The sequence below is a fragment of the Coenobita brevimanus genome, chromosome 8, assembly GCF_032717465.1.
Source record: "Coenobita brevimanus isolate Jiangsu-jjx chromosome 8, ASM3271746v2, whole genome shotgun sequence".
Classification (NCBI taxonomy): domain Eukaryota; kingdom Metazoa; phylum Arthropoda; class Malacostraca; order Decapoda; family Coenobitidae; genus Coenobita; species Coenobita brevimanus.
In genome coordinates this window covers 47,490,953-47,556,961 of record NC_136961.1, presented here as the reverse complement: position 1 = coordinate 47,556,961, position 66,009 = coordinate 47,490,953, and the positions used below count along the sequence as shown (strand labels likewise).

General features: G+C 40.7%; 2 protein-coding genes across 2 annotated transcripts in view; both read right to left on the bottom strand.

Moving 5' to 3' along the window:
• Nucleotides 1-11,170: 11,170 nt before the first annotated feature.
• MED26 (mediator complex subunit 26) lies at nt 11,171-42,331 on the bottom strand. The gene is made up of 6 exons (XM_080278773.1): nt 42,301-42,331; nt 37,229-37,406; nt 32,869-33,084; nt 27,197-27,320; nt 13,896-13,970; nt 11,171-13,229 (listed from the first exon to the last, which is right to left on the bottom strand). The coding sequence occupies exons 1-6, from the start codon at nt 42,329-42,331 to the stop codon at nt 11,613-11,615; spliced, it is 2,241 nt and encodes a 746-aa protein (XP_080134899.1). The 3' UTR covers nt 11,171-11,612.
• A 12,960-nt stretch (nt 42,332-55,291) lies between these two features.
• Nucleotides 55,292-66,009, bottom strand: part of LOC145408523 (uncharacterized) — a 14,822-nt gene continuing 4,104 nt past the window's right edge. Inside the window, exons 3-7 of the mRNA XM_080279258.1 lie at nt 65,389-65,437; nt 59,958-60,533; nt 59,362-59,508; nt 58,942-59,066; nt 55,292-55,490 (exon numbers count right to left, since the gene is read on the bottom strand). Of these exons, the coding sequence (XP_080135384.1) occupies nt 58,989-59,066; nt 59,362-59,508; nt 59,958-60,512 (780 nt within the window). The 5' untranslated portion in view covers nt 60,513-60,533; nt 65,389-65,437 and the 3' untranslated portion in view covers nt 55,292-55,490; nt 58,942-58,988. The remainder of the gene's footprint in view (nt 55,491-58,941; nt 59,067-59,361; nt 59,509-59,957; nt 60,534-65,388; nt 65,438-66,009) is intronic.

Here is a 66,009-nt window from a genome sequence, read left to right as displayed (position 1 = left end):
AGGGCTTGCTTTTGGTATTGGGCCGATGAGCCGAGATTGTCCATTATTTTCAGTTTATTATGACATTCGATGTATCTTTCGTTAATTTCACTGGCTTAGGACTGGTTACGATTTGGTTTCTTGAGTTTGCGAGCCTAAATTTTCGTTTATTCCACTGACTATGGCTTGTTTTGCGTTTTAGGAGGTAGGGTAGGAAAGACGCGGTGTGGGGTAGAAAGAATGGCTATAGGCAAAGGAGGAGACTACAATTGTTTCCATAACTTTCAATTGAGTTTATAATGATCAAACATAGATTTCGTACTCCACTGGCGGTAACTTTGTTTTTATTTCGACTTTACAAGCATACCCAGAGTTACAACAGATTTTGCCTGTTCCATTAACTCCAGCTTGTTGAAGAAAGGTAGGCAGGTGAGGAAATGGAGGGAGGGAAGAGGGCGAGGGATATGGAGGAAAGGAGGTAGCGACGAGAATCCACTGCAGCTCGCAACCCTCGCCCCATCTTTGCCTGTACTACTTTAAACTAGCATTCAGTGCAGCCATGATTTTAAATTTTTCAAAATATTATCCAACAGTTATGAACACTTACATAATTTTACATAACGGGGTGAAGAAGATACCAGTGTAAGTCGGACTGGAGAATAATTGACTTCTTAAGGGACTGTCCTACCTCATAACTAAAAGCTCACTGAAGTTAGCGCAGTCACGACTTACAATTCAAGTTGTGAGCAGACCAGTTGTCAGATGAAAAGAAACCATCTGTACTAATATTCTGGTTAAATATTTGCAACGAGATGGGTTTTAAGCCAAGATTCAGGGCACAAAATCCAGGTAATCTGTCTGCCACAGACTCGACTCATTAAGTTACGGGTATCAATATCTCTGCTCGTAATACTTGGTGTGAATATAGGCACAAAATACAGCATGTATACATTAACTGACAATCGGCTACACCTGAAAGTTAGGCTAATAGGGTCAAGCTACTACATAACTAATATATTAGTTATGTATGAACATTCACTAAGCATTTTTCATTTTTTTTTTTTTATTATACTCAGCCATACTGCATCCTTTTGGTTAGGTTACATTTGGTTTGGTTGGTGAAACTGCAGCTTAATAGGATTACCATAGGATTACCATGTGAAACTTAAATGGTCAATACGTCATGATGTCTACCTGCACCCTTACCTTATCATACTCAGGCATTATCTGATGGTCATCCATTAATTATACGATGTAGGCTGTGCTGCAGCACACTTAATAGTTCTCGTTGCAGAACCATGAGAGCAATGAATTATCCACAGAAGATGAGCAGTCCGAGATAAAGAGCACGAACACCTCCCCCACCCATGGTCAGCGTCACACAGTGTCATCTCAAGTTTCCCGCCAAGAAGTGGAGTTGCCAGAGCGCGCTATAATGCCAATAGGTATTACATGAAATCGCTAGAAATAATACTAATATATAATATCCCTAAATATTACAAAAAAAAAAAAAGTGCTGGATCCAGCGATTTCGAGGAATTGCCACAAGGATGAAAATGCTGATTAATAGATTCCTCAAAATTTATTAACAAATTCCTATTTTCATTCATTGGTCTGCCGGACATATGGGCTTATGCCCCCAACTCTACCTGAAATTACTTGAATACAGTTAGATTTGTTCTCTAGTCTTCAAAAAGCGGTGCTATATGAAAATACAGTATCTCTAGCGCTAAACTGGCCACCATGCCAAAAAACTGTATGAGATTATGCGTGGTTACTGTACATTACTGTCCGTATTCAGTCAAATTTCTTCCCCATATGAGACTATGAGTTGAGTTTGAATGCATGAAGCGAGATACGATGGAGATGTATACAACACGGCAGTCGTAATCAGGGGGATTCATTCCCACAAAAAATTTCATGCAACCGTCACGGTATTCAGACAAGGAGAGGCAGTTAATGCTACTCCCTTGGGCTGGTTCAGTTTATGGCCGTGTTGCCTTACCCAGGGCTTCTCTAGTTTGGATTATATATAGGTGATGCAGTTTTCTCTCAAGATGTACCCATCAATCTATGGCCACATATGCCTTAATGTCAAAGTGGATAGCCACGAATAAACTGCCTCCGTGTCAGAATGAGGCCAAGAACCTTGAATCATGGCAAACGGGCCGGGGTGTGGCTCATAATTTACATCTAAGAGGTGGTTGGAGTTTATTGCTCACGTAATGCAGTTTAGAGGAGTGAATGGTCTCTTGCCTATTATGTCAGGACTAAACAGCCTAGCCCCAGGGCCCTACACTCTGACAGGGTAATAATGAACTGAATAATATACTGTACTACATAAAAATCCTACAGAAGACCATGTGCACTGACAGCAGCATGAAGGGAAGGATACCCTGGGACCATAGTCATGAGGGCACTGCTAGGAATTAAGAGTACAGAAAAGGCAACATAAATTTCTTGGTGAGGAGAATTTCTCAAGTACCCGCGTCACCAAGAGGGTACTGTACTCCTTGCTCATTTGCACCTTCGTCTCTGCTTTGCCATCATTTCTCATCAATTCTGCAACTTCGCCATCATTTCTCATTAATTTTGCAACTTCACTCTGGATTAACTATATCTGTACTACTGCCTACAACCATTCGTTGGACTTCATTCTATACAATACTGTACAATTAACTTCACCATCCATTATTCATCACTGCTGAAAATTAAAAAAAAAATAATAATGTTTTTTCTCCTAAGGATATATAACCACAATGGCCTGTGATCCGTCTTAAAGCTTCTCTTAAACTCTTTGCTAATTTTTCAGCAATACACTGACAGTCCAATGGATGATGAAGGTTGTATATAAATGGGATATGGGAATACTCAATAAAATTTACAACAATTACATTCAATAGGTTTACAAACTTGTTGATGCCCAAGCCTTTCAGAAGCAAAGAAAAATCAAGCACTAAAGTTGTTGTGGCAGCCCCAAGCTCATCTGAAATATGAAGCCATTGGATTGTACGCAGAAGCTGCCTTTCTCTTGCACTCGACCATGCTCCTCTCTGTGGGCAAGGAGGGAGTTGCAGAATGCTTGTATAACCAGGTAGCAGGGTCATCCAGTTATACTGGTGCCAGTGGGAAAGTCACCTGTCCAGCACTAAAGCAAAACTATCAAACAGTATTCCAAGTGAATCGGGCCACATATCATCTTGACTTTTTTATTTTTCCAGCTATATATGGGACCCCATCTGCAAAACTGTGACTCAGGCCTCAAATGTGCTGTACTGACTAACTCTACTCAGATTATGTCTTTGCTGCATCCAAACTATTTGACACAGCCCAGGAATGACTCACTGAGCTGGAAGGGTTACACACAGCTTTCATCAACCTCTTTACTAAAGATCCTTCCAAAGCTGAATAAAACTATGATGGTGGTCTGAATTTAATGAAAAATGAACCATCTAACTGAATGAGTTGTCTTATGGCAAACTGTAAAAGACATTCATAACTTGACTACCTAACAAGCTAATGGTATTTAGTCATGTAGAGGGGATCTTCGTAGGCAGCGTGTGAGTGTAATGTTGAATGGTAGTGAGACCTGGGCAGTAATGGAGGAGAATATTCATAGCCTCAAACGTACAGAAATGTCAACGATTAGGTGGATATGCAATGAGTCCCTGAGTGAGAGGCCTGGGGGAGCTAAGTTTACGATGGAGGGGTTGAGGGGTAGGATGGGATTGGAGTGTATTGGGGTTGCGAGGCATAGACCGAAAAAAACCTGGGATGAGGTTGTTGAATGTGACCTCTGGGATAGGGGACAGAATTGAGAAGCTGCCAGAGACTGAGCGGCATGGAAAGCAGCCGTTAGGTGACCAAGGCCGATGGTGCAAGCAGACTGGACCCTTAAAATGAAATGAAACAAAAGGAAGCGAAGATGCAACCCCAAGCTCATCTGAAATGTGAACTAGGTGGACTGCAGGCTGAAGCTACCCTCCTTCTGCAGTTCATCCTCCTTTTGAGGGATAGGGGGACATGAGGGGCATTTAAATAATCAGGTAGCTGAGTCGCCTGGTTATATCGATGCCACCACGTGGAGACGTCAATCTCCAGCACCGTTCAGTCATAGCATGAAAAATAACAAATCCCAGTTTACTTCCTTTGAGGTGTAAGGGAGCAAGATTAGACTACTGTAGTCAATAAATTTAAGACAGATGACCAACTCCTCTCCAACTGGAGTATTTTAACCACTAGAATACCAGGTACCAAGCCCCAGGATGGTTTTATCATGCATCCACCAAAATAACTATGGACAAACTGATACTATACATTTCTTAAACCCTTCAAGCCAGAGGATGTACTGTAATTCCATTTCAGTCTTACTACAGTATCTCCAGACAGGTAGTAGATGGATGGCTACCATCATCTCTGGAGGGCAATGCCATGAAAGTAAAATATGGCTACAAGCTTAGTAACAAGCCATGAAATCATCACTCTAACACCACATCCACACCAAATATGAGTGATTGTACATAATTTTAGATCCCTATAACCCATACAAGTGAACCCACTGGTTATGGGCAAATGCAGATGAGAAGCAAAAATCCCACCTACACCCAAATGCATTTGGTGTGTATGGTCTTACACACAAAACAATCACAATTACGCAACATCCAAGCTGAAATCATTTTTAAGTTACAAATCTTATTAAATAACAATTTTTCACAAGTTTCCAGCAACTGCTGGGAAGCAATAAACTGGTTTTAGCATTTGGTTTACCTAATGAAAGCATCAGCTGTACCATGGCCAATTTCAATTTGGGGATTCTTTAGGAGGCAATGTAACATTTTTACATATCTCAGACTATTTTATTCAGTGTAGGACACACTTTTCAAATCTGAGGAGACAGATAATAGCCTTCACCAGTTCTTTCACTATCAACCATCTCCAGCTGAAAACACTAACATACAGTACGTAGGTAGCAATAATGGGTTTTAAAAGATGTTCTTGGGCTGAAAGGGCAATTACCTGAGTCTGTGCTGTGAATCTGAGTTTTGGGAAATAAGGACACTGTCTAATCTCCAATTATTTCTTGCCCCATAAGAAGCACAGGGGCCTGAGAATACGTTACTTAGTACTGACATTTAACATGAGGGCTACCATTTGCTCTACCATGAATATCGTGTGCAATAAACCCAACCAACTTAAGACACAAACCCTTATAGGCCAAATCCAGTTGAAGTGCCTAACCCACAAAACCATCAAGTGTCACAGGAAGGATACAGTCCAAATAAAACAGGTGGGTGTGGCTCATGTATGATTTCACTTGTAACATGTTACATTTTTCAATGATGGCAATCCCAGTGATTCTAAAATACCCCTTAGTGGTCGAGAAGACAAAATATTTAAGTAGTGTTTGTAAATTTATTGGATTTCTCTTGTATTCTCCTAGGAATGAATCCATAGTATTTTTAAACAAAACTATAAATTACAAAACATCCAATAACATCAGTATTCAACCTGTTGTGGTAATGGACACTTGCATTCTTACCTCAATCACATGCCTTTAGTTCAACATCCAGCAAGCTAGTGTTGACTGAGACTAAAAAAGAAAAGGTAACCAATAACTGGTTTGTCACAAAGCTTTGGTTATGTCTGTACTAAATCCTTCCTTTAGTTCAACAGGAATACGAACATAAAACTTATTAACAAACAAACAAAGAAACAAGTGCATTTTCCGGTGCACTAAAGTCTTTTCCGTGGCATCAAACATTTATGGTAGAATGATTAATATTATTGAAAAAACTGTCTTTCCAATCTAAATATACAAAGGACAGAACACAATATATATTACTATTAAGCATAGAATACAAGCAATAATTTTAATGGTTAATAACTTTTGACTTTAATGTTTATTAGTACACAAGACCCCCAAAAATGTTACCTATCTTCATATTTTTGTTACCACTGTCAGTGAACACACAGAGTGAAAGATGGTGGACAAATGAATGAGTGGTCACAGTATTTTGCATAGAATGGGCTATTTCATATTTAAATAATTCAGTTTCCTTTATGTAAATGAAACCATACATATAAATAGAAGAGCATATTACTGCAGTAATGTGTTACATACAACTAATGAATCTTGCATCTTTGAATAATGAACAGGGGCTTATCACTGTCTAAAAAGACACATTCTTTAACTGGAAAACACAAAAAAGTTCTGCGCTCTACAATATCAAACAGTTTTCAGGAAGATATCTGGAAAAAAAAATAATAATAATTTAAAAAAAAAAAGTTAGAGTAGCAAAGATTACAGAGCCTGGTCTCAAGAAACTTATATGAATCCATATATTGAAAAGCAAGATTACGGAGTATGGCCACAAAAAAATTCACTTGAATCCAATGATCAAAATTTTGAGTTAAAGTAGCACTGTTACAGAGAATGGCCACAAAAAACTCATGAATCCAAATACAGTATCCATCACTTAGCTAAATAGCCCACCATCATCTCTCTCTTTATTGTAAGTTGCAAAGTCCAGGTAAAATCCTAAGGCAGCAACTGGTCAAATGGAAATGCTGATAAAACAATGTGTTATCATATTCTACTTGGTATTGGAAGCTTCACAGTACTTCTTTCGTGGTTTATTTTGCATATTACACCTTGGCATTATCTTGTGTGTAACTGATTTGTTTTGACACAGTATGCACCAATTGCATTGAACAGGATGAGGTGCAATGTGCAGAATAATTCACAAAGGATGAGCTACTGTACAGTATTATGAAATCTCCAAGGCCACTTAGAATATTACAATATACGAATGTTCCTTTGCCATTCACAGTAGAGGAATGCAACTAAATTAGTCATGGAGGAATTGAAGATTATCCTTGTACAGAAAACGCAGTTTCTGCTTGCAGATCATTAGTGTTGATTCTTTGGCATAAAATGACAATACATATGAGCACAAGGCATCCTTTTCTTTCTACTTCCTTCACATTATACTAATTCTTCAAGACAGTGGAACAATCACAGATATACGACAACCAGCCAGACTTTACAGCCAACTCCTGATTATCCCTCTTATATCTTCCCCATTAAACCTCATCCATCTGATGATGTACTTATATATTATATTCGCACCACTACCGGATGACTGTATTCAATTTTGGATACACCAAGTACTTATGGAATTAATGATGGCTATAACTCCTCCACTTCCAAGTCTCTCCAAAACTTAACAAAATCATCTGGTGACAGCAGTAGCAGAAAATCACATGCATCATCAAATTAAAGTGGTCAACAAAATAAAATACTGTCATGCTGGACTGGTTATCATGAACTTTGCTGCACACATTCTCTTCTGTACGAGATGCTAGGCCCAGACTCACAAAGAAACTCATGATTAATGCCCTCTTGTAGGACAGACTTTTCATTTGCCAGAAAAACTGAGAGCTGTCGGCAATTTCTGCCTTCTCATTCCCTCAATCTTCCAGCACACACAAAAAATAATTCATGATAATTTTCCCCTTATAACGAAGACTTTGTTTTTGCAGAAAGAATATAGCTTTCACAGGAAGGGCAAGGAAAGGAAGGGCAAGCTGCAAAATAATGCCAATTTTGAGTGTGCAGTATGTAAGGGAGAGCATACAGAAGAGAGGTGGGAAAGGACTATTCTTACTAAAGAGTCCCTAATGTGTGTGGAATTTTGTTCTCTGAGAATCTTTCAGTGGAGGTGGGGCTGACGCTAACTTGATGGCAAGGGTAAGGAGTAGTTGGAAGAAGCATAGGGAGTTGCTGCCCCTCCTAATACAAAGGGCTTTCCCTCCACAATATGGAATCCTTTTATGCAGCAAGTGACACGAGTGTAATGCCGTACAGTAATGAGACTTGGACAGCAAAAGAAGACGTTATTCAGAGGCTCAAGTGTGCAGAAGTAGAATGATTAGATGGATGTGTTGTGGATCCCTGAATGACAGGCATGAGGAGGTTTGAATCATGAATAGAGTTGAGAGGAAGGATGGGATTTGCATGTGCTAGTGTTGTGATGAGGGGTAGATTGTGATGGTTTGTACATGTGGAGAGGATGGAGGATGACAACTGGGTGTGGAAAAAAAAAAAAAAAAAAAGACTTAGGAGGTCATCAAGCATGGCCTCAGGGATAAGGGACCGAACAAAGACTGCTGGAGGTCAATCAGGATGGAGAACTGCCATTAGGGAACCAAACCCAATGTTTGCAAGCATGTTGGAACTTTTATAAACAACGTGAAAGAGAAACATCCTATACCCCCCGTTCTTCCTGCAAATCAAAACCCAAGTTATGAGAGGGGGTTGATCATAAGTTTATCAGTGTGCTTCAAGCCTCTACTCCCATGGGGTAGGGAGGCTTCCTTGCACATCTTCCTTAGTTCTTTATTGTGCATATTGCATCTTTTGTATGTTTTTTTCTTTTTTAATACAGATACAGATTGCATAATCACCCTAGTGTACATAAGAATGTTACAGTGCCATATGCAGAAACAAACTGATAAGGAAGAGGTGCCATAGAGCCTCCTTTGCTGATGAGAATACCTGTATCAGTCCCAGCCCACAATCCATGTGGGGTAGGTATGAACCCTCAGACCTGATGTGTCTCATGCCCACAGTTAACCCCTTCAAGCCCATCACATATTTTTTATCAACACCTGCCTGGTGGCACTGAAATAACTGGGTGGCTCTGCTGCATGGTTATACAAATGTCACTTGACTCTCTCCCAATCCCCCAAATGGAGGATGGACTGAGTGAGAAGAGCAAATTCAATCTGCAGTCCATCGAGGTCACACAGAGGTAAGACTGGGCCACACCAAGAAGTTATTTACAACCTATTTTATTCAACATATGACAGATCTCAAGTAACGATAGACAGAACTGAAAACAATATCTAACTCCTCTAGTTCAGTGTCTCCAAATTACAATTAAAATAATTTGGTGAAAGCAACCATAATCACTGATAAGGATAAGCCACTGGGAAAAAAAATATCTGGTGGCAGCAATATCAGTTGTTGGGATGAAAACCATCAGGTATTAGCAATAAGTCACTGGATTAAAAACCACCTGGTGCTAGCAATAACAATTACTGAAAAAAGAAAGAAAAAATCTGGTGGTAGCAACAATAAAAAATACATTATGGGGTAAAGTGGTCAAAGAAAATAACTGGATTCAGATGCCCTAATGCCTCACAAAAGCCCAAACAAATAATTGTCAGGCATGAAAAACACTACATTACAGGGCAAGGTCAAACTGATTCCCATGAAAATTTAAAAGTATCCCTGCATTAAGTTAATGTAAAATAACAATGCAGACAATATCACAGCTTGCTATGTAGAATCAGTTTTGAGCTAGTTAAGGATAAGGTAGTGATAGTCTATTCCAAATTGGAATAACACTCCGCAAACTCTCGAACTCTTCCACACCTGCCCATACTCCTGCACTGAAACTCTCACCTGTAATTACAGTTCATTTAAAACCAATATTAACTGGTGGTAAAAGTTATAGTGAGGGACTATTGGCTAGTATGGAGGGCCATGAGCTGTGGCCAAGTAAAACTACTGTAATTTGGAATGAACTTTAAGACTTGGGCAATAATTCATAATAATGACAGATAGTAAGTCAGCTTTCCACGTTCTCATTGGTTAAGGTGGCTCCCTAGCATACCTTCCTTACCAACTTATTTCTGCATATGGTTTGTTAGCATTCTCATGTGTTTATGCAATCATATTGATATTCAAAAGACAAACAACATACAGGAGAATAATTAGTAGTAGTATACTAAATAAATAGCTAAGGCAGTGGTACAAGAATGCCTCCAAAACTCATAGGAATACTGTATCATGCTATGTAATAAGTAGGGACTGCAAGACAGTAGCAACAACTAATCATACACAGAGCACTAGCAAACACAATGAACTTTATGATGTGCACAGTGTTTAGTACGTAATGAACCAAGTACTGTACAGTGCCTCCAAAAAGGTGTCTTTACTTTTTGACTTTACATTCAGGAACACTGGATGACTTTTTATATACCTGCAGCCAGATTCCTTAAGCCCAAAGGAGGTGGTCAAAAAGATTCCATGTCACCCTATCCTCTGTCAACAGGTTGCATTCCCTCTAACATCACCTTCATTCATATATATCTTGATGCCATCCTGTCTCCCCCTCCCTCTACTCCCCCTTCACAGCAGATATCACCATCATCCCAACCTTTTTTCCCACCTAAGGTCAGGGTGAGGTACGGTCCAGACAACAAGAAACCTGTCAGGAAAACTATCAACAGTCTGCCTTATCCTTGACCTCTTCATCAGTCTCCCCCTCCCCTTCCACACTACTGTATTTATAATTTTGAAGATATCCTCCAAAACTTCTTATTTACATGCAAGCCTGCTATTTCTATTAAACCCTTTATTACAATCAATGTTTTTCTTCGTTTTATTTCTACTATCTCCAGGGACTTTTTTTTTTTTTTTTCCCAATAGCTTCAGAGACTTCAAACTGGAGGAATCAGACAGAGATGCAGGCTTCATAAATTCATCTGATACAAGAGAACCTTCCTGAGCTGAACATCATTTGAAGACAGGAGTAAAATAAAAATATGTCATCAGGCTGAAGCATTAAGACAGCATAAACAATGAATATTTTGAAACAAATGAACTCATTAACCTAAAAAATAAAGGTGTCAAGGGCAGTATTCCAAACAGCATGGGAGGCATCACAGAATCTTTTCCTTACTGATTTAGTTTGTTCATTAAACCTTCAAGTTCTCATACATGTAGATACTGAACTATAATGTGCACAATAATTCACTACTGAAGATGTATGAAATCTCCAAAGCTACTTAGAACATGACCCACTGTGAAACCAACGAGCACCACAGTGATGACATTTTCTGGAGGCACTGCACGGTATGTGCATATACCATAGTACTAAATATGATAATTTCCGGTGACCAATAGATCTGAGGGTTCACACATGACTATCCTACCACCACATACAATACGGTTATTTCATGTATATTTGGCCATTGTGCAAAATGCCTGATGTAGACTTAACCCAAACCATTTCACCATTTTAATAACAAATAAATTATCCTTAGTCTGGATATGGAAAAGTTTCTGAAGGCAACTGTACTGACTTCATAATGGGTGAATAGAAACAAGTGAGTTCCAGGATTTAGTGTTGAAGGGACATAATGTTAACATGCATTCTATTATTACTTTTGTTGACTGGTTGCATGACACTATCCCTACATTAACTAAAATCCTCAACTCACTTCCTTTAGGCACTGTAAAGACTTAATCCTAAAACTTCTTGTATATTTTCAGGTTGTCTTCAAAGAAAACTTGAAGCAACAGAAGCAAGGTTAGCATTAATAACATTGCCATTCTTTTAACTATATATCCATGTACATATAGATACACTTTCAAAAGACTTATTCAAAGAAAACATAAATGAATATCACACACAGAAAATACAAACAGACTAACAAGAATAGACTAACATGTCTCCTGTGGTTTGAGAAAATATGCAAATGAATGAAACCCATTTTTTCTCTAAGGGAGCCTCTTTTATACTTCCTGCAGCCACCACACTTCATTGTAAACAATTTGTGTTTCAAAAGTCAGTTATCACATAAGGCAACACTACCAGGGGGTCATCCTGGTAGCCTTTCTTGATGATCACCTCGTGCCATTCTCGAAACTTTCCATCTACATCAAAATTTCCATTTTGACAATCCAGGTTACTAGAGTGCAGCATTTCTACTTTTTCTGGAGGCACCTTTTTTGACTTATGCACCAACCTCTCAGTTTCGTCCTCGCTTTCATTACCCTCAGAATCACTATGACCCCCAGATCTATCTTCTTGTTCTTGTGCTTCAATTTGTTCTTCCTCGTCCTGCCACAACTTACTGGAAGCATCTAGAGGGGGAAGGCGGGCCAGGATTTCCTCAGCCGTTTCACATGACATGACACCCAATAAATCTAGGTTACTCGGGGTAACTGGAAGTGGATTAGGTACTGGAGCACTACCTTGATGGGGCGGCGCAGGGGAGGCAGGGACACTCCCAGACTCCCGAGCCTCAGTTTCAGTGGACACAGAACCCCTGTCTTCATCGTCTCCCACTGACATGTCATCTGAGGCAGGACTAGGCTGTGAACTGAGGAAACGCTGCAAGTGGTCCATCTTATTTCGAGACACAACAGCCATGTCAACTGTCCGACCCATACCCAGAGTTGCTGCAGGGTTAGATAATTCCCTCACATGCTGTTCCTCTAGCTTTGTTGCTCTCTCTGCTAGTTTGCTGTCTCCCTTTCGTTCTGCTAGTTCAGCAACTATCTGAGAAGTGGTTTTCACTTTTGAGGCCTTGGTGGTCATGGGAAGAGCAGCCATTTTCTGTTGAAGCTGGTCTGCAGCACTGGTAGAATGAGGTGCCTCAGACACATTTTGTTTTCTTTTAGTTAGTGGGTGTGTATTGGCTGTCCTTTTAGATTTACCACTATCACTAGTACCCTTAGTACAATCATTACTTAAAACACTGGAAAAACTGTCTCTACTGTCCTCATCAAAACCATTAGTAACATTGTTTCTAGGTCGCTTGGCCACTGGAATATCACTAACTTCCTCTTCATCTTTTCTCAGCCTCTTATTAGCTGTATTGGTTTTTGCTACATTTTCTGTACTTGGAGCATAGGAAGAGGCATCAGCTCTAGGTGGCTGTCGCAGGCTAGGGTTAACGGCGGGAGACTGTGGGCGGGAGCGCGGTCGGGCAGGCGTTGCCAAGGGGGGTGTGATGGCTGGCGAGACCGAAGCTAAGGCGGGACTACATCCCGGGCTCAAGACCCGTCCCCGTAACAAGGCAGGAGACATGGGCTTGAGTGGGCGGGCTGAGTGGGCGGTGGTGAGGGTGGGGGAGGCGATGCAGGTTCGCTGGACAAGGGTGGAGGGAGTGGTGGGAGCAGACAACAGGCCTGGACTGGTGTTGCCACTGGACGGTAGGGAGGATGGGGAGTTTGGGGTAAGTGTGTGCCCGTTGCCTGTCCCAGCCCCACCCGCTGTGCCCACTGTCCCCGTCCCGCCAGGTCCAGGTGCCCCGGCACCAGCAGCTCCATTGACACCATCTGCCAGCACCTCCTTCCGCCATTTGCGCACCAGATCCTTGGACCGCCGGTACAGCTCTTGGTGGGTTGTCTTTCTTCGGATATTGTTGATGTACCTTCCTAATCGGGTGGACTGAAAACAAGTACAGTAAAATATTAGACAACAGATGGCAACAAACATTCACAAAACAAAATATAAAACTGAAATAATTATTGCTGAAACACTTGAAGGAAGTGGCTAATACAAGTCTGGCCTTTTAATCTTGCTGACTGCATTATATAAAGTGGAAAGCAGTCTGGCTACTTCCTATCCTTAAGTGTTCTAAACTGGTACAATCACAGTCCTGACCTACACCTCTATGGACCATATTTTAAAAATAAGGCCATAAAAGTTAAGTAGGAAAGTAGTCCAGACAGTATGCAATCTATATAGCTACAATTGCTGCCCTTGACACAAAATTCCAATGGCCTCCTTTACCAGAGAGAGCAGTGCTGAAAAGGACACTTTCGTGTGGTGGCACCAATATAACTGGGCCACTATGCTGTCTGGATATACATATATCCTTCAGTTCCTTCTCTACCCTTCAGGAAGGAGGATGGTAGACTGGAGATGGGCAACTTACACCTGCATGTTGATGAAACTGGGGTTGAAAAATACTAACAGAGAGTTCCTGCTAGCAGATAACAGGGTGACAATGTGTTTTGTTTGTGCTCATCCCCAGGATTAAAGCATCTGGCTATAAACAGACAGACTCTCCATAACAACCACAGCACTACAGTAAACATAAAATCACCTTACCTCCAAGACCTCCTTTGTGATAGGAGTTCTCTCCAGCTTGCTGATAAGTTCCATGCATGCTGCCATATCTGTAACCTGTAAAACACAGAGCAGGGTAATCTTATAGCAGTACTTTGAACAAATATAAAATGATAGAAGCAGCTACCAAAAACCACTGCCATAACTTTTTTCATATTTGTGACCTGTAATATAAAGAACAGAGTACTCTTACAATGGTAATTAACAAACAAATGGAAATTTTATGCTCCCCCATTAGGTGCACAGGAACCTGAGACTAAGCTACACTATCCAGACATTAAGATGGCAGTGATCATTTGCTTCCCCCTAAGTGCCTGCATATGAACAAGTAATCCCTACCACCCCTCAGAATGAAACTCTAATGGGTCACACCTGTTTGAAATGCCTTAGTTCACTAGATAACCAGGTCTCCAAACACTGAATGAGGGTAACAGGGCTGACACACAACCTGAAGGCCAAACCTTGATAAATTCTACCAAAGAACAGATTATTTCTTCTTCCAGTACAACAATGAAACATCATTAGAGCTGGAAAAAACAAATTAAAGGTGGCAGTTAAAGTATGGTGGTGGTATGTGGGTATCGTAGTGATGTGTGGTGGAAGGTACATTACCTTCTCTTAACTTAAACAAAATAGAATTAATTGCTCAACAAGCTAAATATGTGTTCCCAGACAAGAAGGAAGAGACCAAATCTGGCAAAACTGTTAACCAAGTCAGGAGATGAAGTCAGCAAATCTATGATTCCCTACTCTTACCATTCAACATCACCCATCACTAATAACTGCAACTGTAGTTACAGGTATGTTGCTGTTTCTTGCTATCATGGTAACCTACTACAGTTAAACTACCTATTGCCAAGTTACATGCAACTATGATAATTTACACCTCTAATATCAATATACAATTTTAAGCATTACCAAACATAAAACAAGACATCAAAGTGAAGATAAGACCCATTATACTCTCAACAACCAAAAACACATACAGTTGGTATTGAATGTTGGGGTTACCAGCACTACCACCAAGGTTCAGGTGTTACTAAGCAGTCCTGCCTGCCTGGCATACTTAATCTTATCCTGTGGCAACAGCTGAAGATGCAGTTTTTATAACTGCAAGATGCTGCAAGCCTGGGAGTCACATCCTTTGCAGTGGGTTTAGCCAAATCTTCTGATAGGGTACTCTATTAGCAAACAAGGCAATATCACCAATCAATTAATACACAGATCATGAATATCTGGAATACCAACCACAAATATACTTTAGCAAGTCTCAATATAAGTACAGTATGGTACAATAACTTTCCATTAGTAAAATCAAGGAATTATTTTACCTAATGTACTGTATATACCTTATCATAATACTGTACAGTGCCAAGGAGTATGTAATGACAAAGTGAAGCCCCAATTATCACATACAGTATATACATACATCATCTAATCCTGTGTAGCCCCATGAGGAATGCAGGAGCCCAGGGCTAGGCAAGTTGGTCCTAACATTTAACATGAAAGTGACCAGCCTCACACATCCCTGAGTGTCATTATGTGAGCAATAACCACCCCTTGGATATAAACTTACACAGGCTCAATCCAGTTGGGGTACATTAATTACCCACTAAACCACCAGACATTACAGTTTGGTTATATGGTTACCAACCAGCATAGTGAATGGTTTCCTGGTGTACAGGAAACCATTTGGCTTGTCACTCAATGTAGAGTCGCCCATAAACAGAAGGAAGAGGAAGAAAGAAGGAAAGAAAGACAGAAGAGGAAGGATGGAAAGAAGGAAGGAAGAAAGGAAAGGGCAATCACCCGTGAGCAGCACTATTTCGAGTGTGTGGATGGCAGGCACCCCCACCTACCACTTTATAACTGTAATTTACCTTCTCCCTTAATAATCAGTATGGAGGAATCCTAAATTACCGGTATGTTATTAGCCAAGGATTCTGTTTCCATAACTGCTAAATTAATAAGAGGGAGGGGGAGACTTCTTAATGTAACAGGGAAGACTTTGCCAGGTATAGTAACAATGAACTAAAAAAAACAACTAATTCTGCAATTAAAAAATTATGGCAATACCTAGTCAAAATTTCTGACCAGAGAATATCAGGCCATTCTTACATGTCATGGCACTCCTTCACTACACCTGAACAGCTTCATTAATGGACCATGGTGGTATGGCAGACAATATTACACCTTGTTCTTAGCAATGAAGATTATTACACACTTCCATTGTTTTGTTTATATACTTTTAGTATCAGCAATTTTGTCTTAATGATTTATCATACAAGATTTTAAAATAAATAACTAAGGAAGAGATGCTATAAAGCAGCCTAAGCCATCTACCATAAGGCCCTAAGACATAAGAATGATTACCGGTTAAAGGAGGTAAGCATCAGTACACAACGAGTTGCAACAACCTCCAACTTCCAATCAAACTTTGATGCTACTCATGCTTGCTTTTCACAAGCAAAAATTTTTTTTTCTTTCCTCATACTGTATGGATGGTCAAAAAAAAAAAAAAAAAATTAAAAAAAAAAAAAAAAATAAAGCATCTCTTCTTTCCCCTCCAGTGCCTCCACGATCTACTGGAGGAAATACGGGTCCTCCAACTGAGTTCCAAATCATGATATGCACTCAATATTAATAACATACTCTACTGTAAATATTCTTAGTCCTCACTTACACACTATTGTTGGAGAAACTAGTCTTGATTCATTTTAGTATAACCACTTGATCAATAATCCCATAATAAAGGATGGGGAAGTAAGGGGACACTAAGAATCAATAGGTCAATACTGCTATGTGGGAATGCCTAGGGATGAAGCCTCTGTGGTAACTAAGCAACACATTCTTAAAAATTGGTCATAACCTTTATAGTAAAGGCAGTTCTTGTTAAAAGTAAAAGTTGGGTTTCAAAAATTATTTTTTTTCCAAACAGGAAGAAACTGACAAAACACCTTTAAGGTAGCAATGGAGCATAACTATGCCCTTTAAGTTACTGTGGACTTAATTTAAAAAGAGGACCAAGAAAATGGTGAAATAACAAGGATTTCCTATGCTGTAAAACTGAGATGATAATCATTCCACTGTACTGTTGGCTTGAAACTCCTTCCTGTACAAACAAATGATGCCTATAGTCATAGGGATATTGTGCAATGAGTGGATTTACCGAAATTCTAAATACCAGATCACTAAGGAGCTAAGGAGCTTCAACCTGGAACCCTTAGGGAATCTACACCCAACTCCTGTAGCTCTAAAGAAGGTTAAGTCAAAGCCTGTTGGAATATAACAAACTATAAATATAGTGCCAGTAGGCAGTACTCCTATACTGTACTTCTACACCAGTAGCCTACTGATGCCAGGCCAGTCTGCATGATAAACATATCCCACATACTGCACCAAAATAATGGACAAAACTCGTGTATCTAGCAGGCTGAAGCAACTGTAACAGGACACTATGGGAAAGTTATCCTAAAAAGGAATATCAGCTACTTCCTAAAACAATTTTTATGGATCAAAACTGTGAGCAAAGAAAAAACAATGACTTAATAACTGCTTCCACAACTAGCCCACCAGTGATCAACAATGTAAGCAAGCATAACACTTAGAAAACAAGCCAACCCTATACTAATAGCTATGTTATTTCTGAATGTAACTGGGCCTCAGTACATCAAGTGAATCTATCTGGCAGTAGTTACCTATCTTTTTCAAGAAATATTTACATTCCCATAACCCTTCACATATATAAACTACCCTCGGCCTCTTCAATCCAAAAATATACAGTGCAGTACCGGTACTTCTCATTTTTGTCAGGCTACCATCAAATGGTAATATTAAACTCTGGAAAGGTCTCTAGTAGTGAAGGGGGGCTCTGAAGGCTATTGGTATGTCAAACCCATCCAATTTGAAAAGTTTATCAAAACAAACAAACTTGGCTGAAGACAGCAAGACAAATATGAAAACTTCATCAGACTGACAGGGTTACACAACACTGTAATACTGGGAAATCCCAGCAGTGCATAATTAACACAAGTCTGCTGACAGAGAGTGGATGTTGTTACTGGGAGATAGCTACCGGTATTAAGTTTGAAAATTATCTCCAGCCACTGTACTAACACTGCTGGTGCCCAGAGGTACAGTATACCCTTGATATAACGTACTAATTGATACCAGACCCTCGGCATTATAGCCGATAATTCGTTAAAGCTGAACACCATGCTGTTCAGTAATTTCCCTGGTGTCAAGGCTTTTACCGAACAAAGATCGTTAAATACAGAGCATCGTTTGGGCTTGCAGTCATACACAATAACTTAAAGCTCTATTTATGGCTCCTCCCACAATGCTGATCACCCAGGGACTGATGTGGTGTTCTGCGGGATATATATGTGTGTGTGTGTGTGTGTGTGTGTGTGTGTGTGTGTGTAGGAATGCCATGATGGTAAGTTTTCCTGCACATCCATTCATTTACTGAATGATAATTTGTTAAAAGAAGATAATGTTTGGCCAGCTCAAGGTGGTTGTTAAAAAGAAATTCGTTAAAAGAGGGTCCTGTATATCAGGGGTTTACTAACAAAAACATCCACGACACGTCCTGATATTTCTGGTTAAACACTTTTTACAGTACATTAAGGTTAATTGGGATCTAAACCTAAATTCATGTAATTTAATGGTCTGATGGTACACAACTAAGTCATACATGCCCATGCCTTCAGTGCAATGGTTTGATGGTTTCTTTGCTTTATGAAAAAGGCTGCTAAGGGCATAATTTGGCCTCTTGACTATTACCAGTCCTATACTGTACTGGTACAGTACATTCTGGACTACAGCAGCCTAGACTCAGGTCCCTTTCACTTAGATGAAGGTAACATTGGATTGGCTAATAACATAATTTCTTACTCATATGAATGTGGTTACGATATGTATATTCTGATGATACCAGTACTGTAGCTACCTCAAAGTAGTGACTGATAAAAATGGCCTTACTTAGAGGACACTACTTAACAAGTTTAAGCCATTAAATACCTAAGCTATAACATATTCTTCAAAAATTCAGCCTCACAATAAATTAAATTAAACGGTGAACATTAAACAGCTAACTGCATATTAGGGGGGGGTGCAGTGGCTCAGAAGTAGAGTGCCCGACTAGTAATCACGAGGTTGCGAGTTTCAGCCTCTCACGGGCCACCGTTGCCAGGTGTGGTAGCAAGCTCCTGTAACCCTAGCGGGGCTACATGGCCATCGTTGCCTAGTGAGGGGGTGATTAAATCCCTTAACAGCATATTACCCCCTTAGAGGTGTAGTGGCCCATAGCTAGGCTACTGTAGTTCAGAGTACAGTATTTAAAGATTAAATGATCCTTGATAGAGTGACAGTAGACCCCTGTTTGGCATGGGTTCCGTCTGCACAAAATGCTAACATGGCACTATCAACCTCTACCTGTTTTTGGATGGCAAAATAGCTGATCTACAATTAAGTCTCCCCAGTGACATTCAAAATGACTGCCTTTAACTAAGCTGGGGAGTGATACTAAGGGCATCAGTCTTTAGGGATTAGAGGAGAGTTAAAATTCCACATATCGACGAACTGAAATTTCATTTACCGGATATTGCCATTATACAGGAGGTAAAAACGATGTTCCATGAAAGTATCGTGATACCAGTACCAACTCTGATGTATGGAAACAAAGCTTGGACCTTGTTGGAAGGACAAAACTTAAGTGAGAGCAGTGGAAATGAATTATCTGAGAGGAGCATGTAGAGTTACATGAAGAGAGACAGTGACAAATGAGGAAGTGAAGGAGGAGGATGTGGTGGTGACAGAAAGCGCTGAGAAATACACTGAGATTGTTTGGCCATGTAGAGAGGATAGAGGGTGTGAGACAAAGAAGGAGAGTGTATGTAAGTTAGGTGGAGGGGAACACTGAGGATGAGATAGAGGGATGGAGTGGAGAGGTATATGAGAGAAGGGGGTGTGAGCTGCTAGGAGGGCAACGAAATGGCAGAGGACAGGGCGATATGGAGGCGATTTGTTTATGGCCACCCCTTATGGGACTGAGTTGTCTGGCTAAAGACAGATACAGACCATTATATTTTTATTCACTCCTCCACTATTTTTGATTGCTGTGTTTTTATGCACCTGTTTGAGGGGAGGAAAATTTTGAATAGGGACAAATGGTGGACTCGAGGAAAATGTGTGGATTTTCAGAGGTTTAGAGGCCATGTGTGGTTTGCCACAAGGGCATGGGAAGTAATTCCATCTTGTTCAGTGTTTGTGATAAGTGGATGCATAAGAGATGTACCGTAATGGTATCAGAGACAAACTGAAAGATAACACGGTTTCGTGTGTGTGGTGTGTCGAAGAGAGCATGTGGAGATTGTCAGGCACATAGGACTGATCTTGCTGGTGAGTCTTGAGTGTGTGGAAGAGTTCTGTTTCTTGGGAAACACGATATGTGCTGGAGGTGGGCTGGAGTTAGCTCTGTGGCTAGAGTGAGGAGTGGTTGGGAGAAATTCAGGGAGCTGTTGCCTCTCCTGACACTGAGAGGGCTCTCCTTCTGTGCTGAAGGATTTTTATGTGCAGCATGTAACTCGTTAGGAGTGTAATGCCGTATGGTAGTGAGACCTGGGCAGTAATGGAAGAGGATATTCGATGGATCAAACATACAGAAATGACAATGTTTAAGTGGATTCGCAGTGCATCCTTGAATGTGAGGTCTAGGGGGACTAGGTTTACGATGGAGGAGTCATGAGAAGGGTGGGACTGGAGAGTATTGGTGTTGTGATGAGGACAGGTAGACTGATATGGTTTGGGCATGTGGAGAGGATGGGGGATGAAAACTGGGTGCAAAGTGAGAAGTGTGAACGTTGTGGATAGGGTTGCAAAAGGCAGACCAAAAAAGACCTGGGAGGAGGTCATAGAGTGTGACCTCAGGGATAAGGGGCTGAATAAGAAGGATGCCTGAAATCTAGCAGCGTGGAAAGCCGACATTAGGTGATCAAGGCTGATGCATGCAATTATGTTGGTGCCTTTATCAACAAAACAACACAATAAAAACCAATTGTTCTTATGAAACGATTTACATGATTCAATTTGTGTGCCAATTTCCCATGAAACACTGATGCATAAAACAAGGGTACATGATCGAAAATCTGGGGATCAAACCTATAAGGTACATGGCTCTCACTCTGGCTGGGGCATTCTAAGCACTCCACCACCAGGCTTGTGTAATATTACTAAACAGTGCTTGCCTAATGAACTATTAATAAGAAAAACTTAATATTAAACAATCCTATTTAATTTCAAGAAGGTGATTTTTTTTTTTTTTTTTTTTTATACTGTACAGCATTCTTGTACAGTAATCAGCGTCACATGGCAGTTCATGGGAGCCTATCATACTGGAGTGACTAAAGATAGTTTTTAATTTCTTCACAACCTGACATTTCTTTCAAGTTGGAAAAAAAAAAAAAAAAAAATGCTTAATGACAGCAAGAACCAACTACGAATCTGTATGGAAGTTTGAAGTCACATCAATATCTTTAAAGTGTGGCTGTCAGTTAACTCACTCATGGTTTATATTATCAGTACCATAGCATGAAAGCTAACCCTGGCTAGGAGGAGATAAAGAACAAAGCACTAGCAACAGGCAAACTGGAATTTGCAAATACTGTAGTGGAATACAATTCACTGGTGTTGGAGACGGATATCTTATGGCAGCACTGATAACCAGGCACTGTGCCTGGTCATACAAATGTCCCTCAGCTCCCCCCCCCATCCTTTGAAAGAACCGTGGGTTGCAAAAGGACAACGTCAACCTGCAATCCACTAGTTTTATTTCCAGATGAGCCTAGGCCCCAAGAACATACAGAAGCTATCATCAGAAGGGGAGGAGTACCATTACAGATTCTGCCCACTACACTATAAATCAAGATTCGAGTACTAAATTGACACTCTTCTTTGTTCCACAATGACTACCAGATGTGTATTTCATAATACTGTACCGGTAAAATATTTCTGAACATCTCAGTATGCTTGAGTGCCTTACCGGTACGTTCTGCAATGACACTAACTTGCTTGGCAAGGGCAAGTCTGAGTTCCCTCCTACCATTAAAATTCCCTTCATATTTAATTACCAATGTACAATATTTATTTATCTACCTATTGCCAGATACCTCAATCCCTTAAGGGGCGGCCATAAACAAATCGCCTCCATGTTGCCCTGTCCCCTGCTATTTCACTGCCCTGCTCCCAACTCACACCCCCCTCTCTCATATACCTCTCCACCCCATCCCTCCATCTCATCCTCAGCCTCCCCCTCCCTCTTCCCCCCTCCACCTCAATCACATACACTCTCTTCGTCAGTCTTTCACCCTCCATCCTCTCCACATGGCCAAACCACCTCAGTCTGTTCCTCATAACGCTTCCTATCACATCCACATCAACACCACAACGCTCCTTTATATCCTCATTCGTCAGCCTGTCTCTCCATGTGACTCCACAGGCTCCTCTTAAATACCTCATTTCCACTGCTCTCACTCTTGACTTGTGTCCTTCCAACAACGTCCAAGCTTCACTTCCATACGTTAGAGTTGGTATCACAATACTGTCATGTAGTAACTTTTTCACTTCCATGCTCACTTCCCTGTTTCTTATCACTGCTTTCAAAGAACCAGCAACCTTTCTTCCCTGCTGTACCCTTTCAAGCACTTCACCCTCCAAACCTCCATCCTTACTCATCACACTACCCAAGTACTTAAATGTACTCACATTTTCCAATTCCTCACCATCCAACCTCGCTGTACATTCACTGACTTCACCTCTCACAAAGACCATCACTTTACTCTTCCCTACATTCACCTTTAGATTCCATTTCTTACACACTCTCCCAAACTCATCCACCAAGCCTTGCAGCTCCCCTTCGTCTTCACTCAACAACACAGTATCATCTGCAAACAACAGTACAGGGAGTTTCCAAACACTATCCTCTCTCACCAGGGCCACTCCAACATCCACTACCCTACCTTGTACCTCTTTTATTACCCCATCCATGTACAGATTGAACAACCATGGAGACATGACACATCTTTGTTTCAACCCAACTTTCAAAGAGAAAAATTCACTTAGTTCACCATCCACACGCACTGCAGCCTTCGCACCATCGTACATACTCTTCACAGCATTCAACAACTTCCCATCTACTCCATATATTCTTAACACTTTCCACAATCCTTGTCTATCCACCTTGTCATATGCTTTCTCCAAATCCATGAAAGCCACATACAACTTCTTTCCCTTCTCTAGAAACTTTTCCACTAAAGATCTAAGAATGAATATCTGATCTACACAACCTCTTCCCTTCCTAAAGCCTCCCTGTTCTCCAACTAATTTCTCTGTTCCTTCTCTAACTCTGTCAATAAGTATCCTACCATACACTTTTCCTATTATACTAAGACAAATGTCCCTATGATTAACACAGACTTCTTTTTCCCCTTTTCCTTTGTACAAGGGAATAATTATACCTGACTTCCAATCCTCCAGGACTCTACCTTCCTCCCAGGCCAATCTGCACATCTTCCACATCCATTCTACTACTATCTCTCCCCCATGCTTCAACATTTCACCACACACTCCATCAATTCCTGGGGCTTTCCCCGATTTAACTTTCTTCATTGCTTCCACAACTATCTGCCTCTCATAACCCTACCCCAAGGTTCACACTTCTCCCCTTTTACACCCAATTTCTTCTTTACCTTACTATCCTATCACAGTCTAGTAATTTAGATACTCTTGCAGACGCTGCCTAGCATGGGCCAACTGGGCTAATTCAGCTGTCCTCCTTTCTTAATGTTATGTTCTTAACTATCATCCTCCATCCTCTCCACATGTCCAAACCATCTCAATCTACCCCTCATCACAACACCAACACACTTCAGTCCTATTCTTCCTCAAAACTCTGCAATCATAATCCTACTCCCCTCCCCCAGTCATCACTCATGGATGCACCACACGTCCACCTAATCACTGTCATTTCTGTATGTTTGCAGCTACACATGTCCACTTCCTCTACTGCCTAGATCTCACTACCATACAACAATACACACCTAACACACGCTGCATTAAGATCCCTCAGTAAGGAGGGAGAGCCCTCTCAATATCAGGAGAGGCAGCAGCTTCCTGAACTTCCTCCAAGCACTCCTTAAACCTAGCCTCTGAGCTAGCTCCAAAGCCACCTCAAACAAAAAATTTCCACACACTCAAGAGACTCACCAGCAATATCAATCCTTTCATGCCTGACAAAAGGAGTTAACTACTGCTGTTAAAACTCCTAGCTCATCTGAAAATAAACCCGGTGAGCTGCAACCTGAAATTGCCTTCTGCATTTCACTATCCTCCTAGCAGGAGACAGAGAAGGAATTGAGATACATTTGAATAACTGGACAACAGAACTGCCAGGCCATATTGGTACCACCACAAGGCATCCCTCACCAGCACCATGCTTATGGTGCTGGTGAGGGACGCCTTTGAGCCATTCAGTATGGAACTTTAAGCCATTCAGTATTGAACTGGAGGGGAACACCTTCATGCAGTGGCACCAATATAACCAGATGGCTCCGCAATCTGATTATACATTCCTCAACCACCTCTCTATCCCCCAAAAGGAGCACAATGGACAATACAAGAGTAGTAACCAGCCTGCATCCACCGAGTTCCAATCCAGATGAACATGGGACCACAAGAATTAAGCATTCAATAGCTATAATAACTATTAAAGGGGATATTTTATATCCCCTCACTCTACAGTACATGCAATTATGAATTCTTTTCCTGTCTAATATAAAGTAAAACCTACCATAACAAAAGAAAAGGGTTTAACCCGACGAGAAAAGGCGAAGTCCCTTAAATTTTTTATTTTTGCAATCTTCTGATGATTTTTAGATCAGGAGATGATATTCTAACTGGGTGGGTTTAGATATGGCCTCAGTGAACCTCTTTGAGTCCTTTTTTCAGTTAAATAAAATTGTCTAGTAGTAGCATACTCTAAACAGGATATCACCTGGATTAAAAAGTTAAAAATTTGCTGATATATATTATTTTCCTTATTAAAGAACTATATAAATTTTAACAAAACCTACCAACCATGAATGCAATATTATTTGGTCCTACTTTTGGTATCCTATTTTTTTTTTTTTTTTGGCAATGTGTCAATAATGGATACACTACTTCAACGATATTAACGGGGCTCTCCTGGATATTGCGCTTGTTATAATTCATTTTTGCTTCTACAAATATATATACTGGTATATATATATTATACATTGGTATGTTAGGCTACAGTTAAGGATGAACATTCACAGTATGCTAAGCAAGGAAACCAATATGGGGGTGGCACATGGCTGAAACTGTATGCACAAAAACATATTTTTGACAAAGTAAATTTGCAAATCATCAGCAAATGGAAATATGTATTGATTTTTCTGACAGTGGGTACACTTTAGAAATAGTTAAAGGAAAATCAGTAGTCCAAGTTGCCATAATGCATTTGGCTGACACAGTTTGACGTAAACTCGTAGCCTTGATAATTTTCTGCAGACAGTCTTAGCCCAATGTAACTCGTAACAAACTAAAAACATCAAAATAATTATCACATTGGAATATGGCTAGCTTTCTACAAAACAAACCGCCCACATTACCTGGAAGTACAATTCATTTCCTAACATTACACTTGTCACTACCTTCGTACACATCATCACCGTGTTCCACTTTTCGACATTTACAAAGCTGCTGAAAGTTAAACACTTAAAAACAAGATCAACTTCTCCTTGTAACGTCACCATTACTAGTTTCCAGTGTTTCGTTACTGGTACTGTGTTTCTTTTTCCAGTACTTAAATTTCACTTAAAAACACAGATAAGGCTTCCGCAGGTCAAAAGTTTGGATATTGACTCTTAATGAAGAACTGAGGATACAAAACAAAGCAGACTCCACGGAAACTGGTCAAAACTTATCAGCACTGGATGTATATAAATAGTACAGAAGCAGGAAGCTCCACTGAACGGTTCAGGGTCAATAATTGTGTGAGCAGTTTGAATAAAAGTAAGTTTGCCTTCTTACTGTAAAGGTGTGAGTGCTGTTGACACATCAGCTGATATGAATTTATTTCCTCTTGGACATGCATAAAAGTCACATCTGTTCAACATTACTCACCACCCGTCCTTCGACCTGTCTAAATGCAAACACTCTTTCTCTTCCCAACTCTACACAAGGCCAACTGGTGATTACTGCTGGACTATCATTGCAACTACCACCAAAAATACCTACCAAAGTCCCTTCTTTACACACTTTGCCATTCGTGGCGTTGTTAGTGCTTGTTCTGATAACCAGTGTAATAAGCTATCCGAAAGTTCACACACCTCGACCTTGATATCTGATTATTCTGCAAGATTTTTCATCCAGTTTTACTGCACTCAACGAATACAAAGAAGATTACGTAATATTTCAGGAAAAAAAAGATGAACCACTTTTGAAGGAGGTTAATACACGAAATTATGCTTTAAAGAAAATCGAATTAATGGAGGAATACGACTGACTACGAAAAACACGTTTATTTCTCTGGCGTCATTAGGAAATTATCACATTTCCAAATCATGGTCATGGCGGAGGGGCAACGAAACGTCGCCATGTCGTGAGGTGCGGGTGAGTCTGAGAACCACCTCGCTGCCACCCACCCCACCACCCGCACCCGCAACGCACACCGTACCTCACACACTCCAATATCACCACACACCCTCTACTTTATCTCCCTTGCACACTCCTCTCACTTCCAATAACCCTCTATGACCCTTATGCATCATCACAAGCCCCCTAGGTGGTCATAAGAGGTAATTGTGGCCAAAAACAAGTGTGTGCAGCGCAATGTGAGTGTGTTGCGGGGTCGGGCCTAGGCTGAAGGGCGCATGCGTGGTGCGGCGGCCACGAGAGTCGGGGTAGAGCGGCCGCCACACCGGACCCGTGAAAATGTTGGTCGCACTCTCACCACATACCACATCACCACTGCATACCACCGTCTTCACACCACACAACGTTGCTCTCCATGCTGGAAACACTGAACATTGACCTTAGACTCCGGCTAGTGCTTTTATTTTGGTGAAATTGACCAATATATTGTGCCCCACCTGACGGCCGTTGTCAGCCATGGCGGGTTGTATTGAGCTGGAACTACCGTGCCGTGCTATTATATTCTATATTTAAACCGTTTGAGTGACTCTGTAAATCTCTAAGGACCTTACATTGTATTCGAGATCAGTGCACGTCAATAATCTTGATTTGATCTCCTCAATTGAGCGCTGCATGAGGCCGCGCGTGTGGTCACGTCGGCGCAGCGGTGGTGACTGGTTGGGGCGGCGACATGGACTGGCGGGACGGGGGATTGTGGGTAACTGAGCGAGCCGGGGAGTCGCCGAGCCCGCACGAGCACCGTGACGTCATCATCGCCTACTGACCTGCGCCTCCTCATTGGCTCAGAGGCCGCCAGAAGGCGATGTCGTCACTGTGTCGTCATTGATACATCACTGGTGGTCGGGCGGTGTGTGAGCAGGAGGAGGGTGTCAGTGCCGGCCCGGGCCGCTCCTCTGCTACACAGTTCTGTGCACCACCGCGCCGCACCCCGATCATCACGTGCTTCCATTGCGCCTCATTTTTATATTTTCCCAATCAAGTTTTCAGATTCAGTTTAATAATTTGCACGTACCAGTTTCCGTTTACCTCAAAATCAATCTTTTTCGACGTGGATGTGTATGGTTGCGGGTAATAAAAGTGTTAAAAGTTCCCGTTCACATGGTATCTGGAAATTCCTGTGTACCTAGATAAATTACAACCCCCCCAAGCTAACCATCAGTTGAGGTCTAATATAAATGCTTTATCGGCCTTACATGCTTTACATTGAACGGTTACATTATTTAAGATCAGTTGAAGTCGCCTCTGATGAATACTTAGCTTGGTAACCGTACTATCTTGTAGAATGTGAAAAAATAGCCGCCTTTGTGAAGAATATATCGTCGGGTAGGAACACGAGGAGGGTTGGAATGTGGGGACATGCCCGTTGAGGAATCATCAGTTTTGTTGCTTTTGTGCAATTGCTCGTGTGTATCATACTGTATATACGCTAAATTCTGTCCGCTTGGTATGAGGACGTTGAGTACATGAGTAGGGTTTTGAATGGGAGTTAAGGGTGAGTAATGAGTAGCAATGGAGATTTTAAAATATGAGGGGGAGGGGGATGGATGCTGTTCCTGCTATTATTATCTGGTTTTGTGGTTATCTGAAGTTATGTGGCTACATCCAGGAGTTGAAACGTATATAACGTTCAGTCTGTAACTTCCACTAATTCTGTCAATAAAGATGTACCATTTTTTTTTTTTTTTAGTATTCCTGACCATTTTATATCAGCAGTGAGTCAGTAATAGTCATAGATTGTCTATTGTGAACATCATCTTGGACTGAAGACCCTATTGGTTAACTTCAGTGTGTCATACCGAGAAAGGACAACTTCCGCCATTTTTGTCACCCATAGAGCCGTTAGCAAGGAGGTTAGATAAATAAATACCTCCTTGGTTGTGTTTTGGGTGATATACAATAGTCAGATACCTCCTTAGTTATTCCGTGGGTGACTCGCCAAGCTTTTATAACCGTGTCCATGTGCAATACCATACAAATTGTAAGGGTATAACGACTGATTGCAGGTGACAGCTCGCCAGAATGGCGAAGCTTACATTGTTAACCATAGGCCTGTGGGCAGAGTTCCAATAGATACTGTTTCATTTGAGTAAGAGATGTTCATAATCACAGCTTAGGGCTCATGTTAAATAAGATTCGATGGTTAAAAGGTCTTCATGAAATTATATTGAAAACAAAGTTATTTAAGGCGTCGCTCAAATGTGGCCGAGAACCTAGGCTGGTATGATTTTGGTTGTGGAACAATTGTGGTCTCAGAAATAGGATTTTGTGGCTGAATTGATAACATTCTCTGTGGCAGCATGTAGGAGGGAGGCACGGCGTGACAACGGACAGTGGGCTCGGAGTCGGACTGCATGTACCCAGTATGACTACGATTTAATTTTAACTGAAGATGCCATGGTGAATCGTTCATTCTCCTGTACGGGGGGAGATGCACTGAAGTAACGGTTCTTTTATCTTAACTTAGCCCGGATATTACTGCAGATTATCATGAGCTTCGAGAGACGGATAAAAGTGAGTTTATACAACCTTTCCAATGGACTTCGTGTTTTAACCTAGCATTATATTCTAATGCCTTTATATTTCAGTATTCAAGATGGAGAGACGGTAGTTTTAGACAAGTTAAAGGGAAATGAGTGAAGTGATGATGTATAATAAACAGTATCGAGACCCCATACGGCTTTACATTTTGAAATACAGGACGAAGATCTTTGAAATTCTGTGCTGCAGGCTCTGGCGAACAGTATTAACTACGTCACAAAAATTAAATTCATCAAGTTTAGTTAGATCTGCCATAAAACATCGTGCGAAAATACTGCTCACAGATCAGCTGTTTTGATACTCGTTTGGTTTACCGCACCTAAGGAAGCCCCTAACCCTCCCCCTTCCCAAGCAAGGGTTATACCACGATATATATCGTTCGTCTATATATCGTGGGGTATACACACTCAAGACCTTTCACTTTCATTAAATCCTAATCCTATAGGCAGCGCCAGGCATAATGTCATCAGCAGAAAGCCCACTACCAAAGCCGCCTCTATGGCCTTGCCACCACCCAGTAGCGGCAGTTAATGATAAAGTAAATCGCTATTGCAACCATTAACAATACAGCTGCTGTCATCTGAATCATCACAACAACAATAACTACAACCACCATAGGTTTTGCTGTTATAGCATTAATACTGCTACAGTGTTTTTTTCACCTTGACCCAAATTTTCATCCTTTTGCAGCTAAATTCACATTGCTCGTGGCAGAAAAAGGCATATGGCGCGACTCCCGTTTCATAGTACTGTTTCGTGACTAGCATCATATTTTATAATAGTGTTAATGTATTGTGACTCAGGATTGAAAATGCACAGATGGCAGTTTTAAACCAAGTTATGGAGTAAAAGAGTACAGTATACCAATATAATGCAATGCATATTCAGTACTTAGCAAATGGCCACGGTGCACCATGCAGAAAAATCTTAAGGACACATTACGAACTTGTGCATATTTACACACAGATTATCAAAGCATTGGACAAAAAATAAAATTTATAAATGATTTGTTAAATCTACTATAAGTGAAAGGGCAATATATATATATATATATATATAAAATCAGTATTAGAGTACCATAATCCGGGAGGAGGGTGGCCCGCAAGCAGAGTGTCTCCATGCATCTGTTCTATGCCATGAAGCTGCTCTTTCTCCAGCTCAAAGCACCCTCATTTATACCTTCACCTCATCCCCTCCACCTCACTTTGTACCTTCTAATCAATCCTACACTCTGTATTCCCTCCACATAGCCAAACCTTCTTGGGGCAATTTTCCTAAGATTTGCCAGCACATACACAACACCACAACCAAGCTTATTCTTATATCTGTGTCTTGGCATGTAATTCCACAACCCCCTCTTACTCATTTCCACTCCTCTCACACTTGACTTCTCCTTCCAACCAGATTGACGCTTCACCTCCTTACTTTCTAGTGGGGATCATAATACTGTACTGTTGTCCAATGACCACTTTCATGCTCACTCTCCCACTTCTTGCCACTGTCCTCAGTGTACCTGCAACCCCCCTTCCCTACTGTAATACTCTCATCCTTCCCATTACACTATGTAGACCTTTGAATGCAGACATGTTCTTCGTTTCCTAAGCATTCAACAGTACTGTACTTTGCACTGCATGGTTTGATTCCATTCACTAATCATAACTTACTCATTGTAATGGTACATTTACTTTAGTTTCATATTATATACATGCATTTGTATGCGTTCACCAAATGTTGCTGCTCCCACTCATCCCCACCTAGCAGTATCATTGGCAAACAAGTTATTGTTGTTGTTCAGCCAAGTCTGTCTGGTTGAGAAGACCCATTGATCACAGATAAGGAACTGGTTCTGTGGGGCTGTCTTACAAGTACAGCACAGCATTATACATACATCACGTGGGGAACCAACACCCCCTCATGGTAGATGGCACCTCACCAGGGTCAGACCAAGGTCCTTCTCCTTGGTGAAGTGCAGGGAAATATGAGGAAGTTTGGCTCTTGAGTTGATGCCATAGCTACTTTGCTCCATCCTGGGTGTACAGCATCACCAGGTGTAGGCTGTTTGTCAGCACCAGCAAACAACAGTACTTGAACAGTAATGGCAGTTTCTAATACCCTCTCTTAGTAAGAACATGCCATCATGCACTGACTTGTCCTAGCACATAACATTGCAGTAATGAGCCACTGAGAGGTGTGAACATTGAGGGTTGTGTTGTGGGAGGCAGACCAAAAAGACCGGGGACAAGTGTGACCTCAGGGAGAAGGGACCAAATAGGGAGGTTGCCGGAAATCAAACAACATGAAGGGCCGCCATTAAGTGACCAAGGCCAACAAATTAAAGCAAGTTGGAGCCTTTTTAAACAATACAGTACAATGATACAAACAATACAGAACTCGTATTTCAAAGGTCTCCACAGAGGACCTCATGCCAAGTCTACCTCAGTCTGTCTCTGGGCAATCCTTACACATTCATATCTGTTATCTTCCTCATCCACCCTTCCTCACTCCCTTCCTCATCCTCTCAGCATATCAAAACCATCTTAACAGCAATTTGCATCACTTCTCTATCTCACTTCTCATTTCACCATATTGCAGTCTACTTACCAGTATATCCATTTATTGGCCAATCTCTCTGTCACACAACATTTCTCACACATTATTGGAAGTGAAAATCCCTTCATAAGCAGAAGAGGCAACAATTTCCCAAACTTCCATCACTTTCACTCTAGCAAAGGAATTAGCTTCTGCCCTTTCTACACTCATCATGTCTCCAGGTAACACAACACAATGCAGTCCAAGTGGCTGGCACTCTCCAAAAGCACTTTCCATTTTGTTGTTAGCAGCCTAAACAACCTTACATACCATCACAAGAAATTTCTTGCACCTTGCAGGCTTCCTACAGCATTAGTACATATCATGTGGACTCATTTGCTACAAATTGTACACGGTATATAATTCCTCCTAACTTCCTTTTTACACACTGCACAAGGCCACACACCATGTTGCATGACATTACTGCCCTCACACATACTACCCATGACCTTTAACTTACCAGTACAGTATTAACTCTCAGTTCCTTTACCCCCATTCCATCCCTCTACATCTCTAACTTCTCTCTGGCCTCTTGCATGCTCTCACCAAAACAAAGTTATCAGCATATAAGAGCTCCAAAGGTAGCCCACTTCTAAATGCTCATGACAGTGCCTAAAGTACTAGGATAAACAACACATCACTTTGTGAACTCAACCTTGAAAGAACAGTCTATTTTCCACAAGCACTGCCACCCATTCACCCTCATACATACTGTTAAAGGCAGTCAGCAACTTCCCCAACTACTCTAGATATTCTCAGCACCTTCCACATTCATTGTCTGTGTACTCTGATGCTGCTGTTGTGGCCCTAGGCTCATCTGTATGTCAATGCAGTGAACTGCAGGCAAAAGTTGATCCTCTTTCTGGTGAAAAGGAAGGAGTTGATGGATGGCTGTATTACCAGGCAGCTCTGCTGCCAGGCTATAATGGTACTACCACATGCAGGGACCCCTCTCCAGCACCCTGTGTACTTAGTATATATATATATATATATATATATATATATATATATAAACTTACATGTAAGGCTGATTAGCAAGAAGTTTGTGAAGAGGTAATTCCACATATATATATATATATATATATATAAAACTTACATGTAAGGCTGATGAGCAAGAAGTTTGTGAAGAGGTAATTCCACATAGTCTACAATTTTCTTTGTGCCAGTACTTCTATAGACTGCTCCATGGTGGAACTTTTCCAACTTTGCTATGGCTTCAAATGGCAGTTTCGTAGTTACTGCTGTCTTCTGAGATGCTGATGAGGCACCTATCTGTAGTGATGCATCCTGGATGGACAGCTGAAGCATGCACCTGGCAGCCAAAAACCACATCATATTTCCCTGCAGCTCATTGTGAGGATAGAGCCTGGTTTGACCCTGGTGAGGAATGGTCTATTGCAAGGGGGTGTTGGTTCCCTATACAACTGTAGAATGGCCCCACAGAAGCAGTCACTAACCTGTGGTCTGTGGGTCTGCTTAGCCAGACAAACTGAGATCAAGCAAGAAACAACTACTGTCCTGAGAGCAAATCCCTCAAGCTAAGACCAATGGATTATATAGCACTGCAGGGCAAGGAAAGATCCTTGGAGAGGCTGCTACATTTCTCATCAGTAATATGCAACCCTAGTATGGTCTCAAACTGCCAATCCCACAGTTGTAAAGCTCTACAGCTGAGCTATTCTAGCCCCTCTACTATCCAAAGCATATTACTTTATCTATTCCAGTACTGTATCGCCTAATCGGGAGAGTAGGGGCCTAGGGCTAGACTACTCAGTCCAGACATTTAAGGATTGTGACCAGTTTCTTTCCCCTAAGTGGCCTCACCTGAACAAACCCCAATCACCCCTTTGAAGTAGACTCTGGGTCAAGTATGGTTGGAGTGTTTTAATGCACTAGATCATTCGTTTTGTTTATAAAGGCTCTAACATGCTTGCAAGTGTTGGCCTTGGTTACCTAATGGCAACCTTCCATGCTGCTCAATCTCTGGCAGCCTCTCTATTCGCTCTTTTTCCCTGAGGTCACAGTCTACAACCTCATCTCAGGTCTTTTCCAGTTTGCCTGTAGCAACCCTACCCCTAACATTCACACTTCTCACTTTCTGCACCCAAATGTCATCCTCCATCCTCTCCAAATACCCAAACCATTTCAATGCACCCCTCATCACAGCACCAATTATTCTCCAGTCCTATCCTTCCTTTCAACTCTTCAATCCTAAACTTAGCCCCCCCCCCTATGCCTCGCATTCAAGGATGCACTACACATCCACCTAATCATTGTCATTTCTGTACATTTGAGCTGACGAATCTCCTCTTCCTTAACTGCCAAGGTCTCACTACCAAATGGCATCACACTCCTATCACACCCCACATAAAGATCCCTTAGCATGGACAGCTCTCTCAATGTCAGGAGAGGCAACTGCTACCTGAACTTCCAACCACTACTCACTCTAACCACAGAGCTAGCTCCAGCTCCACCTCCAGCACATAACATGTCTCCCAAGTAACAAAACTCTTCCACACACTCAAGACTCGCCAGCAGTATCAATCTTTTCACGCTTGACAATCTCCACATGCTATCCCTGACACACCACATACTCATACATAAAATCAGCATTACCTCACAGTCTACCCCTAATACCACTACGTTTCTTATGCACCCACTTGTCACAAATACTGCACAAGGTGGAATTACTTCCCAAGCCCTTGTGGCAAACTGCACATGGCCACTCTCCCTGTTCTTTGACAATGGCCACTGCCACCAAACCTAGTTACCATCACTTTTGTCTTATCTGCATTTACTCTCAAGCCCTCGTGCTCAATACCATCCCTCCACTTCCTAAATCTTTCTTCCACCTCCCTTTCATTCACTGCAATCAGTACTAAATTATAATCATTCAAGATCTTCCATAGGAGTCCATTTCTGAAGTCATGTGAAAGGTCTTCAAGCACCATGATAAACAACACGGGGCTCAATACTGACCCCTGATGCATGCTCACATTCACAGAAAACTCATCACTCAAATTTCCCTTCACTCTCACCTGGGTGCTAGCACCCACATACATAGCCATAACCACTCTAACCAGCCACTCCTCGATCCCTAGCTTTCCCATTGCCCATTTCACTATCTCCCTAGGAACTCTGTCAAAGGCCTTCTCCAAATCAATAAATACAAAGTACAGATCTCTTTTCTTTCCTATTTATTATTACTGAAGCTGTCAAACTATGAATATGGCATCAGTGGTCCCACTGCCTGGCATAAACCCAAACTGTATCTCATCAATATGAATTCCTTCTCTAATCATGCCTTCTGGAACATTCTCCATTACTTTCATTATCTGGTCCAAAAGCTTTATGCCTCTATAATTTCCTCTTTCCAGGGAATCACCTTCCCTGTGTATACATTTACAGTTACACTCTTCAGCCAGTCATCTGGGACAACATACTCATATATATCATAACCATATTTAGCAAATCAGTAACTAACCCCATTCCTGTATCTCCTGAGGCCTTTAGCAATTCAGCAGTCAACCAAAACATACCTGCTGCCTTCCCCAACTGCATCCTGTCTATTGCCATGCTCACAGTAGTAGTGTCAATCAAAGGCCAAGGGCCAAACACTGGATCCATTGACTCCAAACCTCCTCTGTTCCATTCAAATTCCACAATCAGCAACCGGTTATAATCCTCTCTCCAGGCGTCTTCAATATCTTCACTGTTCACCACTGCCTTTCTTTCATCATTCTTCACACACTGCTTAAATTATGATATCCATGTTTTTCCTCTTCATCTGATCTGTCACCTTAATAAATTGCCAGGCATCTAAAAGAGTGTATGAGTGCAATGTTATGCTATAATCCTAGCAGGCAGTACTACAATATACCTGTATGCCCATTATTAGCCTACACAGTCAAAAAATAAAAGTCTGAGTGTCATTGGGATGTACATATCATACACAAGTTTATTTATGAAAATCACATGATATACAAGGACACCAATTCCAATTCAAGTTTACAAATGAATAAAAGTGCAATCAAACACCATATATCATCTGTGAAATTACAGTGTCTTTATAAGTTTTCATCCATCATGCAATTTTTCTCCATCTTGCACTTCTATCAGGTACAAATCAGAACAGTCCGAGGTGTGTCACTGCATCTTCTTCGGACTAATTTTTAATCTGCTTTTTTAAAGAGCTCAGATATCAATTGTGTAGCTGTACTATTATTCATCCATCCATCCATCATCCAATCCTTCACTGCCCCATGAGGAGCGTAGGAGCCCGGGGCTAGGCAGTTGTATAAATATGTTCCTAACTAATGCTTAATTTTGTATAAAATAAATTTCTGAATGCTTATCCCTATCCTGTTATATTTCTAGGCTATAGTATTGTTTACAGGTTGGTAAAACTCTACACTAATAAATTTCAAATGGGACCATGTCAGTTTTCTATAGTTAAATATGAAAGAGATACAATACTACTGTTTAGTTTATTTTGATACCATCATTTCAGACATTTTCACTGCATGAACCCCCCTCCCCTTTCTTCTCACCACATTGTGGGATCACTTTCTCTTCTACTGGTCACTGATTTTCTCAGCTCCGCAAGCCCATGGCCGTGCAGCACCTGCCTAGTTCTCACCTCTTTCAGTCCAACACTAATGCAAGAATGACATGGTTTTGTCTTTCATGTATGGTATAGCCTACTACAACTAGTCAACTCTGGAGCTGTCTTTCTCAGTCTGTCTTTCACAGCCATTTAAACACAGTCTCCACATGTGAACATTTCATTCAGCACTATGTTGACAACTCTTCAAATTTTCTGTCCCACTGTTTGGTGGGATATTGAGTCAAGATGATGATGACAGTGATGATGACTGCCTATAATGTAAAAATGAGATGGGATCTTACATACTGTACAAGTACTGTTACCTGTGACTCTATCAAGTTAAAACTGTACAGCTGTCAAATTTGCAAAAATTCACATCTTTTAGTCCATCCATCTATCATCAAATCCAGTACTGCAGAAGCATGAGCATAAAGTCCCTTTCAGTGGGGAAAAAAAAAAAAAAAAAAAAAAAACTATGTATCAGTTAGAAAATTCTGAATATGTTCCTTGATGGCGACAAGTACCACAGAAACTACACCTTAAAAAAAACGGCCACAATTCAGTCAATATTAAAGCTACATGAAAGATAAAATATAAGTGGTGGAGGCTAATTAAAGATCAGCTAAATGAAGAACACAATAACAAATATACAGCACTTCCTTTATAGGTAAAATTTATCTGAAATACATTTGACCCATAATCAATTTGGCACTCGAGGCTTGACTGCATCCTGTTCTTAGTGGTATATTACAGCTATAACACATTCATATTCTATGATTTTCATATTGTTTTTTAGTACTGACGTAGCTTGCCTCAGTAACACAGACGACAATAAAAAGGTGTAATTTACAAATCAGACTCCTGACTACGGGATGCCATGAAGTCTCCTATGCCAGCTAGAACAACCCCATGACACAAGTGCAAGACAAATGAAGAGAACTGCATGAGGGACCATAACTCTGCAGACATGTAGGTCTGGTATAAGTCTAGTGCTGTGGTGCGCTGTTGTGATATTCCCACAGGGTACACTGTAGTAATTTGGAAGACATTTTGACACATGTACCCATGAACACCAATTATTACTGTTCCCAAAATTACAGATATAATGACACAAAGGTAAATTTAATCCCCACAATATGATGATGTCATTTTTGTTTTCTTCTTGCTATATCCAGGCTATTTTACTCGGTTTAGGACAGGCTCTTCATGCTGGACTGTTTAGATACAGCCATCACCTACACCCCCATTAATGAAGGTCCTTCTTAAGTTGAATAAAATTGTCTGGTGCTAGCAAGGGAAAAAAAACAAACACCATTAATAATTAATGACAAAAAAATCCCTTACACAGTACAGCACATACAAAAATGAATGAGCCTACACCTAACAACAAATCACATGATGACTGACTAGACTGGTTGTTACAAAGCATCACAACCAAACTACTGTATAGTTAATCCACACACATATAAAAAAAACATAAGTACAACCTCTTACCGTGGAATATTGACTTACTGTTACAGTGTTTGACCAGAGTGTGTGAGAAGACAAAAATTAAGACAAGTGAGATCATGATTTATCACCACAAGGGTACTCAACAACCCCTCATAGCTGCAGTTCTTTCACCTTAACTTGGCCCAAATTCTCTTCCTTTTGCAGTTTACTTATCCAGCTCACTGGCAGAAAAAGACAATGCTATGACTCTACATCCTTTCAATAGAACTTCTTTGTGACTAGCACCATATTCTGGTGTTAATATATTGTTACAATTCAACATTCAAGATGGAGAGATGGCAATTTTAGGCTAAGTTAAAGTGAACAGAGTATAACCAATGTGATCTGGCTTGTGACCTATGAGAAGCTGAAGATTCCTGCTGCGAATACAACTACTGAAGTCTCTGGGCTTTATTTTGGGTGGCATGGGATGCTCTGTAGTACTTTTCCTGTGATTAATTTTGCATACTATGCCTGGATATTCTCTTGTGTATTATATATGTCTTTTTAGTACGAAGACACTTTGCGTAAATAACCTACATGAAGGTACTGCGGCATAAAGTGCAGAATAAGTTGATTACACTTAAGATTCTTGTGTGTTATTGATGTCATGAACACTGACGTGAACAACATAAAAGAGGATACCAAGGTGTAGAGTGCAAAATAAATCAATACAAAAAAGAAGTTATGAAATCTCCACACTGCCACTGAATGCAAGCCATAGCCTATGACCTAGCCTCCAGTCATATATGCTAATATAAAATGGAAATCTGTGACCCAAGCTGACCAGTCATCTTATCACAAGAACAATTACATTCTATATTGGGATATGGACAATATTAAACAAATTACTTTTAATCAACACACTAATTGCAATATTCTGGATACATATTTACCTTGTTATTTACTGGCAAATATTTCAACCCCTTCAAGTCCAATGATGTTTGTTTTGTTGTTTATTCTTGCTACCACCAGGTCAATTTATTTGGCATTGTAGGCCTCTTACAGTGAAACAGGTAAAAGAAGGCTCTGTCTAACACATCCTGTTTGAAAAGTGTCCCCTGAGCTTAATAAAATCATCTGGACACGCTGTAGCAGGAATAAAACACAAAATATGTCACCGGATTGAAGGGGTGAAATGATACGGTTAAGAATCGACAAGTGCTTTACTGTACTGACAACACCATCAACAGGTCAGTCTGCAACAGTTATTACAAAATGATAAAAAGAAACTAATGATTCTCCCTACATGATGTTCTACATCAAAGAGCAGAATTTTCTGCACATATTTATAATACAAAGGAAAAAATAAACTTGCATTATTTCTACTGAACAAAACCACATTAAAAACAGGAAAAAAAAATATACACAGACAAGTTCTAAGAATGAAATATCATTCTGGATTAAGGCAATGTAGAGCAACATACAGTGGTCCACCCATGGTCATGGGGATATGAAACACATCACATGGACAGCAAAATCTGCTAATTATTTTTGCCTCCCAAAATGACCCCAGTAGTGGTAATACAAGTACTGGGTATCTGTTTGCCTAAAACCCCTTGCAGTGCCCCAAATCACCATTTAACTTTAGAATCTACCCCACACTTCTTTAAAGTGTATTTTGGGATTATTTAACAACACAATCCATTAAATCATCCCCAAAGGACATCTTAAACTAGTGTATTCTGACCTGGTTTATTAGCTGACAAAAAATCACAAGTGCAAAAACCAAAGCATCAGGACGCTGAAGAGGAGCCTATACATGGTGGCAGATCCTGGGTGGAGCCGCTGCCGTGTCCACCCAGGAGCCAAACTCATATTTCCCTGCACCTCACCATGGGAAGGACCCAGTTATGGACCTGGTAAGGCGCTGTCTACCACAAGTGGATGCCAGTTCCTGGCACGGTGTACACATTGTACTGTACTGCACCTGTAAGACAGCCCCACAGAAGCAGTTGCTCACCTATGGATGACAGGTGTTCTTGGCCAGAAAGACTGTTGTTATGCAACAATGACAAAGGCAATAATAAGGATGGTCCACTGTATGCTGTTCCAACATGAAGTGAAGTAATGTCAGTGCTAATAATAACATCAACATACTGAGATATGTAAGAGTAAGGCCTGAATAACTATCAGGATGAAAGACATGTAATGACAGCTAGCCAATGAAATGATGCTTTACATCCACCCATCATCCAACCTAGCGGTGTCTCATCAGGAGCTTAGGGGCCTGGGGCTAGGGTACTCAGTCCAGACATTTAAGGCAAAAGGGATTACAGGCATCATTATGAAATGATGCTTTATACATTATCATAAATCAAGGAAACTGATTTTGAAGGTCCATGCATATATCAACTAGTATACAACAGAGGCACTAAGAACTATTAATGTGAGCTCACCTCACATAATGACAAAATGCACCACCCCCAGCTGCTAAAATACTGCAATACCTATGACAGAGATACAGTAGAACCTCCATTAACTGGCCATTAAGGGAATTTCAAAGTGCAGATAAATAACATGAGATTATGCGAGGTACGTACTTAAGGATACTCCATATCTGACTACTATAAACTGTAGGGGTACCATAACAAGTATTATAATGCAGTTTATACTGCAATGTACAGTCCTTTGCACACTCCATCATGGGACTGAAGTTGCAGTGAGGGTATGATGGTCCTATGGTAATGCAATCAGATGAGTAAACCATGGTGACAATGTTATAATCCACTCCCAAGACAAGGTTGTACTATATCCATTCTTGTAATCAGTATGAAATGTAATAACTTTTCTCATACAGTACTGTATACTTGTATCTATTCCTTCGAGTAACTTGCACTTAATACAGAATTATATGCAGATTATAATTTTTAATACGGTCCTGAAACTGTTGTATGGCATACACCTCGGCTATAGTACTGTATTTCCAAACCTCCATTTTTGTGGCATAATGAAAATGCTTGTATATTCTTTTGTCTTCACTCATACAGCTACCATTCGCTTCACGATGAAAGTACCTTCAAAAAACAAGAATTTATGTAACAGTGAACTACAGTATCAAAAAGATTTTTTTTTTATCCTGGAGATTGCTTAAGATCCTTTATAAATACAATCTCTCTCCTCAGCCAAAACACCAACAAGAACGTGCAGGAAGATGGGACACCAAATTCAAACTTGTGTGTAGTCAAACGGATTTTTAATGAAGTCAAACGGATTTTTAAAAAATATTATTTGTCCATTAATATTTTTGATGTCCCCTCCGAAACTGCTAGTAATTTTGGGTTACCAGATATCTGAATCCTAGTTACATGGAGTTCTACTATAATATGTCTGAATCAGGCCTTGGAATTACAGCATACCCTCATTATTATGATGAACCAGATTGTGATGAATTGCTCATTCAACAATGAAAAAGTTAGGGTCTTTTTCAATAAACGACGACAGAATTTTTTCTTAACCCATACGAAGCCTCACTGGTTGATGCACAATTTATTTGTTCAAAGATAGCCTTTCCACTCACCATTATCGGGTGTCTTAATGTTAATGATGGAACAATGGTGTGGTGTTGGAGTTCAGGCAGAAAATGAAGTGCATTACAACTACAATACCGTACCAGTTTAAGCTGGAAACTTGTTTTTAGATTTATTTTTACTGACAGGCGGCAAACGACATGCAGTGAAGTGAAAATAACTACAGGTATACCCCAGTTTAATGATGCAACTGGTTGAGTAAAAACCCATCACTAGGCGGGGTATCGTATCTCTGGGTAGCTTTAACATGTAAAGTATAGGAATGCAATTTTCAGCCTTGGGTTCCCCCCCCCCAAAAAAAAAAGGTCCTAAACCCATCCAAATGAGTCCAAAAACAAATTAAAAAAAAAACTATCACTGTCTGGCTCTGAGTCTTGAGCAAACTGCAACTGACTTCAACAACTACCACTGATGCAAATACAGTATAGTAGTCAAATGATCAGGATTATGTACACAGGTTGTCTTGAGAAATATGTAAGAAACTTCATCTGGTTATTTTTGGGGTAATTTGGGGTACAAAATGCTATATCAACATGTGTTCAACTCCCACTTACGGAACTACAATGACTGATGACCTAATGAGTGAATTATGAGAGACCATTTTTGACCATAAGGTCATCAGAAATTTTTTATTCATAAAGACTAGGTATTGGACCCATATTTATACAGCCCTTATTACTCACAACTAGTCAAAGAATTACTTCCTGAAATATCTCACACATATCCTAGGCCACCCCATGCATCTACATTTATGTATCAATAATGAAACATGCATACATGGAAACATAAACTTTGTTTACAGAACCATTATTTTAACTATACTTATGCAGCCTAAGAGTGTGCTTTCCTGGAATCTTTGTTGTTGTTGTTGCTTAACTTCGGTCTGTTTGGCCAAGCTTACCTGTCGACCGCAGGTATGCAACTGCTTCCATGGGGCCGTTACATACTATAGTTCTATCACCTTCACTTAGCCCATATTTTCATCCTTTAACAGCTTATTTCACAAGGCTCAATAGCATTCTACAGGCCTTTACATCATTCCTACTGCACTTTTTCATGACTGGCTTCATCTGGTGCTAATTTATTGATACAACTCAGCATTAAAGACTGAGAGATGGCAATTTTTTAAGGCCAAGCTAAGGTGAAACAAGTATAGTACCAGAATGGAAAGTACAGCATAGCACAGTACTTCAACAAAGGTGGCATGTCTGTAGACACTAACCTCCACAAGTTTTATTTCATTCACTTGTTTTAAGTAACAAATATCAATATTCATCACTAGTAATCTGAGCTGCAGTGTGATGAGGTTTTTCCGTGATATTGTTCACAAATTTTAATTTAGCTTTTTTTGTTTTAAATCAAACTACAGTTGGGTGGTCACTGTTACAGATGCTTCCTTAATCCTGAAATCTGATAATACATTTTTATACTGTAGTATATTTATACTACCACTACACAATTACATTTGGCTCTGGAAACACTTCTCATATTATATGTGTTATTATGAGCTGCGTACCCCTTCAGATTAAGAGGGCTCTTTCAAGCTGAATCTTGTTATTTATTTTGCTTAACTTTATCTGCCTGCTCAAGCAGACTCATCAACTGCTGATAAGCAACCACTCCTATGGGTTTATCCCATACATTTCCTACAACACTGATGTTGTGTCTGCATCTTGGTGTACCATGAGCTTTGCAATGCTCCAGTTTGTGTTATGAGTGGGCCTAATCTATAATCAGGGCACATGTCTGTTATCTAAGCTGATAACTTAGGAGGGCTGGGTTTAATTTAAGCATAACTGGGTGAGCTCAACGAGCTCTATTTAACGATACCTCTGATGGGTGGATGCCAGGGGAGGGGGGGCTTGAAGTAGTGCTCTAATCAAGTTCTATTGCTTTATACATAGTGGGTATGTAGGCATTTCTTCATTGTTAAAGTAGGAATGTCTAGAGACTGGATGCTGTTAAAGGTGGTCTGGCAACTGTGTGGTGATGTTTTAAGTGCCTGGTTGTACTGTGTGGCTCTGTCATATAATAATGGGTTGTGTGTGTTAGCACAGGAGGAAGTATAGTTTTACAGTGTAAGTGGGCTATTGGTGTAGTACTGGTGCAGCCAGAGATGACACACAGAACATTACAGAGTACTCTGCATGGAATGCAAAGTGTTATAGTGAGTGTTTGATGGGCTGGGAGTCCATACCCAGGGAAGCATAAGATATCAACTGTTTGCAGGGTAAGGAAAGGGTTTCTCTTTGTAGTCCCAACACTGTCCCTGGAAGTGCACTAAGTGTTTTCTTGGAGGTGCATCACCTCATTATATCTCACACATGGTCCATGAAGATGTGTCCAGCTGCCATATGCCCCTCCAAAAACCTTGGTGGAAGGGCTATATGGTACAGGTGCATCATTAACTGTGATGTTAGAGGTGTACCTTTGCTCGTAATTGTCACTGGTGATAAGTGTGGTCATGGACTTGGCTGGAGCAGCTGTCAGCCTACTGTCCTCAACCCATGCCTCTAGTGTACTGAGGTAATCATGTTGCAATGTGCAGGCTATGTCTGTGATGTGGTGTATAGCTGTTATGGTAATATTATCTGCATAAGAGGCAATGTTTGTGGGCAGCTGCGGTGAAGGACGTCACACATGTATAAGCTGAAGAGTGTAGGTGAGGGAATGGAGCCCTGGGAACCCCATTAGGGAAGTTTCATGTTTGTGATTACTTACCCTGGAATGTAACATGCACTTGTCTGCCTGACAGAGAGCTGGTGAACCAGTGTTTGGTGATATTCTCCATGTTTGTGTTGCAGAGTATCAGTTTGCACTGGGGAATGACATCAAAGGGTTTACTAACGTCTATTGTTGCAAGAAGTGTATGCTGTGCAGGTCTTGCTGAGCTGATGTTGACAGATGCATGTTGTACAAGGCTGGCAAGTAAGATGATTGTGGAGTGCACTGCTCTAAAGCTGTGTTGTGAGGGAACAAGGGGAAAGTGAGGTGTGACGTTGTTAAGAATCAGACATTCTGTTATCTTAGACAACGTGCTGGGTAGTGTTATGGATCTATATGAAGAAGGGTGTGGTGAATATTTATCTGGTTTGATTATAGTGATAAGTGTTCCATGCTTCCAAATGCTGGGAATGCAACAACATGCATATGAGTAGTTGCCAATGTTTGTGTGGGCCTGGATGCCATGAGGTCGTAAATGTTTCAGGTGTGGATTGCTAATTCCACTTGGCCATGTGCCTCTTGAGGTCATCTTATTTATAATGTTGTGTGTTCATTCCAGAGTGAAAGGAGTTATACTGTAGTCAAGCAGAAAGGACTGTCCATGCAGAGAAGATTGATTTTCAGTCTCAGTGTGTCACAGTGTATGGTGACTTATGTTTTCATAGTACTGGTTGTTCACAAGTATATTTGCTTGTTCTTTGTATGAGGAGATATGCTGGATGATGGAAGCAATGGTGGCATGAGTTTTGGAGGTATCTGGTTTTTTTATTTTGTGATACTTTTAAGTGTTCTGTGGAACTGAGAGGGATCTGTGGGGTAACTGAGTATTGATACACAGGTCTTCAAGTTTTGTTTTTTTTTGTTCTAATTTTGTTGCCAATTTTCCTGTTTAACTATTAAAGACTTATGATGGTGCCTTGTGTGTGTGTGGGGGGGGGGTAGCAGAGTTGTGTTTGAGTGTGCTGTGTTGTTTTATGAGGAGAGCAATCTTTGCTGTAAAGTCCGGGTTGTAGTGTCTTCTGCTGCCTCATGGAATGTGGAGCTTGTTTGTTAAAAAAAACATCTGGTGGTGGGCTGCTTCACGTGAAAATTATGACACTGTATTTAACAGGTTAATATCTGTATAGTACTTTCTACTATAAAATCTGAATCTTCACCTACTACACATCGTTTCGTTTCGTTTTTAAAGGCTCCAACATGCTTGCATGTGTCGACCTTGGTCACCTAATGGCGGCTGTCCACACTGCATGATCCATTGCAACCTCCCTGTTCAGTCCCTTAACCCTGAGGTCACACTTAATGACCTCGTCCCATGTCTTTCTCGGTCTACCCCTCATAACCCCACCCCCAATATTAACACTTCTCACCTTCCTCACCCAATTATCATCCCCCATCCTCTCCACATGCCCAAACCATCTCAATCTACCTCTCCTCATCACAACACCAATACACTCCAGTCCCATCGTAAACCCAGCCCCCCCGGACCTTGGACGCAGGGACACACTACACATCCACCTAATCATTGTCATTTCTGTACGTCTGAGCCTGCGAATATCCTCCTCCTTTTCTGCCCAGGTCTCACTACCATACAGCATTACACTCCCAAACACATGCTGCATACAAAGACCCCTTAGCACGTATGGAGAGTCCTCTCAATGTCAGGAGAGGCAACAGCTCCCTGAACTTCTTCCAACCACTTCTCACCCTAGCCACAGAGATAGCTCCAGCCCCACCTCCAGCACACAACATGTCTCCCAAATACAAAACTCTTCCACGCACTCAAGAGATTCACCAGCAAGTTCAATCCTTTCATGCCTGACAATCTCCATCTGCTCTCCCTGACATGCCGCACACATAAAATCAGCGTTATCTCGCAGTCTACCTCTGATACCACTGCATCTCTTGTGCACCCATTTATCACAAACACCGCACAAGATGGAATTACTTCCCACGCCCTTGTGGCAAACTGCACATGGCCACTCTCCCTCGTCTTTGACAGTACTGCCACCAACCCTAGATATCATTACTTTTGTTTTATCTGCATTTACCCTTAAGCCCTTATGCCCCATACCATCTCTCCACTTCCTAAACCTTTCCTCTGCCTCCCTTTCGTTCTCTGCAATCAACACCAAGTCATCAGCATACAGTACAACATCTCCCACGGGAGTCCGTTTCTGAAGGCATGTGAGAGGGCTTCAAGTACCATGATAAACAACATGGGACTCAAAACTGACCCCTGATGCACACCAACGTTCACGGAAAACTCATCACTCAAATCTCCATTCACTCTTACCTGGGTGCTCGCCATAGCAATAACCACCCCAACCAGAAACTTCTCCAAGCCAAGCTTTCTCATTGCCCACTTCACCACCTCTCTAGGGACTCTGTCAAAGGCCTTTTCCAAATCAACAAAAACACAATACAGATCCCTTTTCTTACCAATATATTTTCCTGAAGCAGTCGAACAATGAATATGGCATCAGTGGTCCCCCTACCTGGCATAAACCCAAACTGCATCTCATTTATATTCACTCTTTCTCTAATCATACGTTCTAAAACTCTCTCCATTACCTTATATCTGATCTAAAAGCTTTATACCCCTATACAGCAATTTCCTCTTTCCAGGGCATCACCCTTCCCTTTATACACATTTACAATTACACTCTTCAGCCAATCATCTTGGACAACATGCTCATAAATAATCATATTTATCAGGTCAGTGACTAACCTCACCCCTATATCTCCTGTGGCCTTCAACATTTCAGCAGTCAACCCAGACACACCTGCTGCCTTCCTCACCTTCATCCTGCCTATTGCCTCACTCACAGTAGCAGCATCAATCAAAGGCCAAGGGCCAAACACTGGATCTGCTGGCTCCAAACCTTCCCTGTCCCAGTCAAACTCCTCATTCAGCAACCGGCTATTATGCTCTCTCCATGCATCTTTAATATCCTCACTGTTCACCACTACACTTCCTTCATCATTCTTCACACTGCTCACCCATAATATCCCGATTATCCCTCTTCATCTGATTTGCCACCTTAAATATCATATTTTTCCTTTCCCCATGATTTAGGTTATCAAGTAAAAGTCTCTGTGACTCAGACTTCACCCTGTATACTTCTCTTCTAGCCCTACGCTTGGCAGCCAAGTACTCCTTCTTGCTACCACCCTTCTTCCATTCCCGGAAAAGCCTTCTTTTCTCCTTAACTGCAGCTTCTACACCCTCATCCCACCACCAAGTTACTTTATGTCTTGGTGGTCCTCTTGTCCAACCACATATTACATCAGTTAACCCTCAAGAGATTGTTCTTGAGGGCTCTGTACTGTTCATTAATGCCTCTGTCTACGGCTCCCTGTTCAGCCACCACTCTCCTCATCTCGCAATAGAAGGCATCCCTTACTACTTGGTTTTCCAGCTTCCATATTTTCCTCCTAGGTACATAAGTCCTCTTTTACATCACTTGTTCTTTAAGCACCATATCACAGATCAATAGTTTGTGCTGCTGCACACACTCCTCACTTCCTATAACTTTAACATATCAGCCCTCCTAATATTTAGTGTCTTATAATTTCTACATCTATAATTACACTCAAACCTCGATTTAAGGGACCTCCATTTAAGGGATTTCAGACTTGAGAGACTCCATATTCTACCTGACAAATGGACATTATTGTTTTGTAACGATACGAAATGCCCAGTTTATACACGCTAATATGTCTCTTTGTACAGTACCAGTAAAATAATATTCATAATCATATAAATAAGTAAGATTAGTGAAACAACCATTGCATTTTGTAATAAGATTGTCTTTATATGTGGTAAAACAATGGACATTTTCAAGTAAGGGACATTTTCAAGTAAGAGGCAAGTTGATTCCCCATTTAGTCCCTTAAATCAAAGTTTGAGTGTACTGTATGTGTACAGTATTTGCAATCAGAGCTATCCTTGGACATCTCATCAAGTGCTTGAACAGGAAGTATTTACTAGACTTGGTAAGCACTTGTGTTCATATAAAAAGACAAAAATTTTCTTGGTGTGTGACTTAGTCTTACTACCATCCAGCTTAATCACTGTCTGCTACAGAGGAAATGTGATTCATTGTATGCTGTTTTCCAAAGGGTGGTACTAGGTATACAGGAAGGCTAAATTCATTAGACATTAAAGTACCGGTACAGTATTGGTGTTGTGATGAGGAGAGGTAGATTGAGATGGTTTAGGCATGTGAAGAGAAAGGAGGATGACAACTGGCTGCTGCAAGTAAGAAGTATTAACGTTGGGGGTAGGGTTGCAAGAGACAGACCAAATAAAAACCTGGGACAAGGTCACAGAGTATGATCTCTGGGATAAGGAACTGAATAGGGAGGTTGCCAGAGATCAAGTGACATGGACAGCTGCCATCAGGTGACCAAGGTCAATGAGTGGAAGCATGCTGGAGCCTTTATAAACTAAATGAAACAAAACTAGCCCCTCTACTTATGCAGACCCTGCTTGCATGCATTCTGCTTGCATGGTGTCCATAAGCAGTGCCAAAATTCAAAAAGTACTGTATCTTTGAATTACTGTACTTTCATGCTACTCATGCAATGATGTTTAGGCCAGGATCTTGGCAGCCATCTTGACTTCTGTCAAGAACTGAGGGGTCTGAGGCTAGCACCTAGGACCAAAGGAGTTGGGGTCACAGGGGTTCTAGGCAATAAGTTGAATTCTATCATGGTAAGAGTTTTCCCACTTTTTTTAAAAGATTCATATAAGGTTTTTTAATTGCACTGTCTTAGGTCTGCTTTACCGCTATACAGCAGGCTATGCCCTTAGGAGACATAACTGTAGAGTAATAGTGTTGCGGTCATAGGGTTTTTAGTAAGCAAGTTGGGGTCTGGCTGGAGATTTGGCTAACATATTAGCTTTCTTATAATGGGTTAAAGAGGTCCATTTACACAGACTCTTAAAGAAAGGGGATGCTGCTATGGAACAGTTTCAAGCAAAGGTTTAACCTGTTTGACAGACTAATATTCAAATAGATAGAGAGAAGAGAAATAGAGTGTACTGCACTGAAAGAATGCCATGTAAGTGCAGTGGTCACTATCTCTGAATGGACTAAGGGCAATGCAAGGCACAAAGAAACCTGATGGTGGAATGAGGCAGCAGGAGCTGCAAGGAGAAACAGGCTGGGGAAAGAATGGAAAAATGCTGGTTACATGGATCAGCACAAGGAAGCAAAACAAAGGGAAAACTGAGGGGTATTACAAACAAATAAACACACATACACACACACACACACACACACACACACACACACACTACGGGAGAATGATTTGTGGATGTATCTGAAAATATGATTGAGATACGTTAAACAAAACTGAAAAGTAGATGATCAAAACAAACGAAGGCATAATCGGTAAAATATGTATTTGGAATGATATTGATGATATATCATTTGATGACAACTCAAAGAATGCATGGAAAAGTCACAATAATTGGCTGTCTAACAAAGAACATAGAAAATCTAATGACAGAGATCAGCAGTTCAAACTGAACAAGACAGGATCAAGCAGGCAATAACTAAAATGAAAAATGATAGTAGAAAAACACTGTGGTCTGTAATAATCACTACTGGGTACTCCACTTAAAAACTGTAGCAGATTACTTCACAACAATATAAGCATACAGTATTCCCGTACGAGAAACTACACGCTGAACTGTTACATTAGGAACACGATAAAGATCACAGTAGGGTAACTGTATTACAGCCCATTCACTTAATACATGAGAATTGGGGCGGTATAAGACCTCGCTCTCTAGAAATTTTGCACTTAACAAATAACATACCTTATGGGGAAAATCCTAATTGGTGGCGTGGCTGCCTCAAAAGTCACCCCGTTGGCCCTTAGTCTGTCATTCTGCCTATGTATTATGGGACACTAAACACATGTTCACACTAAATATAACCCACACAACAGCCCCTCACCATAAAATCTATGTAGGAAACACTTACCGGTACTTGACTTGAAGAGGTGGGATTCCGAAGCAGGGCGAGGCAGTTACAGTGCCCCGGCTCCAGCAACCTCCACACCGCCTGACTCCATCACACAATCGCCACCACCAACACGCTCCACATCAGTCATGAACCCCTCAAAGTCCAAGGCAGACACGACAGATGCACCATCATCATCATCCTTGGCTGATGTTGAGGACATTGAATCTTCTTCTTGTGATGGAGTAAAGGAGGTGGTGATCAGCATCTGATGACTTCAGTTCACTTCCTCAGCATCCCTGTCTCGGTAGTAACGTAGGCTGTTTTCTGTGGCATCCAAAACCTCTTGAGCTCTCACTTTACAGTTTACATTCGTTGTCACTTGATCTTTAAACTAATCAAAGGCTGCCAGGATTCTGCTTACGTTTCAGATCGGTAGATTTTCACTATCCATGGCCATGGCTTGTGACGATGATACAAGTCGTGATCTACAAGGGTAGGTTGTGCACTGCAGTGCGACACCGGATTCAGCTCACTTTGCTGCCTCGATTTTGCGTTTTCAAAACCAACTCGTGCACAACCGATTATTTAATTTTTTCACACACAGACCACTTCCACCCCCCGTCGCGCTCTACGCATATCATGTTGTAGAAACGTGTACTAAGCAAATGGACTGTACTTAAAAACATCAGTGTAAAATCACAACCATATTTCTCTATGGCAAACCATGTACATACAGGACTGTTATGCAAGGAACAATGATCTTATATCACTGAAATAGCTGTAAGCACACAATGACAGATCTGAGTTGCCTTTGTAACTGCTGAATTATCCATTTATCAAGGTGTTTTATGCTGAATTTACATGAGCTAATATTCATTCATTAATTCATCATCAAATCCTGTGCTGCCCCATGAGGAGAATAGAAGCCTGGGGATGGGCAAGTTGGTCCTGACATTTAAGATGAGAGTGACCAGCCCCACTCATCCCTGAGTGGTATTAGGCTACATGAGCAATAAACCCCAACCACCCCTTGGATGTAAACCTGCACTGGCCCAATCTGAAATGGTGTAAGTTACCCTGCTACTTTATGATTCACAAAACATAGTCTGACCTTAATACAAAAGAGAAGCTTCTAGACAAACTCACATGATGTATTGTAATCTTTAAAAAAAAAAAAAAAAAAAAAAAAAAAAAAAAAAAGTAAAATAACTGAATATAAAGTACTGTAGATGTAATTCTATACAGCAGGAAGTATCACATTACATGCTTTCATCACTATTCACATTCTCAGATATTAGAATATCTTTCTATTATTCCCTATTTATATATCATCATCCAATCATTTTTTGCCACATCAGGAATGTGGAGAGAATGGAAAATGAAAGACTGACTAAGAGGGTGTATGTAGGTGAAGTGGAGGGAGGGAGAGGGAAAGGGAGACTTAGGACAGGTTGAGGGATGGAGCTGAGAGGTATATGAGGGAGGAGGGAGTGAGTTGGGGGGAGGGCAGTCAAATGGTGGGTGACAAAGTGACTTAGAAGCATTTTGTCTGCGGCCACCCTTTGTGGGATTAGGGCGTTGGGCTAAAGATAGAGAGATAGATAGATGGGAATGAAAGAGTCAGTCCCAATGTATAAATAAGATAAAGGTGACCAACCTTGCTTGCCCCTGAGAGGCATTATGTAAGCAATAACAATTATGGTTCTACATATCCTGAACAATAGGCTATACGAAAATTCATTCTTCATTAATTATCAAGAGCTTCTATTCAGTGACACCCAACTGTATTTTGCATGAATGAATTAGGATAACAGTCAACTGCAGATCTATAAATAAAAAATATATATATATATATATATATATATATATATATATATATTATGACCTCACTATAACAGACTAATTGGGGCCCCAAGCCATTCTGATAAAAAATCGAAACTCTGATAAAAGCGACATTTGGACTTCCCCCTGATAACCCAGACTTTTTCCAATGTATCAGACAATAGTCCGGATCGCATCAGCGGTTTTTAAACTGTCTTCACCACATTGCAGTGCTGTACTGTATTATACCTTCACTACAATAATCAAATGGTATAATATCTATAATAGTACTGCACTGTACACTAATAGACATGTCTCTTATTTGCAAGCATTCCCTGGTTAAATGATGCAACTGGTTAGGTAAAAACCCATCGTTAGGCGGGGTATCATACATTGGGGTAGATTTAATATGTAAAGTAATGGGATGCCTTTTTCAGCCTTGGGTTTCCCCCTCCCCCAACCAAATCCCAAACCCACACAAGTGAGCCCAAAAACAAGTTTAAAGTCAATCTAAATAGCCTAACAGATGTAAAAGAAGCTAACATAAGCTTAACATCTGTAAATAACTCACTAAAACCAACAAATAAAATCTGAAAATCATCAAATGTCTAGAAAAAATCAAGCTTAGTAAAAACTGTACCCCAAATCTGACAATGTTCAGCCAACCTATGGCTAAAACACATTAATCTAAGCTAAAAACAGTTTGTAAGTCAATCTAAACACACAATTTTAGTCTAAAATATCATCAAAATCGGTAAAAAAAATCAAAACCCATCGTTAAACCGGGGTTTGGCCATAGTTTGGTGGAGTATGATGGTATTTCTACCCCCATTGTTAAGCTGGGGTATCGCATCTAAGGGTATCGTATATTGAGGGGTACCTGTACCTTTATATGGTGAACAATGCTGAAGTGGGCAGGCAGTCTGGAATGCTTCTGGCTTTATCGGACTTTTTCTGATATATAGGAATGTAGTCTGGTAGGTCCTCGATTCCAATAAAAGCGAATTCCAGTCTACCGAAGTCCGTTATACTGAGATTTTACTATATATATATGTCATACTTGGGTTTAACAGATGCTACGATGCTTATCTTGTCCATGTATGTATGGTTATTAGTAAATAATAACTTTTGAAAAGGTTCATTTAGGACGGCTTCTTGTCCATATCAAAGACAGGTCAACCCAATGCTGGTAAACAAAACAAAGATGCAGAACTTAAGAGATCACACTTTCATTAAAGTCACTGAACCCATGGATGTCTTTCTCAACATATTCTTGCCATTTCCTTATGACCTGATTCAGCTTTGGATACTTTTTGAACTGGACAGGGTTGACTTAACATTAATAAACCCCTTTAATATGAGTGGCTTTCATATGGTTGAATAAAATTGTCTTGAGGCAGCAAAAATTAACTAAAGAGGACACCATCTGGATTCAAGGGGTTATATCCTGTTGGAAATTCAAGGTTGTGTGATATCCTCCTTAAAACGAAATTTTCATTTTAAAAATATAAATTTTTGTTTAATAACAAAATCTATGTATACTTCTCAACTTCTTCAATATACATTCAATAATATAACTTAAACTTAATATGTACTGTATAGTATATTTGTGACCATTATCTGCATAAAATGCATTCAGAATATCACACTATGGGCAAAAATTTGTGAATGTACACTCACCTACATTAGAACACTTCACAAAATTCTGATTGCTCCTAGAATATCCTCATTAGCATGACTTGTTTCCCCAACCTTTTTTTCCCACCAAATTTAGATGAGAAAAAGAGGTGGGAACGATGATGAAAACGATGCACACTAAAACAACAAACTTGGAATGGGTACCACTAAGCTATGACAGACAAGGCCACAGACCATTCACTACAACCCAGTGAATGACAACTTCTCTCAGTGCCAAACTTTTGACACATTCTTTGTGATAAGACAAATTCCCCCACAGCATGATTACCTTTAACTCTTAAACTGCAACATTCCTTCCAAGAGTAATGATCAAGCCAAGACTATTTTCAAGTGCACCCCTACAACCACATTCACACCAAATGCCTGCTTGCACAGGTGGGTGGTGCAGAAGTAAACCATACAAATGTCCCCAACAAACATGAGTGAGTGCTGGCAAGAACTTCTATGGGTTATAGTGATGTAGAACTCCTGCATGCAACCGTCTGTGCCAGCAAGAGTTTGGTGTGATGCTGCATAACATATGCTCAACAACATCAAAGGTGCCACTTTCATGTCATCACTACAGCACGATCTTGTTAAGTACAAGAATACGAGCTTTTCTTTTATACTTGATCATTATCACTCCACATCAACATGCTTATGGGGAAAAAAAAAAAAAAAAAAAAAAATCAAAGCAGCTAATAACTTTGCATCAGAGATGCAGATAATATTAAAGATGCTACAATTTAAGAGTTAATATTTCATGCCAAATTAAATAAATACATAAATACTGTACAGTAAATAAAATACATATGTAAGCATATACAGCACATTAGTTATCTTCCTGTATGACTAAAGAGTTCTCACAGTACATGATGATCTTTACAAGAAAGAAAGCCAATCCCAGAGAAAGACTGCCTCACTTGGTAAATAACAATCTATTAAAAAATGTGGGAACTCTCGAGGGTTACCACATCATGAAATTTAACCAGTGACAGTGTGAACATTTTTGTTGCCAAATTATACTCTCTCTGAAAAATACCTATAACTATTTAATTTTCCCTAGTTATGTATTTCACCCTTGTTCATAATTATTACACCTGCAAATGAAGTACTTTAGATTCTTTTTAACCCCTGCAATCTGATGATGTACTTTTCCATTTTAATCAAGCCACTACCAGACAATTTTTCTCAACTTTGGATAGATTTCTATTAGTCAAGACATCTATGAAGCCCATATCTAACCCACACAGTTTGAAAAGTCTATCCAAAGTGAACAAAATCATTTGTGAGGAGGCATGAATCAAAAATACTAATAGGTTAGTAGTACAGTATTACTGTAGTTGTAGTAGTAGCTGCAACCCCTGGCTCATCTGAACATGAACACAATGGACTGCAAGCTGAAGTTACCCTTTTCTTGCAGCCTACCATCATCCGTGGGAAAGGGAAAGGAAATGAGGGACATTTGTATAACCAAGTAATGTGCCACTGGTCATACAAATGCCACCTCATGAAGGTGCCCCTCTCCACCACCAAATCATCAGAATGAGGGGAATAAGCCTTGTAAAACTTCACATAAATATAGTACCATCTCTACAAGTCACCTAAGAGGCTCTGATATAGGAAAAATCCACACATATTACATTCCTTGACCACCTAAAGAACTATCAAATCTGTGAATAAAGTGCTTTATACTTACAGCTTTTAAGCGTTGTAACATTTCACATAAACAACACAGTACCATCTTCCGAAGTCGTGCAAGAAGCTCCCATACAGGCAACTGAGCTACCAGAGTGTTGTGAGTCACTGGGATGATCAATGGTCACATATCATGCACATCCTGAGTCTTGAGCAGAGGTGACCCAAGCACAGCCATGCACTAGGCAACTCCCTGCAAAAGCAAAGAATTAGTTAACTATAGGCCGTAAATGTATGGCTACCGCTGACCCTGGGAGACATTACCATAACACTGAAGTGTGACTACATGCCTGGTAACTATACACACAGCCATCACTCTTCAGGCAGGAAACATTCAGTCATAAGTACAAAGAATCAAAGTCCAAGCCAAGACTTTCACACTGTTACAAAGCTTGTTATACATCTCATATTTCTTTTTTCCTAACAGATTTCAACAACTGCGGGGAGGTATTCAGCTGGTTTAGCACATGGTTTACATTCCAGTCTCAAGAAAGCATTGGCTGTGCAACAATCAATCTCAATATAAGGATTCCTTCAAGTGCAAGCATGGCATTATCTAATTCAATGAATCATTTAATTCCATTTATAAATATCTTTGGTCACTTAATGATAGTTTTCCATGCTGCTCAATCTCCAGTAGCCTCTTTATTCGGTTCCTTAACCATGAGGCTGCACTGTATGACCAAGTCCTGAAGGTTTTTTAAGTCGGCCTCTCAGATCTCTACCTTCAACATTCATACTTCTCACCCTCCACGCCCAGTTGTCATCTTCCACTCTCTATACAAACCCAAACCATCTCAATCTACCCCTTCTCATCACATCACTGATAATTCAAGTCTCATCCTACCTTTCCACTGTAACTGGGTGGGGAAAAAAAAATATACAGTGCTCAGAATGCCTCATTACTATAAACAAGTGGTCCAGATATTCTTCTGTCTGTTTTCATCTCCCAGGTTTGTTAATATTTCTTATAAAGATCTGTTTACTGACTTTCAATTTTCCACTTCATTCTGTCCTCTGTTTTGGAGCAATTATCAGACTCTGATGTTTAAGGCACCCTAACTATTTAATTTTAGGGGCAACAAACATACCATGAGAAATGACAAAGGATATCTTTCTACCTCATTTGGTACTACATAAGGGGAAACTTAAAAGGTTCTATATTCCACTAGATTATTCCTGTTGTTGTGGCCCCAAACTCAGGTGATCTATTTTCCACTATATCATTCTTGTTATTGTGGCCCCAGACTCATCTGATCATGAACCCAGAGGACTACTGACTGAAGCTGTCTCTTTCCTGCAGTCCACCATTCTCCGTTCAAGTGATCGGGAGACAGATGAGGGATGTTTGTATAAATGGTCAGCTGAGCTACCTGGTTATATATCTCCAGCACATTTCCACGAGATGGAACTAGATCAATAAGTACTGAATCACCACCATTATCCCACCACAAAGTGAATCGCACATGGAAATTAGACGATGCACAGGCTAAGGGAATGGTGAGACTGAAAAAGTAAGAAAAGATAATAATTTCTTTCAGGAATATGTCTGAGCCTTGACGCTGACGCCTGCCATCCAGCGGGTCAGAGGTCAAGTCTTGTGTGCGTATACTGCTTGTCATTATGGAGCAGCCTCGTACTCTGATAAAGGTGTACTGAGTTCGACCCATTTGTCTGAGACAGTTCCTTTCTAAGTCTGGGGGGGAGGGGTCATGGTCGACCGTTGCCTTACCACGTGGCCCTGGTCAAGCCCCTCACCCGAGATGTAATACGCACCTATCGCCTGCAGCGATCTCACCAATGGCATAAGAGTTGCCATAACTGGCCAGTTGAATCTGTAGGGGATCTCGGTGATATGCTAACGTGGGCTGGGCTTGAGTACAGCAGTTAAGTTCAATATCCCACGTGCAGTGCTGGGAGGGGCAGCACGGGCGCAACATCTTTTATAGCAGTCGTGGCTCAGTGGGTTAGAAAGCTCCGTTCTGACCGAAGGGTCAGAGGATCGAATCCACCCAAGGGTTATTGGTAGACATCAGGAAGGGCATCCGGTCATAAAATGCTACATGCTCCAGTCCAAAGTCCTCTACCCAGGGGCATCGCCTTAGCCCTTCGGGGATACCTGGCGTAAAAAAAAAAAAAAAAAAAAAAAAAAGGCAGAACATCATTTTCACAAACACCCAGGTTGAGTTCACTTCCTGCAAAAATTCATCTTTGATAATTCTGCCCCCTAAATGAACTACTGTGGTTCTGTAAACATGGCTGCACTGGACGAGGTGGAAGTAAATCCAGTAAACATCACTGGAGGCTCAAACCTGTGCTGAAGAGAGATGTCTTTTCATGGTGGCACTGATATCACTAACGCATTGGCTCCAATACCCAGTAATGCTATCATCCCTCAGCTGCTTTTCCATACCCCAAAAGGAGTGTCGTCGACTGCAGGAGGAAGGTAACTTCAGCCTGCAGTCTACCAAGTTCATGTTCAGATATGTCTAGGATTGCAACTACTACTACCACTACTAATGCTGTAAAAATAGTGGGATATCTCTTTCAGCTTTAAGAAATATTCATTCAAGTCCGTATCGCTTTCAGTCCTATGACATTTCTGATTTTATTCTTGCTATCAGCAAACACTTTTACTGATTTTTGGAGTTACTTTTTGAACTAAAAGAATCAGATATTGCCATTTTTTAACTCTTTCAGTGCTGCAGTGCTCTCTAAAGCTGAATATAACTGTCAGAAAAGGGTAAAGGCCAGGAGAAGTTATCTTGTTGAGATCGAAGCCAAGTTGGGACCGTGCGCACACACACAAAGACATCCTGTTTCAAGTGCCGAAAGTTACCTCCTTCATGTCCTTACTCATCGACATGATCACTTGCAGACCTAGGGATGTTTTCATTCGCATGAATAGTTGGTGCGTAATATGGTTTTTTATTTGTTTCCCTAACTGCTATACTTTCCCAGATATAAAGCTTCAAAAAAAGGCTATTCTGGGAAAACTGCCGGTAGTAAAAGAACAACCACACTGTAAATCGCCCAGCATCTTGGGGGTTAAGAAAAAGAGAACGATGTGTGAGGATAAGGCAGCCTGAAGGAGCTTCTGTCATGGCCATCACCTGTCTGGGGGTTTCCAGGAGGAAAAAAGACACTGCAGGAGGAGGAGAAGAAGGCTAATGAAGATGATGATCATGATCCTAGCCTTGTGTGGTGTGAATCTGAGGCAGAAACCAACATTTCAATGTCCATTTACATCAATAAACAACCAATCTGGGAAAGGGATGGAAAAATAATTACTGTATATTATTTGGGAACAGGTAAATGAATGCACTGAGGAAAGAGAGACGAATGTACATTACTGTTTTGGGAGATACAAACTGTCGGGCATCATATACTGAAGGACAGAAAGTGTGGGACTCCAACCCCTGCTCCTACCCCTTTCAGTCAATTTTAAGTTACATACGGGGAATACACTGATTGTATCCTTTAGCCCATATCCCCATGTTATATGATGAATTAATACTTTTATACACAGTAATACACGAACAAAAAATTTCCTTGTTAAAATATAATAACATACAATATTGTACTGCACCATACTATAAACAACACTGAGAAGAAAAAAAATCATAAAAAAGCTGGTGACTTACATTATACAGATGACGGTGAATATGTGCGAGGTGTTTCATTAGCAACGTCATTCTCTTGAAGAAATATCATTGTGTGTTGATTTTGGAGCAGCTTCAAAAGTTGCATTCCCAGAATACAACCGCACCTGATGTGGTAACAGAGCAGTTAAGCATTACAAAGCTGAATGAATAATATACTTGTTTCAGCTAAACTTGGCCTAAAATTGCTAGCTTTTCATTTTAAAGAATTAGCTGTAATAAGAAATTAACACTAAAATATGATGCTAGCCAAAATGAAGTGCTGTGGAGAGGATGTACAGTACAGCCATATCATTTTCTTTTTCTGCCACCGAGCTAGTGAAATAAGCTGCAAAAGAGCAAAAATCTAGGCCAAGTTAGGGTGAAAGAACCTTAGACGATTCTCACAAGCAGTGCAATTACCTTATCAGAATCTCTAAGTCTGAGTTCTTCTGCCACTAGCTGATTCTCCAGGTCATCCAGGTCATCATTGGGGTCAAAGTTGTACATGGGCATCAGCTGGTGTCTCAATCTCTCCAGCTGCTTTCGTCGACGTAACCACCACACCCCCTGAAACACAATGTTGGTATTATAGCACTGAAATACCACACTCACTACACCATTAAGACACTCCCTACAACACCAAACCATTCAACACACTCCCTTAAACACAATGCTGTACCTGTAGAGTGATCACCACACTCCCTACATTTATTATACTCTCATAAACACAGTATGCACCACAGTCCCTAAAGCAACATAATCATATTTCAATAATCCCTGCACTTCCCTATTGTGCTTTAACTCTGATGTATAGGAGCCTTCAGTACAGTACATCAAGAGCTGCAATACAACCAGCCAGCTCCTCTTGGTGACATTTTATTTATTGTATGGGAAGAAAAAAAATCCAATCCACTCCGATGGATCAAACCCATATACACTGGCAAAACTATCATTCTGACTGGGACAGTCTAACTACTTGACCACTGAACTGACAACACGTTTAAACTGTAACTTACGGCACCAATCAACAGTACTGCAGCAAGGACGAGAAATATGGAGAGAGCAGCAGATGCTCCCTTGTGGTGTGGTGGTGGTGGTGGTGGTGGCTTCTCAGTTGTAGTGATGTTTGGTGGGTTGCCCGTGGACGTTGGAGCTATTGTGGTGTCTTGAGGGGTACCGGAAGGAGGGGCAGCTGTGGTGATGATTGTGACAGTAGTTGGTGTTGTGGTGACTTTTGCTAGGGTATTGGTGGTGGTGGTGTCTGGGGAACTGGTGTTGCTGGGGGGAGCAGTTGTACTGGCTGTGGCATTTGGACTGGTGGGGGAAGTATTGGTACTAATGGTGACAATTTTACTAGTGGTGATGGTAGTAGCATTACTAGCTGCAGTGGTGGCTTTACTAGTGGTAGATAGAGCTGGCTGTGTTGGTGTGTCTGTATCAGTGATGAGGGCTGTGGCTTCTCCTGAGACTGATGCCAGAGTGCTAAGGGTGTGGGAGGGATCATTACCATCCTGGGAGTGCGTGACTGCACTGCTGGCCAGTATCACCAGCAAGCCAATTATCACAGCCATCCCAAGATCAACCTCACTTCACTGGAAAAATAAACATCACCATCACTCATCAACATCCTGAACTCATTTTCTCACCTAATGATGACGAGGGAAAGAAAAAATCCTGACCTTTTTTTCCCGCCAAATAAGACAAGAACTACAACAATAATAATGATAATAATAATAATACCAGTAATAATAATAATAATAATAATAATAATAATAATAATAATAATGAGGCTAATAATATTAATAAATAAAATGGAAGAATTACAGTAAATTCATAACACCTTGACCTCTTTTTTCCACATAAGGATGGGGTAGGGATAAAAACAAAAAAAAATGAAAAGTTATACCAACATTTATTTACTTAATTTTATTTTTTTCTAAATTTTACTTATTTTTTTCTGGGAAGCTGCCAGTACTGCAGTTTTAGAGGCAACCTGGAGAGATTTCAATTCAGGCCAACACTACTGTACCTTTCCAGTACATAAACAGTTTTTCTGGTTGTGGGTGTAATTCTTCCATATGAACAATTTACTGCACTGTGGTATCATAATGCTACTGGTAACTCCCAGTTCCATTCTGCCTCTTTTGGTGCATAGGGACCTGTAGCTAGACTACTGTAATCCAGAATATTTAAATGTAGGAGATCAACCTATGACCCTGGTTTTATTTACATGACTGAAAAACCTCTGGCCTCCTTTGGAGCTCAAACTGTACCATGTAAACCTCAGCATATTTCAATCTGAGAACTCAACCAATGTGCCACTGTCATCTAGACACAACCAGAATTTTCTCAACAGCAACATACAGGAAATCTTAATGGTAAGTCACAGATGTGTTACCAAATACTGTGTCACAACACCCTCCACATAGTAAGTGCCTTCAATTGGTTTTCATTAGCTCCTTCAATGAAAGACGTTCTTTCTAAATTGAATTAAATCATCTAGTGGTAGCCTGAGTACAATGAAAAATACATCATCGTTAGCAAGGGTTACTGGATGGATCATTAATACATCTCCCTAAACAAGTGCTTCAGCAGTCACTCTATTACTTCACTATTATTTGAGGATATTTCATGTACAATACTATACTATATAGTTCTTTAACCTTAACTTGGCCCAAATTTTCATTTTGTTGCTTATTTCATGTAGCTCAGTGGCATAAAAATGACAATGCTGTCTCTCCATCTTTCCCATAGCACTTCCTCATGACTATCATCACTCAGCAGTGGCAGATAGCTCTGGTGGTGTAGGTGTGTTGTGTCATGAATGCAATGAGAGTAAGTGAAAGGATAATGGAAGTGAAAATTTTGTTAGGTCGGATAACATTTTCATTTATATTAGTGTGTGCTCCACAGGCAGGTTTGGATGAGACAGAGAAGGACAGATTCTGGGAAGACTTAATATGTATAGTAAGTGGTATGGGGGATGATGAGCTTGTAGTTTTGGGAGGGGAAATGAATGGCCATGTAGGTGAGGCAGCTCAAGAATATGAAGGGTTACATGGGGGACGTCCATAAGGTACAAGAAATGAGGAAAGGGAAAGGATAGCTACCGTACTTGAGTTTGGAGAGACAATGAACATGATTGTGTACAACACACATTTTAGGAAAAGAGAGAGTAGGTTGATTGCAAATGAGTCTGGTGGAAACAGCAGCCAGACAGACTATTTCCTGGTTACAAGGGCTGATAGGAGGCTAGTGAGGGATGTTAAAGTTATAGGGAGTGAGGAGTGTGTGCAGCAACACAAATTATTAATTTGTGACATGATGCATAAGGAGCAGGTGTTGAAAACAAGGACCTATGCACCTAGGAAGAAAGCATGGAAGTTGAAAAACTAAGCAGTAAGGGATGCCTTCAACTGTGAGATGAGTTGAGTGGTGGTTGGACGGGGAGCCATTGATAGAAGTGTTAATGAACAGTACAGAGCTCTCAAGAACAATCTCGTGAGATTTGCTAATTCAGTGTGTGGATGGACATGGGGCCCGTCCAAGACATAAAGTAACTCTGTGCTGGGATGAGGGTGTAGAAGCTGCAGTTAAGGAGAAAAGAAGGCTTTAACGGGAATGGAAAAAGGGTGGTAACAAAGAGAAATACTTGGCTGCCAAGCATAGGGTTTGAAAAGAGGTTTGCAGGGCAAAGTCTGAGTCTCAGAGACATTTACTTGATAACCTACATAGTGTGGAATGGAAGAATATTATATTTAAGGTGGCAACTCAGATGAAGAGGAAAAACAGGGATATCATACATGAACAGTGTGTGAAGAATGATGAGGGAAAGGTAGTGGTGAACAGTGGGGATATTAAAGACACCTGGAGAGAGCAATATAGCCAGTTACTGAATGAAGAGTATGACAGGGGCAGGGAAGTAGGAAGCCAGCAGATCCAGTGTCTGGCCCTTGGCCTTTCATTGACACTGCTACTGTGAGCAGAGCAATACGCAGGATGCAGGTGGGAAAAGCAGCAGGTGTGTCTTGGTTGACTACCGTACTGAAATGTCAAAAGCGTTAGGAGATGAAAGAATGGGGTTAGTCACTGACTTGATAAATACAGTTATATATGCTTGTGTGTTAGTGGTAGGTGGGGGTGCTCACCATCCACTCACTCAATGTAGTGCTGATCTCAGGTGACTGCCCTTTCCTCTCTTCCTTCCTTCCTCTTGTGTCTTTACTTCTTTCTTTCCTCTTCCTTCTGCCTAAGGGTGACCCTACACTCCTTCCATCTTTCTTTCCTCTTCCTTCTGCTTATGGGTGACTCTACACTGAGTGACAAGCAAAATGGTTTCCTGTACATCAAGGAACCATTCACTACACTGGGTGGTAACCAAATAACCAAATTATGGCACCTGGTGGTTTAGTGGGTAATTAAGGGGCTCTAATCACACTAAGCCTGTGCAGGTTTATATTCAAGAGGTGCATTGGTTGGCATGTAATGCCACTGAGGGATGAGTGAGGCTGGTCACTCTCATCTTAAATGTCAGGACCAACTTGCCTAGCCCTGGGATCCTACGTTCCTCATGGGGCAACACAGGCTTAGATGATGAATGAATGAATGAATGAATGACATGAGTGTGTTGTCCCTGATGATTGGCTGAGGAGTGTAAAAATATATGTATACAAGGGGATGGGTGATGCCCTGGAAAGAGGAAATTATAGAGACATAAAGCTTTTGGACCACATAACGTAGGTAATGGAAAGAGTTCTAGAAGGTATGATTAGAGAAAGAGTGAATATTGATGAGACGCAGTTTGGGTTTAAGCCAGGCAAAGCGACCACCGATGCCCTATTCACTGTTTGACAGCTTCAGGAAAAATATATATGAAAGAAAAGGGATCTGAACTTTGCTTTCATTGATTTGGCGAGAGACTCTGACAGAGTCCCTAGAGTAGGGTGAAGTGGGCAATGAGAAAGCTTGGGATCGAAAAGTGGTTAGTCAGAATGGTTATTGCTATGTATGTGGGTGCTTGCACCCAGGTAAAAGTGAATGGAGATTTGAGTGACGAGTTTTCCATAATTGTTGCAGTGCATCAGGGGTCACTCTTGATCCCCTTGTTGTTTATCATGGTACTTGAAGCCCTTTCAAATGGCTTCAGAAAGGGACTCCCATGGGAGATGCTGTATGCTGATGATTTGGCGTCGATTGCAGAGAATGAAAGGGAGGTGGAGGAAAGACTTAGGAAGTGGAGAGATGGTATGGGCTACAAGGACTTACGCTTAAGAAAAAATTTAGCTAGAACACAAATGATGGTATCTAGGGATGGTGGTGGTACTGTCAAAGAAGAAGGAGAGTGGCCATGTGTGATTTGCCACAAGGGCATGGGAAGTAATTCCATCTTGTGTAGTGTTTGTGATAAGTGGGTGCATAAGAGATGTAGTGGTATTAGAAGTAGGCTTCAAGATAATACTGATTTCATGTGTGCGGAGTGTCGGGAGGAGCACGTGGAGATTGTCAGCTGTGAAAGGATTGATCTTGCTGGTGAGTCCCTTGAGTGTGTGGGAGAGTTTTGTTATTTGCGGGACATGTTATGTGCTGGAAGTGAGGCTGGACTCCGTGGCTATAATCAGGAGTGATTGGAAAAAGTTCTGGGAGCTGTTGCCTCTCCTGACACTGAGAGGGCTCTCCCTCCATACTAAGGGATCTTTGTATGCAGCATGTGTTAAGGGTGCAATGCTGTACGGCAGTGAGACCTGGGCAGTAAAGGAACAGGGTATTAGCAGGCTGAAGCATACAGAAATGACAATGATTATGTGGATGCGCAGAGCATCCCTAAATGCGAGGCCTGGGGGGGCTAGGTTTACAATGGAAGAGTTGAGAGATAGGATGAGACTGGAGTGTATTGGTGTTGTGGTGAGGAGAGGTAGATTGAGATGGTCTGGGCCTGTGGAGAGGAAAGGGGATGATAACTGGGTGGAGAAAATGAGACGTGTTAAGGTTTGGGGTAAGGTTGTGAAAGGCAGACCAAAAAGACCTGGGATGAAATTATTGAGTGTGACTTCAGGGATAAGGGACTGAATAGGGAAGCTGCCAGAGATCGAGCAGCATGGAGAGCCGCCATTACGTGATCAAGGCCGATGCATGCAAGCATGTTGGAGCCTCTAAAAATGAAACGAAACAAACCAATTGTTACACTTTGACATTCAAGATAGAGAGATGGCAATTTTAGGCTAAGTTAGAGCAACAAGAGAACTGTGGCCAGATTATGAGAAATACTTCAGATGTGAGGAGAGGAAATGCCATACCTTACCCCTTAAAAGATCTTCTACAAGAGTTATTTTTTTTTTTTATCACTGAAGCTTTGCTTTACTGTATAGAAACAGAATAAGATGGAATTACATTCTTTTGTCTGATCAATATACAAACTATAAAAACAACTTACAAGTCCATCCTACTTACAACTCTTTGTTACATCTGGGCTTCTCAGTTACAATAAGCATCCAATAATCTGAAAGTACAAATAGTAAAAATTAGGACTGCAAAAGAAAATGCTTTCTTACATAGCACACAATGTAAATCAGGTTAACATCTACCAAGCTATTTCCTATGTACTGTATATCTATATCTACAATATCTATCTATCTATCTGTGTGTATATATATATATATATATATATATATATATATATATATATACAGTATATATTATATATAACTACGGTAAGTATATACAGTATTCAATGCACACATATCATGTACAGTATATTACACAGTATGTATGGCATGTATTTTACCAGCACTGTACTGTCTGTTTATGCATGTCTGACACTGGCAAGCGGGTAACTGATGATGAAATAAATAAAATACCTATAACTTTATACTTTTTTAGCTAATCTTTTCATGAAGTAGAGGACAATACTGTGTTTATCTGGTCACATACAGATAAATAAATATAGTACATGTCACAAATTCCTCACACCTTATCATTAAGAAACAACGGTATTCACTCCTACAGTTAGCTTGTTATTACACGAACTTTAAACCAGTAGCTACGGTACTGTACTAAGTACTTGTGGTAAGT

Bases quoted from the DNA above. Each gene is read 5' to 3' on its own strand.
- MED26 (XM_080278773.1), bottom strand. From the start codon at position 42,331: ATGGAAGCAGTTGCATACCTGCGGTCGACAG. The intron at 37,407-42,300 runs GTAAGCTTGGCC...AAATTACTACAG, and splicing joins TGCATACCTGCGGTCGACAG to TGTACCCTGTGGGAATATCA. The intron at 13,971-27,196 runs GTAAGGTCCTTA...TGTGTTTTACAG, and splicing joins GCACTGATCTCGAATACAAT to GTTACAGATATGGCAGCATG.